This window comes from Microcebus murinus, chromosome 27, assembly GCF_040939455.1.
Source record: "Microcebus murinus isolate Inina chromosome 27, M.murinus_Inina_mat1.0, whole genome shotgun sequence".
In the NCBI taxonomy this organism is placed as follows: domain Eukaryota; kingdom Metazoa; phylum Chordata; class Mammalia; order Primates; family Cheirogaleidae; genus Microcebus; species Microcebus murinus.
Window position 1 is genome coordinate 603,763 of NC_134130.1, and position 67,445 is coordinate 671,207.

Sequence of the window (67,445 nt, forward strand, 5' to 3'; positions counted from 1 at the left end):
TTACTATTCTGTTTTCATCTTAACTATGGCTGCAGCACCTACCTCCAATGGAACCAACGTACTACTCCTAAAACTATACAATATCAGCACCTTCCCTGTAGGCCCAGGGACTACTGTAGAAGGGGTGGGCATGAGAGATCATAAGGGCCTGTTTCCAGGGGCGGAGTGTAGGAGAACAGCCCGTTGCATGATAAAAGTGATGCCATCTTAAAGTGAAACTGCCATGACGACTGATGTTTCACTCCTGCACATCAAAATGTTCTGCAGCAATTCTGGTAGCATAGATAAATCCTTCATAAAGAAGTGTCTCTGTGCTCCCCTGTGGTCACGAGTTTCAGAAAGTCTCAGGATGTGACTAGGTGCACATTCTGTAGTCTAAAGGCTTGCTATATACAGGATACTTTCTGCAGGACTGACACAGGAATACATCATGTCTTGTGGCCACCCAAGACGTGAATTCCATTGTGAATTCTCTATTACATATTTCTGAGGAACTAGATTTGTCATCCTCTCTTTGGCCTCTTTCCTACCTTGGGGTTGGGGTATGGTTTGCATGTCTCCTCACCTAGGAACAGGAGGGAGCTGAGGATCTTGGCAGTTCTCAAAAGTTATACCATAATTTTCCAATGATACGGTACTTGATCTGAGTCTCTGAGAAAAATTAGAGTAGCCCAAGTGCTCAAGATACCTGTTTCCAGGTTGGGTCCACTCTGTTTTCGCAGCTGGCTCTGTGCCCCACCAAGCTGACCTGCAAGTAGCACAGCAGTCAGGCTCCCAGAAGCCTCTGGCTTCCGATTGGTTTAGCTCATAGGAGGTGCCGGCAGAAAGTGAGTAAATGGAAGAAAGAAAAGTGAGGGTTTTTATTCCCCTGGCTGCCACCCTGCTTTCCTCTGCTCCAGGGCACAGCTCCTGCTGAACTGGCCTCTGCTGAAGCTCAAGGTCTCCTTGGGGCCTGGTGACTGCTCCTTCAGGCCTAGCGATGCCCTTAGCTCCCTGCTGCTGCTGCCCTGGTCATTTTCCCCAGGCCACGTGGGCTTCCTATTGTACTATCAGAACTTTAGCTCCATCAACTTCTCTTACTACAGTGAGTATGTCACCCATTTCCTGCTTGGACCATGTCAAATGTTAGGGTATTTAAGTTAGAATCAATAATGTGTATAGACAGAGTGGAGGATTTGGGGCCATTTCAGGTAGATCCATATGCAGTCATCATAGAACACACTATGTGATTAATGACGGAAATGAGGCTACTGGGGCATCTTGGCTCTGGCGTCCACAACAAAATACCATGAGTGTCTCAAACAGCAGATATTTCTGTCTCATAGACCTGGAGGCTGGGAAGTCCAAGATCTAGCCGATTTGGTTGTTGATGAAGGCCTCCCTCCTGGCTTGTAGGTGGATTACTTCTCAGTCCTCAAGTGGCACAGAAACTGAGTGACAATCAACATGGGGACCCTCTCCCATTCCCTTATGTCACCTCCTAAAGGCCTCATGTCCTAATACCATCACATTGGGGTTTAAGGCTTCTAAGTATAAATTTTGGAGGAACTAAATTCAGGACAGCAAGGAGTAAATATAAGGAAGTCCATTAAAGAGGCTTTTGGACAATGTAATTGCATAGGACTTTATCAAGTAGCAGATGGTGAGAAAAACTGAACAGAGAGGAGAGGTATAATTTCAAAATGCCAGAGAGAAGGGTCACTGAGGTGCCTGAATGATTGCATGACGGAACAAAAACTGATTTAAGGAATGTAACAGGGAAAATTATTGAAATCAAGAAAAATATGAGAATTACAAAAAGGAAGTAGCATTGAAAATGGAAAACAGAATGAATTTTAGAAATACAGACATGGATGTTATAGATCAGAAATTCTGTCATGACAAATTATAGCTTTGACATCTTTATTACACCTCATTTTACAGAAGGTGTTCAGTGAACACTGGCTGGAGAAATGAGCACACACAGCTTAAAATGTTAATAACATGAGATTGGAACTTTCCTAAAAATATCATTGAATCTTAAAAACTTAATTTGTATGTATAACAATATCCATATATATTTATTATTTAATCACAAATACCCATAACAAAGAAGGGGCTGCTAGAAAACGTGCTGGAATAAAGGCATTTTAAAGAACTATCCTTGGTAAACCATGATAAATGGTCACATTATATAAATTATATAACAGACTTATTAGAGAGTTTATAATTTTTACATATAGAGTATCACAAAAAAGATTCTTTTTTGCCATTCAATTATTCACAAATTGCCATAGTTCTCCTTTCTGTATCCACCTGAATTGTTTACTGATTACAGTGGTTCTTGAGAACTAAATTTTTTATTAAAAATATAAAAGTAGTGTTCAGGCCGGGCACGTGGCTCACACCTGTAATCCTAGCACTCTGGTAGGCCTAGGCAGATGGGTAGCTCAAGGTCAGGAGTTTGAAACTCTGACTCAAAAAAACCAAATAAACCAAAGTAGTGTTCAAAAGATTTTATATATGCCTATATATTACTTTTTGTTGAGACAGAGTCTCACTCTGTTGCTCGGGGTAGAGTGCCATGGTGTCACCCTAGCTCACAGCAACCTCAAACTCCTAGGCTCAAGCGATCCTCCTGCCTCAGCCTCCGGAGTAGCTGGGACTACAGGCACACACCATGCCTGGCTAATTTTGTCTATATATTTTTGGCTGTCCAATTAATTTTTTTATTTTTAGTAGAGATGAGGTTTCATTCTTGCTCAGGCTGGTTTTGAACTCCTGACCTTGAGTGATCCACCTGCTTCGGCCTCCCAGAATGCTAGGATTACAGGTGTGAGCCACTGCATCCGGCCCCATATTTTACTTCTCTGGGGTCTGAGAGGGTATTGCTCTGTTGCCCAGGCTAGAGTGCAATGGCATAATCATAACTCAATATATATAACCTTGAATTCCTGGGCTCAAGGAATCCTTCTGCCTCAAGTTCTGAATTAGCTGAGACCAATCTGAGCAATTTCGTGAGACCTCAGCTCAAAAAAAATAAGCTGCGCATGGTGGCATGTGCCTATGATCCCAAGCTACTTGGGAGGCTGAGGAAGGAAGATCACTGAAGCCCAGTAAGTAAGGCTGTAGTGAACTATTATCTATTATCCTGCCACTGTACTGACAGAGGAAGACCCTGTCTCTTAAAAAAACAAAAAAAAAAAACAAAAAAAACTCACACCTGTAATCCTAGCACTCTGGGAGGCTGAGGCGGGCGGATTGCTCGAGGTCAGGAGTTCGAAACCAGCCTGAGCAAGAGCGAGACCCCACCTCTACTATAAATAGAAAGAAATTAATTGGCCAACTAATATATATATAAAATTAGCCGAGCATGGTGGCGCATGCCTGTAGTCCCAGCTACTCGGGAGGCTGAGGCAGCAGGATTGCTTGAGCCCAGGAGTTTGAGGTTGCTGTGAGCTAGGCTGATGCCACAGCACTCACTCTAGCCTGGGCAACAAGCGAGACTCTGTCTCAAAAAAAAAAAAAATAAAAAAAAAAATTGAGGAACTTCTTACGGATATATCCCACAGTCAAATCAGTTAGGGCTGCAGTCATATTTGTTACCACAATTTATTACACTCTGTTTGACAACAGCATGGGTACTGTTGATCTTTGACAATAGTGCACTCACAACAGCGTGATTTAACCTTTGGCATTATGAATCAAGTAAAGATTTGGATCAAGATAAAAACTGTCAGTGTATAAGCATGAAAAGTAAAATTTCCAGGAGGAAAAATAATGTCAGAAGTTTTAAGCACATGACAATACCAACTTACATGGTATAGAGTTGATCTGATCCATGATGGCAATGGGACATTGTTTTCTTAATTTTTTTTTATTCCAGCATATTATAGGGGTACAATATTACATATGTAAACTGGCCCCACCCAAGGCAGAGCTTTAAGCATGTCCATCCCAAGATGGTGCACACCGCACCCATTACGTGTATATATACTCATCCCCTCCTCCCCCTCCCACCTGCCCGACACCCAATGAATGTTATCACTATATGTGCACGTAAGTGTCAATCAGTTAACCACTTTGGTACCAGCATCGACTAGAGTCGACAGCCACAGATGAATGCACACAGCCGAGCGTCGACTTTAGCCGACAGCCGTGATATGACTTTTCTAATTTTTCATTTATCACAATAAAATTGTGAACATTTAAAAATAACGTAGTGAAAACATATATTTATATGTTACCTATTCTGATTTACATTACAAGTAAAGCTGCCTATAAAGTAAAACAAGCTTTCAGTGCTTTAAAGCTTTCCTCATCATACCAAAAAAAAATGCATTCGTCATCAATGCACAGCACAACTACCGTGCGGACTGTGAGTGCCAGCTGTGGGTGAGGTTTCGCAGCTGGTGAGCGCCGTACCGAAGTGGTAATACCAATTTGCTGGTAAGTACACGTGGTGCTTGTTTTTCCATTCTTGGGGTACTTCACTTAGTAGAATGGGCTCCATCTCTATCCAGGATAAAAGAAGAAGTACTATATTACATTGTTTTTTGTGGCTGAGTAGAACTCCATGGTATACATATAGCATATGTTATTAATCTACTCATGTATCGATGGGCACTTGGGTTGTTTCCACATCTTTGCAGTTGTAAATTGAGCTGCTATAAATGTTCTAGTGTAGATGTCTTTTTTATAGAATGTCTTTTTGTTCTTTGGGTAGATTGCTGGATCAAATGATAGTATCTCTTTGAGGTATCTCCATATTACTTTCCACAGAGGTTGTATTGGTTTGCAGTCTCAGGCAATGAGACATTTTAATATGCCTTGTCAGGAAATGAAAAGGAGAATAACATTTGGTAGTATCAAGTTGTTAAAAAATAGTTAATTATTTCTAAGAAACATGTACAGAAATCTTGGTAGCCACAAAAATATATATTATTTTTAATCACATAAAATCAAACATAATTAAAAATGAGCTGAGATGTTCTATTCAGCTGTGAATAACAGAAAACGTTCCAAAACTCCTGATAAGAGGACAGTGCTCATTCCCACATGAAAGTTCTGGGTGAGACCGGTCACTACACAATGCAGAAGAGAAACAAGTTCCCATACAGTTAGTTTTGATGGTGGCATTATAGCTGTCATGCTGAACCAGAGGTCACTACCAGTAGAACAAAGATGCCTCCAATACAAATCACACCTTCACAAATTCAATCTATTGAGTAGGTGAGTAACTCATGAGAGAATATTCACAGCTGTGACAGATATTTTTTTTCCTTTGTTCATTTCAGCTCAATTTCATTTTTTTTTTACGACAGATAAGTCTTTAACATGAGTTTCTGGGGACATCTCTGGAAACCTACACCTCTGAACAAATAAAACTTAAGGGATTTTGAAGATACTTGATTGCCAAGGCAAGGAATCAAGAAAATGGGCTGTAAGCAAGTGTCCACACAACCTGTATTAACCTGTCACCCAGTATGGTGACTAAAATGTGATTAATGCCTTCCTCATGTAAGATTAGGTATTGTCGAAGTGTATCATGGAATCAATCATTCAACTCCATCTCTAGATTTTATTGTCCTATCACAGATCTCTTCCCAACTGAAAAGTAAAGTAAGTCATGAGGTCTTTCTCCACTCCTGTGCTGTGCTTGAAAGGAACTGGGACAGCTGGGAATAGTGGCTCACTCCTGTAATCCTAGCACTCTGGGAGGCCAAGGTGGGAGGATTGCTTGAGCTCCGTAGTTTGAGACCAGCCTGAGTAAGAACGGGACCCCATCTCTATAAAAAACAGAAAAATTAACCAAGTGTCATGGTGTGCTCGTATAGTCCCAAATACTTGGGAGGATGAGGCAAGAGGACTGCTTGAGCCTAGGATTTGAGGCTGCAGTGAGCTATGATTGATGCTACCCTACTCTACCCAGGGCAAGAAAGCAAGATTCTGTCTCAAACAAAGGAACTGGGACAACTGAATGTTGTCCTAATTCCTTACGTTAATTGGATTTTTCTCATATATTAATAGTATGAGTTCTTTCATGTTTTTGACAGGAACTGGAATGAATGAAGGTTTTTCCACATTCCTTACATTCATAAGGTTTCTCTCTAGTATGAATTATTTCATGTACTCGAAAGTTCGTTGAAGATGTAAAGGCTTTATCACAATACTTACATTTATAGGGTTTCCCTTCAGTGTGAGACCTTTCATGTCTACGAAAGGAACTGACATAATGGAATGCTTTCCCACACTGCTGACATTCATAGGGTTTCTCTCCAGTGTGCATTCTTTCATGTATTCGAATATACTTGGAACAGCTGAAGGCTTTACCACAGTGCTTACAATCATAGGGTTTCTCTCCAGTGTGCGTCCTTTCATGTATCCGAAAGGAAGTGGAACAACTGAAGGCTTTCCCACATTGCTTGCATTCATAGGGTTTCTCTCCAGTATGACTTTTGTCATGCTTTTGTAATGATCGGAGAGAATAAAAGGCTTTCCCACATATCTGACATTTATAAGGTCTATCTCCAGTGTGTATTCTTATGTGACATTCAAAGCTTACACGATGAGTAAATGCTTTCCCACATTCCTTGCATTCATAGGGTTTTTCTCCAGTGTGAGTCATTTCATGACTCCGAAGGGAACTAGGACAGTTGAATGCTTTCCCACATTCCTTACATTCATACGGCTTCTGTCCTGTGTGAATCCTCTCATGTCGATGAAAGGAACTGTAATGAATGAATTTTTTCCCACATTCCTTACATTGATAGGGCTTCTCTCCAGTATGAGTTCTTTCATGTGCTCGAACAGAACTGTACCAACCAAAAGCTTTGCCACATTGTTTACATTTATATGGTTTCTCTCCAGTGTGAATTATTTCATGTATGAGATATAAACTGAGAGAAGCAAAGTGTTTTCCACAAAACTTACATTTATGAGGTCCATCTCCACTATGCTTTACCATGTGTCTTCGAAAGTCTATGAGAGAAACGAAGGTTTGTCCACATTTCTTACAATCATAGGGTTTCTCTCCAGTGGGAGGTCCCTCACGTGTTCGAAAGGAGTAGCGATAACTGAAGGCTTTCTCACGTTGCTTACGTGTGTATGGCTTTTTTCTATATTCCTGATACTCATATGGTTTGTGTCCAGTGTCGGCTCTGATACGTATATTCAAAGATGAATCACCAGCAGAGACTTCTCCACACACACTCCTTTCACAAGGTTTTTCTCCAGGAGTTTTCTTGTTTAGGATGTGATCTGGAACCTGGCTGAAGGCTGCTCCACACTGACTACTTTGTTGACTTTCAATGTGTCTCTCTCCCATAAGACTTCTGTAGAAAATGAGAAGCACATTATTATTGGTTTATTTATAAATGATTTTATATTTGTTAATAAGTGGCACTTGCATTTTTAATATTAACAGCATTGGCTTTCTGGATTATTTGAACATGAATGGACAATAAGCTCTGCTAGCCATACCTATTATCAAAAAATAATATTCATATGGGGTTGCATAATACTATTATCAATTAAATTCACAGACATTAAACATGTTTGTCACATTTAACTATGCATTTTTAGAGAAAATTTTCTGAGAATAAAACAATTTGACCCTGGGGTATTTGTTTTGTTTGCATGTTTTTAACATTTTCTAATATCCTAAAATTTTCTTTAAAGACATTGCTTTGTCCTGTGAGTACAAATTACCTTTGATTTCTCCTGGGATTTTTGTACTGATCTTCAATGTTCTGGTCTTTCCATTTTGTCCCTAAATTGCAGACCCAGAAAAATAGTCATGAATTATTATAAAATCATGAAAAAATTACTAGATTTTATGTTCATGGTATACTGCAACAATGCCTGATTTATTCAAAGTACTTCATGTCCATATTCCAAATCACAAAACAGCCTTGATAAACAAGAAACTCTTGTTCTCTAATTCACTGAGTGAAGGAATGTTGTCACCCTTACCTACAGAGGCCAGGTTCTTCAAAGTTTCCTGCATTACATCTCTGTAGAGATTCTTCTGGAAAGGATCCAGCAAAGCCCACTCCTCCAGGGTGAAGTTCACAGCCACATCCTCAAAGGCCACTGAGTCCTGAAACATCCCACATGTGTAAAAGATAGTGGAGACTGATAGCATTGGGGACATATACTCTACTGGTAAGAAGTTTACAAGATGGTGGTGAGTCCAAGCATTTATTCCATGATTTTCTCAGACTCTTACTCTCTTTCTATACCCATGTCCTCTCATACAGCAATTCTGGTGCTAGTATACAACTGCTGGGTAGAGCAATAGTGAACAGCAAATCATGTCTTACTGGTGAATCCAGGGAGAAAGATGGGCTGCCTGGGTCACCCCTAATGCCTCTTTGTACAGTGAATCTGCAGCACATGTTATAACAAAGTCCCACTAATTAGTGTGCAGAAAAATGTTAGCATTAGCAATCCTGAGAGGGTATTCTTGAAAATGCTAGTTTCTCAGGATTAGGAAGTAGACATTTAAAAAAAGGAAAAGAAAAAAATGCTTGTTCACAAAGTTAAACCTTTCATGGTATTTTAGATGAGACTCTCCTACCCAGCTGAGAAGAGTCATAACTTACTGAAACAGAATCCCATGAGCAGAACCTTTTGTGGGAAACAATACTGAGATTAGAAAACCTAAATTTTAATTAGTGAATTGCCGAGGGCCAACTGGAGAGAAGGTAAAAATTGCAGCAGGCCCAGTCTTAAGATTATCCAGGCATGGTGGTGCACGCCTGTACTGTCCACTACTGGGGAGGCTGAGGCGAGAGAATCACCTGAGTCCTAAGCCTTCAGGGCTGCAGTGAGCTATCACAAAACCACTGCACTCCAGCCTGGGCATTAGCGTGATATTAAGTCTTGTGAAAGAAAAAAACAAAACAAATATGTTTAAAAATGTTCGTGCATCAGAGTACAGTATGAACAGAGGGAAAAAGGCAAGCCGTGAAATTGCAGAAAATATTGACAAATCATTTCTCTGGCAAGGTCTTAATATGAAGAAAACATAAATAACACCCATGACAGCTACAAAAAAATAAAAATCAAGGATGTCTTATCTTGGAACCAATCTCTGTTGGTTTAACAGTAACAGTCACTCCATCTTAATATTAAGTACTAATTTTTTTTTTTTTACAAAGCCTAATTGTGTGCTTGCTTAGTAAGTCCAGAAACTGGCCTTGAGCAGCTAACTATAGAACCAAGGTGTGGGACTCTTCCTCTCCCCGCTGGAGAAAAATGCTGAGCAGTTAACCTTCAATTCTATTATGTTAACCATCAGAACAAGACATACCAACCTGCACATAGCCAGCCCCTCCCAGGCCTCCGTCCCCTTTATAAACCCTGTGGTCAGCCTGAGAAACTTGACCTGGCTTTTGCAACATCAGTCCACCATCTTCTCAGGTTGCCAGCTTTTGAATAAAAGGTGCTTTTCCTTTCACCAACCCTGCTCTCTCAAGTTTGGCTGTTGAGTGGTGAGCAGCTGATTCCGCACTGGGTTATAAATTCCTGGATCCACAAAGTGAGGCTGTGTGTTTTGGATGGTTTTAGCTCACCTGATTTACTAGGGACAGAGAAGTTGGCTGCAGCAGAGCAACAGTCAACTGTAAGCACCAGCTGCTCATGGCTAACTGACCCTGAGGATGGGAACCCAAGGATGTCCCAGCAGCTGCCAAGAATCTTTTCATCTTGGGGTAATTCTCCTTTCCCTCCCCTTCACAGAATCAGCTGTCTGCAATGCTTTACTGGTGAAAGGAAAATGGTAACTGGCCAGTCGACAGACTCAATATGGAATCTGTAGGGTAAGTCGCTCCAGTGTGTACAATGGGGAACTCTTTTCCCTTCCATTCGGGGTTTTTCCTCCGAATAAGCCACTCTGTTCTTATTTCTGTTGGGGTACCCTGTTGGTCAGGGGAATAGTTGTTGGACTTCAACTCGATTTGTGGACCAGTTCATTTGCACTTGTTTGATTTGGGCTTCTATTTGAAACTTCTTGTATTAATTAGTTTGTGGCATGTAAATGTGCTATGAGAAAGGTCAAAGTGATGCCAAGTTTTCTAGGATTCCTGCTAATTACATATTATGGCCTGTTCTTGTGCACATGTTTAAACTGATGGCCAAATTATATCAAGGAAAATTCAGAGGGCAAGTAATCACTCTGCCACAATAGAGTTAAAATGTAGAGTATGTTATGCTATTTTCTTTTCTACTCTGAATCTATAGTTGCTAAGCTGTCAGTGTTGAGATAAAACTACTAATTCAAAGCTACTTAGAGATTAATATAAACACTGAAAGCTCATTTGAAACTGAAATAAAAAAGGTAAAAGAACTTTAGATGTGTTTATGTGTATGTATATGTATTACATGTTGTGTCTACATAGTACCAAATTGGCTTGTAAATAAATGCATGCTCATAAATTAAGAAATCTAAATGCTTTTTAAGTTCTTATTATCTTAATAATCTCTTAATAGATATAGTTTTAAAATTATTGATTAAAAAAAATCTCCAAAACTATCAGCATAAAATTTTGCCTGAGTTTAGCGCTCATTTTTATGACTTGTCCCTCCTAGATGGTTTTTTTTTTTTTTTTTTTTGAGACAGAGTCTCCCTCTGTTGTACGGGCTAGAGTGCCGTGGCATCAGCCTAGCTCACAGCAACCTCAAACTCCTGGGCTCAAGCCATCCTCCTGCTTCAGCCTCCCGAGTAGCTGGGACTACAGGCACGTACCACCATGCCTGGCTAATTTTTTCTATATGTTTTTAGTTGGCCAATTAATTTCTTTGTATTTTTAGTAGAGACGGGGTCTCGGTCTTGCTCAGGCTGGTTTTGAACTCCTGACCTTGAGTGATCCTCCCACCTCGGCCTCCCAGACTGCTAGGATTACAGGCTTGAGCCACCCCACCTGGCCTGCTCCTAGATGTTTTAATGTGTCAGGGTTTGATACAAAGGTTACAAAACTATAAACCCAGGCAAAACAAAATGATCTGTGTTTGTATAATTTCTGATAAAACTAATATTATTGGTATAATGACAACAGCTAAGTCTCCTGAGTTATGAACAAAAATATCCATATGTTTAAGGTTCTTCCTTAGGTAATAATGTAGGCATGGCTAAACAAAAATAAGGGTCAGTAAATTAGAATAACTAAAACATCAAGTAAGTAGGTTCACAAAATCAGAAACTTATAGTCAAAGGTTTATGAAGATATTTTGGTTTCTTAATCCTAGTTGTAGATAAAATTTCTTCCATTGACTTTATTGTATGTAGAAAAATACACATAAAATCGGTTTCAGACTCACTCTTTCTATCATCTCATATTAATAGCACTAGTAGGGATTTAACCTGCCGTGGGAGCTGAGGTTCCAAGAACTTAAAAGAAATTGGGAAGCTTCAGTTTTCCCTTTGGTCCTGCTCACTTTTTTTTTTTTTTTTTTTTTTTTTGAGACAGAGTCTCGCTTTGTTGCCTAGGCTAGAGTGAGTGCCATGGCATCAGCCTAGCTCACAGCAACCTCAAACTCCTGGGCTCAAGCGATCCTCCTGCCTCAGCCTCCCGAGTAGCTGGGACTACAGGCATGCGCCATCATGCCAGGCTAATTTTTTCTCTATATATTAGCTGGCCAATTAATTTCTTTCTATTTATAGTAGAGACGGGGTCTCGCTTTTGCTCAGGCTGGTCTCGAACTCCTTACCTCTAGCAATCCGCCCACCTCAGCCTCCCAGAGTGTTAGGATTACAGGCGTGAGCCATCTCTCTCACCCTCCTATATTATCTTCATTAGGTTTTTGATTACTTGAAGAAAACTGAGCTTTAAAAAGTGAAGGTTTTTAAATCTGTGTAACTTTCTGCATTGCCTTTAACGTCTTATCACTCTTGGTTAACCACTTGGGTATGGCGCTCACCGGCTGCGAAACCGGCACTCATAGTCCGCACAGTAGTTTGTGCTGTGCATTGACAACGAATCCATTTTGCTCTTGTATGATGAGGACAGCTTTAAAGCACTGAAAGCTTGTTTTACTTTACAGGCAGCTTTACTTGTAATGTAAATTAGCATAGGTAACATATACATATATGTTTTCATTATGTTATTTTTAAATGTTCACAATTTTATTTTGATAAATGAAAATTTACAAAAGTCACATCACGGCTGTCAGCTAAAGTCGCTGCGTGCGTTCATCTGTGGCTGTCGACTATAGTCGACGCTGGTACCGAAGTGGTTAAGTAAATTACTGTTTACAATTACTTGTGATTCTGTTTTGATCAAATGTTTTCAGCATTTTAACATCTTTGACAAATGTTCTCAAGAGCAAATCAAAGCTATATCAAATATGTTAACTAACCCATGTGCTGTTAAGTCACAGGGCCGTGGCTCCTGGGTAGTTAACATCAAACTCAAGTTAACCAAAGCCTGGTTTTCAGACCAAGAGAAGACAACAATCCAAATGGTACTGCTTTCACGAGGCAAAGAACCAGGCCCATATTCAGCAACATTAGGACTCATTTAATAATTTTGTTTCTGTCTAGATTAATATAATTTGTTACTACATAATTTGAATGTTCAGCTACCTATAAGCTTCCTTTTCCTGTCATTGTCAGAACTACACATGACTTATAACCTTTTTGTTTCCTTGAGATAGAATCTTGCTCTGTCACCCCAGGTAGTGTGTAGTGGCATCATCATTGCTCAATGCAACCTCAATCTCCTGAGCCCAAGTGATCCTTTCACCTCGGCCTCCCAGAGTGTCAGGATTACAGGAATGAGCTACCACGCCCAGCCAAAATGTGGCTAATTCTGATAAGAGACTACAAAAAGCATCCCTTAGGCCCAAATGGCTTTAACAAAACGATTATGCTTTATATAGCAATTTCCTACAAGTCTATAACTAAAACCAAGATTCTCAATGCTTATGGATAAATATACTTTATAGCTTTGCTATGGCATTTATGTTGCTTAAAAGGGGTTAAAGGTCCGGGCGGATATATATATATATATATATATATATATATATACACACACACACACACACACATAAGGAGTGAGATGTGCACCATCTGGGGGATGGTCATGCTGGAAACTCAGACTTGTGTGTGGGGGGGGAGGGCATTTATTGAAACCTTAAAATCTGTTCCCCCATAATATGCCGAAATAAAAAAAAAAAAAAGAGTGGAGGGGTAAAAACCTGCCCAACAGGCACAATGAACATTATTCAGTGATGGACACACGTATAGCCCTGACTTAGGCATTGTAAAGCTATCCATGTAACAAAAAAATTTGTACCCCCTTAATATTTTGAAATAAAAAATGTAACATACAATAGGCTAGGTTTACAATAATATGAATAAAGAAAACTTATCCAATGATAAAAAAAAAAAGGGTTTAAAGGTTAATAAATGCTTGTCCATCTCCTCCTATTGGGCCTAGTACATTTAACTGGTTGTAAGCCTTTTGATTCTTCAGTCCCCTTGGGCACAAGGGTCCCGCCAAGGGCCTGGATGGAATAGAGCAGTTAGCCACACCACCCCAGCAATGATAGGACAAAAAAAAAAAAAAATGGTTGGCCATAAGTGCTGCCTGTGGCAAATCTTAGCCCAAAGGTAGAAAATATATTAATAAAATCCCCCTTCACTGACTAATGGACCTCTTCTTGGGCTAGGGGACCCCAGACAAACTTTAAAACTGAGTTTCTGGCCACGAAGGAAAGAGATGATATCAACATTATCATTATACCTCCTCCCATTATACTTCCTCCCATTTTTTTTTTTTTTTTTTGAGACATAGTCTCACTTTGTTGCCCAGGCTAGAGTGAGTGCCGTGGCATCAGCCTGGCTCACAGCAACCTCAATCTCTGGGGCTCAGCGATCCTTCTGCCTCAGCCTCCCGAGTAGCTGGGACTACAGGCATGCGCCACCATGCCCGGCTAATTTTCTGTATATATATTTTTAGTTGGTCAATTAATTTCTTTCTATTTTTGGTAGAGACGGGGTCTCGCTCAGGCTGGTTTCGAACTCCTGACCTTGAGCAATCCGCCCGCCTCGGCCTCCCAAAGTGCTAGGATTACAGGCGTGAGCCACCGCGCCCGGTCCTTACTCCCATTTTTTTGAGACAGAGTCTCACTCCATTGCCCAGGCGACAGTGCCATGGTATCAGCCTAGCTCACAGCAACCTTGAACTCCTGGGCTCAAGTGATCCTCCTGCCTCAGCCTCCTGGGTAGCTGGGACTACAGGCATGAGCCACCATGCCCAGCTAATTTTTTTCTATGGTTAGTTGTTTGGCCAATTTCTTCCTATTTTTAAGAGAGACGGGGTCTTGCTTTTGCTCAGACTGGTTTCAAACTCCTGACCTCGAACGATCCTCCTGCCTCGGCCTCCCAGAGTGCTAGGATTACAGGCATGAGGCACTGCGCCCGGCCCTAAAAAAATAATTTTTTTAGAGATAGGGGTCTTACTATGTTGCCCAGGCTATGAAGTTGGTAAACTTAAGTGTTTTTTATAAAAGTTAACAATAATATAGTACCAAAGAAGCAAAGTAACTGATTAAAAGATGGGCAAAGGACTTGAGTGACATTTCTCTAAGATATATAAAAATGGCCAATAAGTAAATGAAAGATGGTCAACATCACAAATTATTATGTACAAGTATTTTGCACAATGTAGCTTCAGGTAGATACTCAGTGCTTTCCTCTCATGAAAAATATTCAGATAGACAAATGGCAAAATTTTAAAATACAGCCATTTACTGCTCTTTGAAAATATGATAAATAATACAACAACTCTTTCAAATGTAGCATGGGGGACACATAGTTCACAATGATGGCTCACAGTGTAGCTCACAATGGCTGTCGACTATGGTCGGACGCTGGTGCCAAAGTGGTTAAGTGGATTACTGTTAGTGGACAATGACTTGTGATTCTATTTTGATCAAACGTTTTCAGCCTTTTAACATCTTTGACAAATGTTCTCAAGAGCAATCAAAGCTATATCAAATATGTTAACTAACCCTTATGCTGTTAGTACAAGGGAGAGAAGAAGTTGTTAGTACAACTGGAGAGAAGCTGGCATTTTAGAATGTGAGAATGGAACCAGAAATTTAGAGCTTTACTGTCAGCCCTGGGAAGAACTAGGCTGGGGCTCAAGGACTCCCTCCTTGATCAAACCTGAGTCGGCATCCTCAGCACTTTAGATGCCCAGGTGAGAGGACTGCTTGAGGCTAGGAGTTCAAGACCTGCCTGAGCAACATAGTGAGACCCCGCCTAGACAAAAAATAGAAAAATTAGCTGGGCGTGGTGGCATACACCTGTAGTTCCAGCTCCTTGGGAGGCGGAGGCAGGAGGATCGCTTGACCCAGGAGTTTGAGGCTGCAGTGAGGTATGTTAATGCCACTGCACTTTAGCCTGGGCAACAGAGCAAGACTGTCAGCAAAACAAAACAAAAAAACACAGAAGATCATCCTAATAGATGTAGAAAAGGAGGTAAAGGAGGTGACAAACCTCAACAGCCTTTCATGACTGGAATACTCAAGAAACTAGACATATAAGGGAAATTCCTCAACCTATTATAAGATAGATTGTAAAGTTACCATCATACTTGAAGGTGGAAGACTAAACACTTTCTCTCAAAGATGAGACATAAGACAAGAATGTCTCCTCTTACCTCTTCTATTCAACTTAGGAAGGAAATTGCTACTAGTTTAACCAGGCCAGAAAATAAAATAGAGACACAGAAACACAAAAGACTCAATGTGGTCACTTAAGAAAATAGGCTGACTATAAGGACTTCCTATAAAGCTACAGTAAAGACACTGGTATTTTTAAAAGAATGCATTAATAGATCAATAGAACAGAATGGAGAATGCAGAAATAATCTCACACACATATAGTAATCTCATGATTCACAAAGGAGCCAAGGTAATTCACTGGAGATAGTGTAGTCTTTTCAACAAATGGTAATGGAACAGCTTGACTAAAATGTGTAAAGAAATGAATTAATTCTGTTTCTGGATACTCTCAAAAAAAAAAAAAAAAAAAAAAAAAAAAAAAAAAAGAAATGAATTAAGCACAGACTTATAACTTTCATTAGATAAACTCAAAAAATGGATCATTAACCTAGATGGGAAATGCAAAATTCAAAACTTCTAGAGGATAACACAAGTGAAAATCAAGACCACCTTGGACTTGGCAAGTAAGATTTCACACACAACACCAAGAACAAGATCTGTGCATGAGAAAATGAATAAATTGGACTCCAATCAAATTGAAACTGTTTAGCAAAAGACACTGTTAACACAATGAAAGAGAGGCTGGTGACTGGGACAAAAAATTTGCAAAACATCTATCTGATAAAGGACTACTACTCAAAATATACAAAGAAGTCCTAAAACTCGAGAAAACCACCAACCAGTTTAAAATCTAGAAATACACTAGAGAACAAACATATGATAGGAGGCTCTACATCACATGTCACTAGAGAAGAGCAAATGGAAATCATAATGAGGTATCACCAAATACCTGGGATAGTAGCTAAAATCTGAAACACTGACAGGCTGCCGCCATCCTGGTTCCACATTCCTTGCACAAAATGCCCGGTGAAGCCACAGAAACCGTCCCTGCTACAGAGCAGGAGTTGCCACAGCCTGAGGCTGAGACAGGGTCTGGAACAGAATCTGACAGTGATGAATCAGTGTGAGCTCGAGGAACAAGATTCCACACAAGCAACACAACAAGCACAGCTGGCAGCAGCAGCTGAAATCGAGGAAGAACCAGTCAGTAAAGCAAAACAGAGTCGGGGTGGAAAGAAGGCACGGAAGGCTATGTCCAAACTGGGTCTTCGACAGGTTACAGGGGTTACTAGAGTCACTATCCAGAAATCTAAGAATATCCTCTTTGTCATCACAAAACCAGATGTCTGCAAGGGCCCAGCTTCAGATGCCTACATAGTTTTTGGAGAAGCCAAGATGGAGGATTTGTCTCAGCAGGCACAGCTAGCAGCTGCTGAGAAATTCAAAGTTCAAGGTGAAGCTGTTTCAAACATTCAAGAAAACACACAGACTCCAACTGTACAAGAGGAGAGTGAAGAGGAAGAGGTTGATCAAACAGGTGTGGAAGTTAAAGACAGAATTGGTCATGTCACAAGCAAATGTGTCAAGAGCAAAGGCAGTCCGAGCCCTGAAGAACAACAGTAATGATATTGTAAATGCTATTATGGGATTAACAATGTAACCATCTGAAAACAAGGACTTTTTTTGGTGTTTCAAAAGAGTAAATGTAGCTTGGTTTGAAATTTGTACTGTTTCTATCATTAATAAAGTTATGGCTTCTTGTTGGAAAAAACAAAAATAAAGCAATAAAACACTGACACCACCCAATGCTGGGGGAATGTGAAGCCACAGGAACTCTCATTCATGGTTAATGTGAGTGAAAAACACTGCAGGGACTTGGGAAGACAGGCCGACGTGCTCTTAGGAAGGTACACATGGTCTTAACATGATTCAGCAATTGCATGCCTAGCTATCATCCCACATGAGTTCAAAACTGATGTTCCCACAAAAGTCTTCACAAGAATGCTTTTAGCAGTCTTATTCATAACTTTCAAAAACTAGAATCAACCAAGATAATAAGCCTTTCTTCTTCCTTTTTTTTTTCAATAAAGAGACAGGGTGTCTCCATATATCACTTGCAGTGACCTCAAAATCATGGCCTTAAGCAATCCTCCCTGAGTAGCTAGGACTAGAACTAGGAGTCACTACACCCAGGTGAATATGAACCTTTGCATCAGTGAGTAGATAAACTGCGGCACACCCACCCAGTGGAGTATTATTCAGGGATGAAGAGAGATGAGCTATTAGGCCATAAGGCTATGGAGAAACTTTAAACATACATTGCTACCTGAAAGAAGCAAGTCTGAAATGGCTACTCACAGAAAAGCAAAACTCCAGAGGCAGTAACCAGTGTTAACCAGGGGAGGAGGGGTGGAGGATTAGAGGGAGAAGAGGGTGATGACTTGGTGGAGCACAGTAGAATTTTAGGGCGGTGAAAGTCTTCGTAGAAGACTCTGGGGGTAGACACCTGACATACGTACTTGTCAAAACCCACAGAATTGTAGAACACAAAGAGTGAACCCTAATGTAAAAGACTGGCTTTAATCAAGTGTCGGTTCAAGAATTCTCACCATCATCAAAAATGTAATATATTGCTTCACCAGCTATCACACGCTACAGAAAGTCAAGATGTTAAAACATGAGGGAAAACTATGAGCTGGGAAGGACGAGGTGGAAACTCGGCTCAATTTTTTTTGTCAAATCCCCCCTACTCTAAATAATTAGGTCTATTCAATAAAAAAGTGAATTAACTACCATTCTATGGAAGGTTCATCACTGAGTTAAAAAAAAAACCTGACATACAATATCACATATATCATTTGCATAAAAAACACAAAAAAATATACTGACAGAGAGATGTATACACAGCTTGTAAAAGTAAGGAAATTATCTTCCACAATACTGGTTCCAGCAATATTTCTGTTCATTATGAAATTGTTTTATGCATTTTCTCTATATGTAATATTTTTAGAAAGTTTCTAGAATGCAAACCCCTATAAATTACATCTCAGTGCATTTTGAATGACTAGCAACATATTGAATCATTTTTAAAAGATAACATAGCCTATTAAGGTAATTTCTATTAATTTTCTTTAGGTCCCAAAAAGGGCAGTGAAAGGATATAAAATGATTATAATGCAAGGAGTATATGTGGAAAGACATTGATGTAATAAATGAAAAGATGCCATATGTCTTTAGAAAAGAGATTGAATATCCCCAAGATAACCTCTATGAAATATATCTAGTGTTATATTAAATTCCATAAAATCCACAAACAGGTTTGTCTTGTTTTTCATTGAAATGAAGAAAAACTACTCCGGGTGTTGTAGGCCTGTAGTCCCAGCTACTCAAGTGAGTACCCAGCTACTGAAGTGAGAGCTTATGAGGCTGGGAGTTCAAGGCCAGCCTGGACAATATAGTCAGATCCCAGCTCTAAAAAAATTTAAAGATAAGAAGTCTCCCTAAAAGCCATATTGTAAATATCCACAACCAAATCCCCTGCAGCTTGGTCAGGGTAAAGCTACAGGTTATAGCAATTCTCCTAAGAGAGATGACAAGGCCAAATCACAAAAAAGGAAACCATTTGTGTAAGAAAAAACCAGAGCACTTTCAGAAATTACAAGCAAATTGTATGAGTTCACAGTAGGGAATGTTTCTGTTTCTGAGAAAGCAAAATAGGCCCCAATAGAAAAGATTGACAAATTGAACTTTATTAAAATTAAGAAGAGGCCATCAAGCAGCTGAGGCAGGCAGGCTGCATCACCCCCAGTTCACTAGGGACCCCACATTCCCACAGGTCAGCACACTCCCAAACTTGGGACCCACCCTGCCTGTGCAGGTGGAGCCCAGGGTGGCTCACTCCAAGGCAGCGCCTGAGGGAAACCTGAGCAGCCAGAAAACTGAACTGTAGGCAAAAAAGACAATCCGTAACTAATTAAACTCCTGTACTTCATAAACCAGCCTTGTATACAAAATGTTGTAATTCTGTTTTCTTGCCTATACAAGCAAGAACTTAACTTTTAACTTTGGACCACTGAGCCCATATCTCTGGAGTCTGTGTTTTCTGGAATACCTATTCCCAGATTTTCTCTTGAATAAACACTTTTAAAGTGGACTCTAATCCTTTTGCTTATTTCAGGTTCACAAGTCCAAATAAAACAACTACATAACTGTCACCAATGGAATATTTAATCTGGGTTGGCTCCTTCTGCAGGTTATCAAAGCCTTTCCTTCAACCTGTAAGCTAAAAATAAATCTAAACCCTTCAAGGGACTGAACAGACCACCCCTTGGCCAAGGGAACCCCGGAAAAACCTTAAAATTTAGTTTGGATCCTTGATGGAAAGAGAGGTCAGACACGCCTTTTTATACCCCTTTTTTCTGGAGTTTAAACACAACTGACCAACTTTAATATTAAAATGGAGATCACAAGACTGACAAAACACAGGCTTTGTGTGGCAATAAGATACCAAGTTATAAACAAGACTTAAGGCCAAGCAAGGCAAGGGTTAAGTCAGCCTTACAAGCCATAAAACCTAGTTAAACAGGTCTCTTTTTGCTGGCAGGGTATCACATGACAGATAATACCCCCCCCCCCTTATCTTAAGCATTCTTTCCCAGTGACTCTAAATTTTTAGACAAAGGTTAACACACTCAACCAATTGTCAAGTAAAGATCCCTAAACCCATGATTTCTAAGCCTCTTTCCCCCACTCCCAGGGCGACCTTAGAAATGTCCCTCCTTTTTGGGCCAAACCAACGTATACATGTATTGATTTACGATTTTACCTCCGATTCCTGTTTTCTTAAACCGTATAAAACCAAATTGTAATCCCAACGGCTCGGAACCACTTATCCCAAGGCTTGCTAGGTTTGTTTCATTCATATTGGGATCAGAATAAACTTTTTAAAATTATTTCAGAAAGGTTGCTTTTTTCCGTTAATCAACCACAAACCGTGTTTCTCATTCACGAATCGCTCTTTAATTTTTATTTATTTTATTATTTAATTTAATTTATTTATTTATTTTGAGACAGAGTCTCGCTTTGTTGTCCAGGCTAGAGTGAGTGCCGTGGCGTCAGCCTAGCTCACAGCATCCTCAAACTCCTGAGCTCAAGCGATCCTCCTGTCTCAGCCTCCCAAGTAGCTGGGACTACAGGCATGTGCCACCATGGCCAGCTAAGTTTTTCTCTATATATTAGTTGGCCAATTAATTTCTTTCCATTTATAGTAGAGATGGGGTCTCGCTCTTGCTCAGGCTGGTTTCGAACTCCTGACCTCGAGCGATCCTCCCGCCTCGGCCTCCCAGAGTGCTGGGATTACAGGCGCGAGTCACCGCGCCCGGCCGCTCTTTAATTTTTAGAAGTGCCTCAGTTTAATTTTTTAACAACAGAAGGACTGGGACCCCACAGGCCGCAGCCCCGCCCACGCGTGGCCCCTACACGGACGCGACTGGCGCACACGGAGTCGGGACCCTCCTCCAACAGTCCCCCTCCCGCCGTCACCGCACAGTCTGGGGACGCGGGGCGCCCAGAGAGGGCGCCGGGCCGGGGTCGCCGCGCGGGGACCCGACAGGACGCCCGGGGACACGAGTGCCGGCCCGGGCCCACGCCGCGGGCCGGAGGACCCAGGGCCGCGCTGCCCCGGCGGCCACTCTGTCCGCAGACTCGGGAGCGGACCGCGGGGAGGCCCCTCTCCACAGTCCCGCGACGTCCGACCCCGCACTCACCATTTCCCGGCCTCCGGGGGTCCCTTCTAGGCTCCCGCGGCTAGCGGGCGACAGAAGCCGAGGCGGAGGAATCTGGGCCCTCTCGGAGCAGCCGACATGGCACCGCGAGCGCGGCGGCCGCGACGACGCACCCGCGACTGGGCAGAGGCTGGAGGTCGCCGCCTCCTTCCCGCGGCGCGTTTGAACGGACGGCGCGCAGGCCCCGCCCCGGCGCCCCTGATTGGGTGCTGCGCCAGGCCCCGCCCCCTGCAGCCTGAGTGACGGGGAAGCGAAGGGAGCCGTGGCCCCGCGGAGCCAGGCTGGCAGGTCCCGCCTGCAGCTTCTGGGGCTCAGCTCCCTCCCAGCCTGGTCAACGCAGATTTGGATTTCAGCCCTGGCTGAGCCAGATTGCTAGAAGGAGCACTGGTGTCTACTCACTCACGGGGCTGTCCCTGTTCTTCTTCCCGGAGCGCGTCGCGTGTGTGCAGGGAATTCCAGACTCGGTGTCCAGGGCAGCGATCCGGTTGCCTCAGAGCAGGAGGGGAGCCCAGACCCGGCCAGGCCACACTGCAACAGGACAGAGGGCCTGATGTCCTCCAGGGGTCGGGAATGTGGGATAAAGCAGGACATACCCCTCTAACGCCTCCTCACAGTGTGAAAACGCTCCGAGTCCTTCATTTGCACCAGCAGGAAACTTTCATCTTGTGTAAGTTTAAGGTTCTGACCTAAATAAACTGTCCAATTCATAAACGCTTCCTCCAGGAGACACTCCAACAAACTGTTCTTTCTTTGAACCTGACCTTCCCAGATTTTCTCCACACACAGAAATTACAGCCTGACTGCAGCGACCCTGTGCATGCCACAGCCAAGGCGCTGTCCAGATTCTCAGAATCCACGCTTCTTCTGTGACTTTTTTGAGCAGATGGAGGAGGCCCCGGCAGGGAGGGCAGGCTGCCCGGGGAGCCCGAGGGGAGCCCCATGTCCCTCCCTTTGCAGCCTCCAGACTGGCCTCAGCTTGGAGCCCCTGGCCTCAGGCTCTGCTGCCCACTGCAGGGTGCTCACCTGCTTCTCACCAACACTGATCAGTGAAACAAGACAAAGACCCGCAGTCCCAGTGTTAGAATAAGACACCAGCAGGGCCCCTGATTTCTTCCTGTATTTGTGTATAAAGTAGAGAAGGAAATTATTAAGATAATTTAACTGCATTAAAAGACCCCGTGCGGGACACACTGGCACTGTGGGGCCGGCTTGGGGTGTGGGGAGGGGCGCAGAGACAACCTGGGCCCAGCGGCAGAACCTGTCCTACTTCCCAAACTAGAGCGAGCGGAGGTGGGGGCTCCCGGACCGCTGCGCGGTTAGTCCCGAGCTCAGGGTGGAGCCGGGGCTGGGGAGCTGATACCGGCCAGGGGCGGCGGTCAGTGCTCAGGACTGAGAAAGCAGGGGTTAAGGGGGTCAGAAGGAAGGAAGGTGTGTTTTGGGGGATGGAAGTGGATGTGTGGGGGGAGGAGCGAGTCCAGGCGCGGGGTGAAGTTCAAAGTGTGGCGGGTCTGGTTTGGGACATTTTCTACGTAAGGCTGCTGCATAAGTTACAACAATTTAGTTACAGTTTGTTTTCTTTCCCCTGCTGCTTATTTTCTTTTCTTTAAAGCTGGTTTCATTTCCTTTGCAATATAAAAGAGTGTATTTAACATTCCATTTTAAGACAATGCAAGTCTTTGTATGAGGAAGAGAAGAGGGAAGTTAATCTATAATGAAGATCAGCAGTGAACAGGGAATTGGTCTCGGCTGGCTGGCTTTAGTCATTTACAGCATTTTACCAAACTGTAGGCAGGAAGAAGGCTAATCTCTAACCAGGGAACCCAAGGTTAGGGCCCTCCTCTAGGTTACAGCTGTCAGTCACTGACTCAGACCCCCTAATCCCACTGAATTAAGATTCAAAATATTAATTATTTAGAGTTCCAAGAGCTTAGATTTTGAATTACTCATTTTCACAGCCCCTAACAGTCTTCAGGTTGGACTTCCATCTGTCTTTTTCTTCAAGATGGAAGGATCCCTGGGCCATGACCTTAAACTGCAAACCCCAGCCCCACCCCACACACACAGGAGAGTTTGTGACCCTGTCCTGTTTGAAACCCATCCTGCTCTCTTTCCACTTGCTGTATAATCAGGGTTGCATCATCTCCGTGCTTGCCACAGATTCTCCTTCCTCCCTCTGGCGTTGAGTAGAAAACACATCTGACCCATTCATGCGTGTCTGTGAAACAAGCACAACACAGCACATAGCTATTTCGGTTTCCAGGCATTAGGCTCACACAGGGAGATCAGAGGCCTTTAGGGGGCATATTTTCTAACAAATCACAGATTATTGAATTACCTGAAAGAAACTGCTTTGCTACTTGAGAAAATTTAAGGTGTTTCTGTTTAAATTCTTCCATACTCCAGCAATCTAATGCTTCTTGTGATACTTATGACCTTAAGTAGTTACCCTGCTGTTCTTTAGTTAATGCTTAATAGTGTAGCACTTTAGCTCCTGCAGCAAGGAAAGTTAAATTTTGAGACTTTTCTTTTTCAAAGGATACTGTCATTACCAATTCACAATGACAAAAATATTTTGAAAGGTTAATTTTATGCTGTCTACCTATTATACCCTTGTAATAAAAAGTTTTGATTGAAGAAAAAGAGACAGCCTCCTACCTAACAGAATGGGAAAGAAAGGGGAGAAAGCTGTTTCCAGCCAGCGTGCAAAGCTGCAGGACCCAGAGGCCTCTCCTTTCTACACTGAGCTTTGCTCTGCAGCCTTGAGTTAATTTCAGTTAATTTCGCACATGTTGCTTTGTCTTGGAGGAAGGAGTGCTGGTTTAGGCCATTGTGACCTGACTGTTCTGCATCTACATCAGGACTGCTGCCCCTGGGCTGAGAACTACTTTTTACTGCAGCAGAGATAAACCTGTCCCTCTCCCCCACCTGATATGCACACAGTGAGGTCATAGGTTCAAATCTTGTGTGAGAACTGTGCATTCCCTCCATCTCCTGTGCTTCTTAGTGCCATTTTCTTGCTCTTTCAGACTGGGGCTGCCACTGGAGGAGGCCAGACAGAGAGGAACACTGCAGAGCTCATTGGCGCATATTTTTCAGGAGAGCTGGGGATGCCAGCAGTGTTGTGCCTGCCTCTCTGGGTAGCTTGCACTTCGCTGTGGAAGAATCATGTCTGGGAGACTCAGCCATGATGTCTGTGTCACGTTAAGGAAGAAGAGTCTGAGGGGAGGTTTCTATGGTCACTTGAACCATCATATTTATTTATTTATTTTTAATAGAGATGGGACACTCACACAGTGATTTTTGTGTGTTTAGGAATAGCACTAAAAACCTGTGCAGGGTGAAGATAGGGAACCGAGGACCAAGTACCTGTTTAATGGTGACTTTCTGCTCAATAATAATTGCACAATAAAGTCATAAATTTTTCTTCTCTGTGCAAGCCTGTGTGGAAAAACTTCTTTTAATATTTAATTATAATGAAAGAAGATGACTTGCTCATTTCACAGGAAGTCTGTATCTGCCTCTCTATCAGGGAGAAATTTGTTCAAAAAAGGAACATTAAAAAATCATTTAATGATTGGGGATTACTAATGAGAGGAGGATAAGAACAAACTAGAAGAAGTCCTATCATATGCATCTGAGAGAAATACACAAATAATATTCAGGTACTATTAGTTGTATAAAACCTTAGCCAGGTGTGGCGCTGCCCAGCTGTTGCCCTGCCTACTCAGGAGGGTGAGGCAGGAAGATTGATTGCTCTAGCCCTAAACATAGGAGCCCCCCCTGGGCAACATAGGGAGAACTTATGTCTAAAAAAATTAAATTAAATTTGAGGCTTTGAGTCTAGAAGTTTCTATTTTAGGACATTAAAGAAAATTTTCTATTACAAGAGATCACACCAGGTGTGGTGGCCTGTAATCCTAGCACTCTGGGAGGGCAAGGCAGGAGGATCACTTGAGGTCAGCAGTGCAAGACCAGCCTGAGCAAGAGCAAGACTCTGTCTCTACTAAAAATAGAAAAGTTAGCCAGGTGTCTTGGTCTGTGTCTGTAGTCCCAGCTACTTGCAAGGCTAAGGCAGGAGGATCACTTGAGCCCAGGAGTTCGAGGCTACAGTAAGCTATGATGACGCCGCTGCCTCTACCCAGGGCAACAGAGACTCTGTCTCAAAAATAAAAATAAAGAGATCAGAAATAATACTGAGAGAGAGAATTATATACAAAACACTGTGATACAACAGCTAACCATTTCCCATGGGGAATTATTTAATAGGAACTTTAGCTTTGAGTTTAATAAAGGTCTTTCTGAAGCAGTGAATCTCACTATACTGTCTTTGTTACTCCTCTATTTCAGCTTCTTAAATTGATGGCCTGTCACTTAGGTGTTGGGCTTTTATTAGAAAACAGGTTGTTCTGACATATATACATATTTTTTTATTTCATATTTTTAGAGAGGGTGTCTCATTACACTGCCAGGGTTGGACTCAAACCCCTGATTTCACCTCACCTCAGCCTCTTGAGTAGCTGGAACTACCTTTTTAGCTAGCCAGTATTTTTTTTTTTTGAGACAGAGTCTCACTTTGTCACACCAGGTAGAGTGCAGTGGCATCATCATAGCTCACTCTAACTTCAAACTCCTGGGCTCCAGTGGTCCTTCCGCCTTGCCCTCTCAGAATGCTAGGATTGCAGGCATGAGACACCGTGCCCGGCCTAACTGGTATTTTTTTTTTAATTAAGCAACAGTGTCTCGCTCTGTTGCCCAGGCTGGAATGTAGTGGCGTCATTAAAGCTCACTGTAACCTTTAACTCCTGGACTCAAACAATCCACCCACCATAGCCTCCCAAGTACCTGAGACTACAGGGGAAAGCAACCATGCCTGGCTATTTTATTATTATTATTTTTTATAGAGATGGGGTCTTGCTATGCTGCCCCAGCTGGTCTCAAACTCCTGTCCTCAAGCGAACCTCCCACCTTGGCCTCCCAGAGTGGTGGAATTATAGATGTGAGCCAATGCTCCCTGCCTAACCTGTATATTTTTTGATGACAGAACTACCTTAGGCCTTACTGGAGTTACAAGGCCAGTATCAAATACCAAATACCTGATACCAAAACCAGAGAAGGATACAACAAAAAAGAATACTATAGACCAATATCCTTGATGAACACTCACAAATACCCACAACAAAATGCTAGAAAATGGAATGCACAGCACATCACAAAGATGATGATATACCATGAAGTGGGTTTTACACCAGGGATGCAAGGATGGTTCAACGTAAGCAAATCCATAAATGAGATAAATCACATAAACAGAATTAAGGATGAAAACCATATCATCATTTCAATAGATGCAGAAAATGCATTCAATAAACAATACAGCACCCTTTCATGATAATGATCCTCAACAAACTAGGCATATTAGCAACATCTCTCTCTCTCTCTCTCTCTCTCTTTTTTTTTTCTTTTTTTGGGACAGAGTCTCACTTTGTTGCCCAGGCTAGAGTGAGTGCCATGGCCATCAGCCTAGCTCACAGCAACCTCAAACTCCTGGGCTCAAGCAATCCTCTTGCCTCAGCCTCCCGAGTAGCTGGGACTACAGGCATGCGCCATCATGCCCAGCTAATTTTTTCTATATATATATTAGTTGGCCAATTAATTTCTTTCTCTTTATAGTAGAGACGGGGTCTCGCTCTTGCTCAGGCTGGTTTCGAACTCCTGACTTTGAGCCATCTGCTCGCCTCGGCCTCCCAGAGTGCTAGGATTACAGGCGTGAGCCACCGTGCCCGGCCCAACATATCTCAAAATAATAAAGACTACATATGACGAACCTACAACCAACATCACATTTAAAGGGAAAAGTTAAAAGCATTCTCCCCAACAATGGGAATAAGACACCGATGTCCACTTTCAGCACTATCATTCAACATGATACTGAGGGGCTCGGATGGGAGGGACCACAGCTGGGCATGGGCCACACCTGGGCGGCTGCCTTCATGGGGAGACCCTCCTTTGGCTCAGGGGAGCAGGGTCCCACTCGGGACGGCCAGCCCTCCAGCTGGTGGCAGCTGTGGGAAGCTGTGGGGACACCCAGGGAGGGTGGGGCCCCTGGGGCAGAGCAGGAATAGGAGCGGGCAGCCTGTGGGGGCTGTCATGGCAGGGGGCTGTCCTCGGAGGGGCCTGATGGCCACAGTCCAGGCTGAGGCATTGGCCCGGGCGGCTGTGCTGGATGGATCGGAAGAGCATGTAGCCAGTAGAAGCAAACAGAGCCCTGCAGCTCCAGCAGGTGGGAGTCCTCCGACAGGCTAGAGCCCTGGGGATGTTGCCCCTAGCCGACAGCACCAGAGACCCACTGTCCACAGACACATCTACAATGGAGGCCACTAGCTCACAGAGGCAAGAGCCATCATGAAGCTGAGGATCAAAGAGAGTGGCCTGGCTGTGTCTTTGTTGCCCCATGACAGCCTCATAAGAAGGGGGGCGGGGCGGTCAGTAGGGTGTGAGGACACTGGGCTGTCCACGGAGCCATTGCACGTGATGCTCTGTGTATCTGATTCTGAGCTGCAGGTGTGCTCCGGGGACAGTAGGGTGGTGGGGGCACAGGCAGTACAAATTCTTCCAGGTCTAGCAGATAGGAGCTGGGTAGCAGTGTAGGAGAGGGGCCGGGGCCAGGACGTGCAGCCCAGAGGCTCCAGACTGAGGCTCAGGAGCCAGCGTATGCACGAGGTCCAGAGAGGAGATCTGGATGCAGCAGACGACAGCAGCGAGGGGACAGATTATGGCTGCACACGTGGTGATCCCCCAGACGCTGAACAGCAGGTTCTTGAGGGCCCCTCGGCTTTATCACAGGGGGAGTTAGGGGCAACTTTCAGTTCCCCGACTCTGGATAGGGCTGGACTAGGGGAACAGAGGAACGGCACACACAGACCTTCCCTTCCATGGAGCATTGTTGAAAATCTCAGGCCAGCTGAGCATTCTTATAGGAGAGAACAGAGCCAGCTGTGCTAAGCGTGACACAGGGCACCGAAAGTAAGGAAAAGGAAGTCACTAGAGTGAATGGCTGCTTCCAGGACATACTGCCAACCCCCCAAAAATAGGCAAGACCTTTTCACACTCTTGGGGGTGGTGATGGAGGAGGCCACCCTGCTGAAGGTGATCACCAGGATGCCCAGGTGCTGGGCCAGCGCAGCCTGAGCAGGGCCTGCAGCCAGGCTGTGTGGAGGAGGAGGTGGGTAAGGCCCCGGGTGCTGGGCCGGCAGGTCAGACAGCGGCTGAAGTCACCAGGCGAGGGCATCATGCCTGCTGCCCAGGTTGCCTGAGAGTCATTCGCCACCCTCTGGTGCTTGGGAGCATCTCAGAGGCACCTAAGGCCCCGTCCTTTCTCCTCTCCACCCCTCTGGATCTAGAGACCATAGCCTACCTGGGTCCCCTGAGGCATGGCCTGGATGCCAGCTGTACGGGGCATCCAGGGGCCCAAGTAAGGGGCATCACAGCAGGACCTTGGGGTGCTTCCTCCCCACCATGGGCATTAGATGGGCACTGTGCCCAGGGCAGTGATGAGAATGTGGGAACAGTGGCTCAATCACATCTCCCTAGGGAAGAGGGATGGCGAAAAGGGCTGGTACTGCAGTGAGAAGCCCAGAGAAGCGTGGGGAGGATAAAGGCAAGGATGGGAAGAAATCTAGAGAAGAAGGGAGGGCATGGTCAGCCCAGAGGCATGGTCGGTTTGCCCACAGGGTGTCCAGTGGGATCTGGAGCCACCTGGTGGAGAGAGGCTGTGGTGCCACTGTCTCCTGAGTCACCTGCCCAGCTCTCCTCCCCACTACGCTCTGCTGCCCTAGCCCCAGCTACAGAAGGTTCGAGACTAGATATGATGTTATATTTGAAAAACGATTTCAGTAAAGTTTCAGGATGCAAAATCAATGTATAGAAATCACTAGCATTTATATACACAAATAATAACCTAGCCAAGAACCAAGTCAGGAAGCAATCCCATTTACAATAATAATAAAAAAAAGTCTCTAGGAATATATTTAGCCAAGGAGTTAAAGATCTCTACAAAGAAAACTATGAAGCACTGATGAAAGAAATTTTAGATGACACAAACAAAAGGAAAAACATCCCATGCTCATGGGTTGGAAGAAATAATATTGTTAGAATGATCGTACCGTCCAAAGCAATTTACAGGTTCAATGCAATCCCTATGAACAAATCAGAAAATCAGAACATTTTCAGAAGTTACAGGCAAATTTTGTGACTTCACAGTAGGAGGGAATGTTTTCTTATCTAGAAAAATAAAAAAGGCCCCAATGAAAAGATGGACAAAGTCAATTCTATTGAAAAGAAGAAGAATTCATCAAAAGGTAGAATGATATTAAAAGATAAACTGCAAGAAAATATTTCTGAAAGAAAATATTTACTGACCCTAGTAATGAAAAAGAAATAGTGTTTAGAGTATGTTTTTTAAAAAACCTGCAAATGAGTTAAATGTGAGAAAAATGACTGGAAACTATTTCACAGAAGATGAATGATCACATAGGAAAAATGTTCAATCAATAGCAACCAGTATAAAGCAATAAGTAGTCACAAAGATATTCTGTTTAACACCAGATGGGCAGAAAGAAATGAGTTTGATAATTTCAAGTGTTGGTAAATCACAGGAATGAACACACATGCGTGAAAGGAGAGAATGTTAATGTATATATACTTTATTGGCACTTCCCACTAAATTTGAATTTATCAACATAGCAGTGTTATCCCAATGGGGAAAAAAATTCATGTTGCATTCACACTTGGGGACAAAAACACGAATGACATTGTCAACAAGATCAAAAAATTAAAGTTGAAACAACCCAAGTCCCATAAGCAGTGCAATGGGTGAGTAAACTGGGTAACCTGAGATTCCAGATGACAACATGTTTGCAAAGAACTGACCCAAGGGAACCAGAAATAAAATGTATCCGGATAGGCCGGGCGCGGTGGCTCACGCCTGTAATCCTAGCTCTCTGGGAGGCCGAGGCGGGCGGATTGCTCGAGGTCAGGAGTTCGAAACCAGCCTGAGCAAGAGCGAGACCCCGTCTCTACTATAAATAGAAAGAAATTAATTGGCCAACTAATATATATATAAAAAATTAGCTGGGCATGGTGGCACATGCCTGTAGTCCCAGCTACTTGGGAGGCTGAGGCAGAAGGATTGCTTGAGCCCAGGAGTTTGAGGTTGCTGTGAGCTAGGCTGATGCCACGGCACTCACTCTAGCCTGGGCAACAAAGTGAGACTCTGTCTCAAAAAAAAAAAAAAAAAATGTATCAGGATAATATTAATGGCGTATAAATAGTCACATTGTTACTGAAAACTCAGGAGGCAAAACTCTGCATGGTGATAAAGAGATAATAAAGCTGTAAAGATAACAGCAGATTCCACTAGTAAGATGCTTTGCTTGAAGAAAACAACAAAAAAAATGAATCGCAACTTTGGTCACCTCTGGGTGCCAGAGGGAGGGATGTCAGGGAGACACACCAGAACTGCCAAAGTCTATTGATTTCCCTGAGTGGTGGGAACCTGAGTGTTTACATTCTCATTATTTCAACTTAGCATCAAACATTATCATTGCAAGAACTCTATTTTGTTCTTCAGACCTTGACACACAATCTACTCAGGTTCCAATGTAATAAATAAAATTCTTTCACTGAAATCATGGAACACAATTCTTAAATGCTTGAGGAAAAAGCAATTATATGGCAGCAAGATTCTACAAAGGGAAGCAGCTCAGACAGGCAGCTGGCATCACCCCCAGTTCACAGGGGACCCCACACTCCCACAGGTCAGCACATTCCCAAGCTTGGGACCCACCCTGACCCTGCAGATGGAGCCCAGGGTGGCTCGCTCCAAAGCAGTGCCTCAGGGAAATCTGAGCAGCCAGAAAACTGAATTCCATGGGAAAAAAACACAAAAATTGCATCTCATAAACCAGCCATGCATACAAAATGTTGTAAACCTGTCACATTTCTTTGTTTTTTTGGCTACATGAGCAAGAACTCTTAACTTCAGAGCACTGAGCCCATTTCTCTGGAAACTGTGCTTTCCTAAATGGCTATTCCCAGCTTTTCACTTGAATAAAGTCTTTACAACTGGAATCTGATCTTTTGGACTATTTGAGGTTGACAAGTCCAAATAAGGCAACTACAGAACTGTACCCAATCAAGTATTTAACCTGATTTGGCTCCTCGTGCACCTTATAAAGTCTTTCCTTCAAGCTGTAAGCTAAGAATAAAATCCTAAACTCCCCCAACTGTCCCAATGCACCCTTCTTGGGACACCATGAAAAACCTTAAAAGTGAGTTTCATTTCCTAATGAGATGGGAGGTCGCACACTACTTGTTAGATCAGCCTTTCCCCCTTACGGAATTTAGACACAATTTCCATCATTAGTCTTAAAATAGAGATAACACGACTGACAAAGCAAATTTCTGGCAATAAAATACCAAATTATAAACAAGCCCTAAGGCCAGCAAGGCAAGATTTAAGTCGGGCATTACAAGCCATAAAACCTAAACAGGTTTGTTTTTTTTTTTTAATATCATGTCACAGAAAACATACCCCCTGATTTTAACTTAAGCATTTCTTCCTCGAGCCCAAACTTTTAGACAAAGATTAGCACTCTCAACCAACTGGCAATTAAAGAGTCCTTAAACCCACCTATTACTTGTAAGCCCCCGCTTTGCGATGTCCTGCGTGTTCGGCCCAACCAATGTATACCTTCCATACACTGATTTTTTAAAATTTTACCTGCACTTCCTCTCTCGCTGAAATGCGTACGAACAGACTGTAATCCACCGCCTCCGGAGCATCTGTGCAAGGGTTCTTGGGTTTCTGTCACTCATTTTCTGCTCAGAGTAAACCTATTTATTTTAGGGGGGTCAGGTTTTTTTCCTTTCACAAACCACAAGGACTCACTTTAATTTTAAACAGAAGGGAGAGAAGACTGGGGAACCCACACACCGAGTCGGGACCCTCCCCGACGACGCTCCCGCCGTCACCGCACAGCCTGGGGACGTGCGGGGCCGCCCAGAGAGGGCGCCGGGGCCGGGGTCGCCGCGCAGGGACCGGACGGGACGCCCGGGGGCCCAGCCCCACCCCGTGGGCCGGAGGGACCGAGGGCCGAGCCGCGCCAGCGGCCACTCGGGTCCGCAGACTCCGGAGCGGACCGCGGGGAGGCCCGGGTCCCGCCACAGCCGGTTCCGAACAGCCCCCGCCCCGCGCCTGGGGACGCCCGGCCCCGCACACTCACCATTCCCCGGCTCCCGGGTGTCCCAGCGTCCTCCCCGCGGCCCCAGAGACCAGTACAGGCCCCGGTGAAGGTGACGGCGCGACAGGATCTGAGGCGCAGGCACCTGAGGCCTTTCCCAAGAGCTAAGACGCGACCCCGAACTCAGCCGGCGCGACCCCTAGGGGAGCGGAGAGAGGTCAAAGGTCGCCTCCTCCTTTCCCGCGGCGCGTTTGAAAATACCTTGCGCCAGGCCCCGCCCCAGCGCCCCTGATTGGATGCGACTTCAGGCCCCGCCCCCTGAGGCCTGAGTGACAGGCGAAGCCTGGGAACCACAGACCAGCAAAGCCAGACCTGACAAGTTGTACTCCCACACTCTCTCACACGCAGCTCCCTCCCTGCGCCCGGCTCACAGGATGTTTCCATTTCAGCCCCACCGGCTCCGCATTGCTGAAAGGGGCTCTGTGGTCTTCGCCACGCAGTGGGCTGTTCCTGCTTCTTCCTCCTGAAAGGGGTCCCAAGCGCGTGCGGGGAATTCCAGACTCGGTGTCCAGGATGTCCTGTCACCTCGGAGCAGGAGGGGAGCCCAGACCCGGCCAAGCAAGACTGGAACTGCAGAGAGGACCTGATGTCCTCCAGGGTCAGGAACTTGGGATTAGGCATAGCCAAGGCTTCCTCACATACTCCTCTATCCCCAGCTAACCTAGTGGAAACGCCCCCTTCTTCAAGTCCTTTGTTTTCGCCTATAGGAAAACTCACCTGGGGTTAGTTTAAATTTCTGACCTCAATAAATTGTCACATTCATACACCCTTTCTCCAGGATACAAGCCAAACAATTCTTTATCTGAGCCTGACTTTCACAGATATGCTTCATATGTAGAAACTACACTGTGAACTAAAATAATATCTTAAGCACTCCCCCCCAGAGCTGACTGAATTGACCCCCTCTTGGCTAAAGGAACCCCAGAAATATCCTAAAGCTGAGTTCCTGGCCATGAGGAGGGAGGTCAGACATGCCTGGTTGTACTCCTTTACCTTCTTGGAGAGATCCCTTGGGTATACATCTTGTATATGTGCAGTGGCTTGTCTCTGATCAACACAATTCCTTATCTTAAAACATTCAAAATCTTGACTGGGCATGGTGGCTCATGCCTGTAATCTGAGCACTCTGGAAGGCCAAGGCAGGAAGATTGCTTCAGGTCAGGAGTTCAAGACCAACCTGAGCAAGAACAAGACCCTGTCTCTACCAAAAATGCAAAAAAATTTAGCTGGGTGTGGAGGCGTGTGCCTCTAGTCCCAGTTACTTGGGAGGCTGAGGCAAGAGGATCACTTTAGCCCACGAGTTTGAAGTTGCAGTGAGCTATGATCAAGCCACTACACTCTATCTGGGGCAACAGAGTGAGACTCTGTCTCTAAATAAATAAATAAATAAAATAATCCAAGCTTGTAGGCTAGCCAAAACTTCATTTCTTTAACCAATTACAAATCAAAGAATCTTTAAACTCACCTATCACCTATCATCCCCTGCTTTGAGATGTCCTGCCTTTTGGGCCAAACCAATGTACTCCTACCCTGTATTGATTTATGACTTTACTTGTATTAATAATTTGTGTCTCCCCAAAATGTATAAAACCAAACTGCAACCCAGCTATGGCACGACCACTTGTGCAAGCCCTCTTGGGCATGGCTCTCTGGGCCATGGTCGAACCTATTCGCCTCACAATAAATGTCTTTAAATTATTTTACAGAGTTTGGGGTTTTTTCCTTTGACAGGCTCAAAGGCCATCTCATCATCTTTCTTTGCTTACTGAGCCTCTTGTAAAGAGAAGGGGTAAAGGGAGTTGGTGACAGACAGCAAGCTCTATGCAAGTTATCATGACTTGCTCAATGGTTATCAGCAAACAGTAGGTGGTCTGGTGGATCTTGTCCTCAGCAGTCTGTGGTCATTGGTTCCAGACTCTGGATCAGTTTTCCTACTACATAGGTTTCTAATCTTGTGCCCAGCAGCTGTGTCAGCAGCAGGGTTTTTTTCTAAACTTTTAAAACAGAACAAGCTGAAAGTATGCCTACTGGAAGCAAACTGCCTTCCCTTTAGCTAGCTGAGAGTTAGTCTGAAGGGCCTTGAGCATGTGCTTACATTGGGGCCTGGCTAGGTTATGGGGACAGGCCAGAGAGTTTGTATGGCAATTCTGGGTGTGTTGAGGGGGTCCAGGGCCACTGGGGCTAGTCAGGGAGTTGGGTGGGGAGGGTTCAGAGGGAAGAATTGGAAGCAGGGTGGGTGCTCAGCCCAGAAAGGGGAGCCAAGAGTTAAGGGGCTGCAGTATATATGTTGTGGGTGTGTGCCCTGTCATCCAGAAATAATGCAGAGGATCAGAACCCAGTTTTAAAGAGTTTATTAAAGAGAAAGGCTGACAATGGTGACTTACGAAAACAGGCTCCAGAGAAATGGCCTCACTGCCCCAAAGTTAAAAGTTATTCATTATATAAGTGAAAACAAAGAAATTTAAGAGGATCAAAACATTTTCTATACAAGACTGGTTTATGAGTTGCAACTATTTAGTTTTTTTCCTTTTCTGTGGTGCCTATTTCATTTCATTTCAGCTGCTTTTGTTTCCTTCCAAATTTAAATAGAGTTAATAATCAATCTGTGCATGTGTGTGCGTGAGAGAGACAGACAGACAGACAAGGTCTCTCTGTTGCAAAGGCTAGAGTACAGTGGAATCATCATAGCTCACTGCAACCTCAAATTCCTGGGCTCAGCAATCTTCCTGCTTCAGCCTCCTGTGTCAGCCTCCCTAGTAGCTGGGACTACAGGCACACACCACCATACCCAGCTAATTTTTCTATTTTTTGTAGAGGTGGGGTCTCACTATTGCCCAGGCTGGTCTCAAACTCCTAGCCACAAGCAATACCCCTGCCTGGACCTCCCAGAGTGCTAGGATTACAGGCACGAGCCATCACACCCTGCCATACACATCATAATATTGACTCACAATATCAAAAGAATAACTTAGTATCATTGTAAACTTGATCTCATCCATGATATCAAGAGAGTATTTTTAATATATCTTGAAAAAGAGAATAACATTTGTTAGTATAAAAGTTGTTAAAATTTTGTTAAAAACTGTTAAGAAACTTCCTAAGAAACTTGTATAGAAATCTTGGTGGCCAAAAAAAATATGTACTGCTTTTAATCACATATAATGTAATATAATTGAATATGAATGGAGTCAGTAGATTGAGCTGTGAATAACAGGAAACACTAAAAATTTCCTGATAAGAGGAAGGTGCTCATTCTCACATGAAAGTTCTGGGTGAGATCAGCCACTCCACAATGCAGCAGAGGAACAAGTTCCCATCCAGTTGATTTTGAGGGCAGCGTGGTAGCTGTCATGCTGAATCAGGAACAGAGTCATAACCACTAGAACAAAGGTGCTTGCAATACAAATTAGACCTTATACCACTGTATCAACAGATTGGGAGAAATGAGCACCAGAGAATATCCCCACCTGTGATAGCTGGAATTCTCTGCTGAAGACATTACAATGCTTGAAACTCAAACAGCTGATGAATCTTTAATGTGGAGTTTCTGGAGACATCTTTGGAAATATATGCCTCTGAGAAAAATAACAGTCAAGTGATTGTGAGGATATTGTTGAAGGGCATGCTGAGGAATCAGGAAAATGGGCTGGAAGCAGGTGTCCCCACAGCCCATTTGAATCTATATGTGTCCCTGCATGGTGCCTCCAAAACATGACTAATGCCTTCCTCATATTTGCCTTCAAAATCTCTGGAACATAAACTATTGGACAAATGTATCATGGAATCATGCAACTCAAACTCTACATTTTATTGTGCTATCACAGGTCTCTCTCCTCAACTCCAAAGGAAATTACCTCATAGGATCTTTCTCCACTCTCCTTTCCTGTGCTTGAAAGGAACTATAACAATCCACTGCTTTCCAAATTTCTTACATAACTCAGATTTCTCTCATATATTTATTGTATGAGTTCTTTGATGTCTTCGGTAGGCACTGGAATAAATGAAGGCTTTCCCACATTCTTTACATTCATAGGGCTTCTCTCCAGTGTGAACTCTTCCATGTATATGAAGGTATGTGGAACATGTGAAGGCTTTACCACAATGGTTACATTCATAGTTTTTCTCTCTAGTATGATTCTTTTCATGATATTGCAATGAACTGGGACAATGGAAGGCTTTCCCACATTGTTTACATTCATAGGGCTTCTCTCCAGTGTGAGTCCTTTCATGTATTTGAATATACTCAGCAGACCTGAAAGCTTTACCACATTGCTTACATTCATAGGGCTTCTCTTCAGTGTGACTTCTTTCATGTCTTTGAAATGAACTGGGAGAATAAAAGTCTTTCCCACACACTTTACATTTGTGAGGTCTATCTCCAGTGTGCATTCTCATGTGACATTGAATGCTCCTCCACTGAGAAAATGCTTTCCCACATTGCTCACATTCATAGGGTTTTTCTCCAGTGTGTGTCTTTTCATGTCTATGAACAGAACTGGGACAACTGAATGCTTTCCCACATTCCTTACATTCATATGGTTTCTCTCCTGTGTGAGTCCTTTCATGTCTACGAAAAGAAGTGAAAAAATTGAATGCTTTCCCACATTTCTTACATTCATATGGCTTCTCTCCAGTGTGAGTTCTTTCATGAGGTTGAAGGGAACTGGAGCAACGGAAAGCTTTACCACAGTGTTTACATTTATATGGCTTCTCTCCGGTGTGAATTCTTTCATGTTTATGATATAAACTGAGAAATGCAAAGACTTTTCCACAAAATCTACATTTATAAGGTCCATCTCCACTGTGCATTACCATGTGTCTTCTAAAGCATGTGAGAGAAATGAAGGTTTTTCCACATTCTGGACAATCATAGGGTTTCTTTCCAGTTGGTGGAAAGGAGTCGTTTGTTCGAAAGGAGTCATGATAACTGAGGGTTTTCTCACATTGCTTATATGTACATAGCTTATTTCCAAATTCCTCATAGTGAAACGGTTTGTGTCCCATTCCAGCTCTGATGTGCCTGTGAAGGTACGAATGACCAATAGAGACTTCTACACACACACTGTTTTCACGTGGTTTTAGTCCAGGAGGACTCTTCCTGTTCAGCATGTGATCTGAACTCTGACTCAAAGTTTCTCCACACAAACTACCTTCTTTACTTTCAAGCAGTCTCTGTCCCATAAGACTTCTGTAAAAAAAATGAGCAGCACATTATGAAGACTTTGTTTATAAATGACTTTTTATTTATTAATAAGTATTATACTTGCATTTTTAACATTGTTAGTGAAATTGTAGGCTTTCTGTCCTATCTGAATTTTTCCAATGTGAATAGACCACTTGCTCTGCAAGATGGCTAGTCCATACTAATTATATAAAAAACAATATTCAGGCTGGATGTGGTGGCTCACGCCTGTAATCCTAGCACTCTGGGAGGCTAAGGCAGGTGGATTATTTGAGCTCAGGAGTTCGAGACCAGCCTGAGCAAGAGCAAGATTCCATCTCTACTAAAAAAATAGAAAGAAATTACTTGGATAACTAAAAATATATATAGAAAAAAATTAGCGGGGCATGGTGGCACATGCCTGTAGTCCCAGCTACTTGGGAGGCTGAGGCAGTAGGATTGCTTGAGCCCAGGAGTTTGAGGTTGCTGTGAGCTAGGCTGACACCATGGTACCCACTCTAGCCTGAGCAACAGAGTGAGACTCTGTCTCAAAATTAAATTAAATTAAATTTTTAATTGAATGAAAATAGAGACTCAGTACAGCAAACCCCCTGGAATATAGCAACGGCCATGCTAAGAGGGAAATTTACAGTGTTAAATGCCTACATCAAAAAGATAGAAAGATAAAAAATTTACAACCTATCATTACATCTCAGGGAACTAGGGAAACAAGAACAAACCAAACCCAAAGGTAGCACAAGAAAAGAAATCACAAAGACCAGAACAGAACTAAAAATAAAATTGAGGTCCCCCTCCAAAAATTACAAAGAATCAACGAAATGAAAAAATTGGTTCTTGAAAGGACAAACAAAATAGATAGATCCCTAGCTAGATTAACCGTATAAAAGAGATAATATTTAAGTAAACACAATCAAAAGTGAAAAAGAAGACATTATAACTGATACCACAGAAATGCAAAAGATCATCAACGAATATTATGAGCCTCTTCATGTGCACAATTAGAAAACCTAGAGGAAGGAAGTGGATTAATTCCTGGAAACAGAACCCCCCAAGATTGAACCAGAATGAAATAGAAGTCCTGAACAACCAATAACAAGTAGTGAGATGAATCAGTAATGGACAAATAAACAACAAAAAATATCCCAGGACCAGACAGATTAAAAGCCAAATTGTACTACACATACAAAATAAGAACTGATACCAATCTTTATAAAACTTTTCCCAAAAAAAATCAAGGAGGAAGGAACCCTCCCTGACTCAAGCTACAAAGCCAGTATCACCCTGACATCAAAGCCAGAAGAGGGTACAACAAAAAAACTACAGATCAATATCTCTGATCATCATAGTTGTAAAAATTCTTAACAAAATAGTAGCAAACTAAATCCAAAAGCACATCAAAAATATAATATACCATGATCAAGTGGGTTTTATCCCAGGGATGCAAAGATGGTTCAACATGCACATATCAATAAATGTGATTCGCCATGTAAACAGAATTAAAAACGAAAACCTTACAATCCCCTCAATAGAGTCAGAAAAAGCATTCAATAAAATCCAACATCCCTTCATCTTAAAACCCTCAACAAAGTAGGCATAGAAGGAACATATTTCAAAATAATAAAAGCCATGTATGACAAACCCAAAACCAACATCATACTCAATGGGGAAAGGTTGAAAGCATCTCCCCTAAGAACTAGAATAAGATAAGGATGCCCACCTTCGCCATCTCTATTCAATATAGTACTTTAAGTCCTAGGCAGAGCAATTAGGCAAGAGAAAGAGATAAAGAGGAAGTAGAACTACTAGAAGTAGAACAAACTAGAAAAGAGGAAGTCAAATTACCTCTGTTTGTAAATGATATGATCTTATGCATAGAAACCCTGAAGGATGACTCCAAAAGACACCTTGATTTGATAAATGAATTCAGCAAAGTTTTAGGACACAAAATTAACACGCAAAAATCAGTAGCTTTTCTGTGCATAAATAACCATCAAGCAGGCAACCACATCAAGAACTGAATTCCATTTACAATACCTTCAAAACAATGGAAATACCTAGAAATACACTTAACGAAGGAGATGAAAGATCTTTACCAGGAGAACTACAAAACACTGATGAAAGAAATTGTAGACGACAAGAAAAAATGGAAAAACATCCCAAGCTCATAGATTGGAAGAAGCAATATCGTTAAAACTACTATATTGCTCAAAACAATCTATAAATTCAATGCAATTCCTATCAAATAACCGAAATCATTTTCCACAGAATTAGAAAAAAAGTCCTAAAATTTACAGGGAACCAAAAAAGAGCCCAAATAGCCAAAGCAATCCTAAGCAAAAAGAACAAAGTGAGAATCATCACATTCCCAGACTTCAAATTGTACTACAATGCAATAGTAACCAAAAGAGCATGGCAGTGGTATAAATATAAACACCTAGATCAATGGAACAGAATAGGGAACCCAGAAATAAAGCCACATACCCACAAACAACTGGTGTTCAACATAATTGTTAAAAAATGTACGCTGGGGAAAGTAGTCCCCATTCAATAATGGTGCTGGGAAAATTGGAGAGCCACATGCAGAAGAATGTAACTGGGCCCATATCTCACCATGTACAAAATTAATTCAGCATGGATTACGGAATTAAATGTAAGACCTGAAATTATAAAAGTACTAGAAGATGACCTAGGGAAAATTCTTCTAGACATAGGTCTAGGCAAAGAATTTATGATGAAGACCTCAAAACCACAAGGAACAAAAGCAAAATTAGACAAATGGGACTTCCATAAACTAAAACATTTCTGCAAACCCAACAAGTGATCAACAGAGTGAGCAGAAAACCTGCAGAATGGGAGAAAATATTAACAAACTATATATCCAATAGGGGACTGATATCCAGAAACTCAAAGAACTCAGCAAAAAAAAAACAAAAACAAAAACAAAAAAAAACAAAACTAAAAAAGTTCAAATAAACCCATTAAAAGTGGGGCAAAGAACATGAAAAGACACAACATTGGTCTAGGCAAGGATTTTGTTGCTAAGACTTCAAAAGCACAGGCAACAAAAATAGATGTGCAGTTACATTAAACTAAGAAGCTTCTGCACAGCAAAGGAAATAATCAACAGATCCAAGAGACAAACTACACGGTCGATGAAAATATTCCCAAACTATACATCTGACAAGGAGTTCATATCCAGTACCTACAAAAATTCAACTCAATAGCAAGAAAACACATAATCACCTTGTAAAATGGGCAAAAGAGCTAAAGAGACATTTCCTGAAATATACAAATGGCTAAGAGGTACATGAACAAATTCTCAACATCAAGAATCATCAGGGAAATGTCCATCAAAGCCATGATAAGATACAACCTCATCCCAGCTAGAAGGGCTATTACCAAGAGTCAGAAAATATCCATTGCTGACAAGGATTGGAGAAGGGGAACACTTACGTAAATTAGCAGTCATTATGGAAAACAGTAGGTAGTTTCCTTAAAAAATTCAAGATAGAACTATCATATGATCCAGCACTTCCACCACTGAGTATTTATCAAAAGGAAATGAAGATATTATGTCAAAGAGATATCTACAATCTCGTGTACTGCAGCACTAATCACAATAGCCAAGACAGGAAATCCATTTAAGTGTTCACAAATGGGTGAATGGATTTGAAAAGGTGGTATGTCTACACAGTAATACACTATCTTGTTTATTCAGCTGAAAACAAGAAGGAAATCCTATGATTTGCAACAATATGGATGGACTTAAAGGACATTATATTATATGAAATATGTTAGGCACAAAAAGATAAATATCTCATGATCTCACTCATATGGAATCTAAAAAAGTTGATGTTACAGAACTGTAGAGCTGTATGGTGTTTATCTGAGGCTGGGGCAGTTGAGGGAGGAAGGGTGGGGAGATGTTTGTCCAAGGATACAAAATTGCAGTTAGGAGAAATAAATTCAAGAGATAATGTACCATAGGGTGACTATATTTTCTGATGATATATTGTATTCTTGAAAAATGCCAAGAGAGTAGATGTTAAATGTCCCCACCAAAAAGGTAATAACTATGTGAGGTATTGCATATATTAATTAGCTAGATTTAACTATTCTCTAACGTATATATACTTCAAAACACCATGTACATGATGTTGTACATCATTGTACATGATAAATGCATTTTGTCAACTTAAATAGGTAAGTTTTGGAAAATTAAATAAGATAATTTTTATAAGATGCTAATTGTAGCATGATTTGCATAAAAGAGGCATAAATGTACCTCTTAAAATTACCAAATGTTTTATAAATGAAGAATTAAACGACAGTTCTTGACCTCTGCCCTAAATATGAAATTTCTAATTCTTTTGGCAAAAGCATCGTGAAGCCAAGTGATGTGATACCCATGGTTTTCTATGAAGAGAACACAATTCACTGCCTTGTTGAAGCAGTGAAAGACTTTTCTAGAGAAGTTAAGGGCTGTGTTCCCATCACAATCCAATGCTTTGCAGACTCAGGGGTCTCAGTCAAAACAAGGTCCTCAGTTTAGACTTTGGAGAAGACTTTAACTCAGGGTTGCAATGAGCTGTTACAAGGTTAGATCTCAGGAAGGCAAAGAAGTCCATAGAGAAGGACTAATAAAGGCTGAATTCACCCCATGTTTAATACGCTGTCTTGGGAACAGAGAACACAGGAGAAAAATGTTTCTTTCACTGCAGAGCAATGTCCCACAGGGACATGATGTGGTCAGGGTTGCAATAACAAGAGGGAAATATGCCTAATTAGCAGGTTTTCAAAGCTGTAAAATCTCCTCCTCTGCTGTTCTACCTCAACATATGCAATCCTTTTTTATTTCAGCATATTCCAGAGGTACAAACATTTTGGTGACCTAAATTGCTTTTGTACCATTTGAGTCCAAGTTATATGTGTGCCCATGCCCCAGATAGTGTGCATCGTACCTGTTAGGTGTGAATTTACGGTACCTTGAGCTGAATGGGACATGGTTGTTTAGTTAAAGTCCTAAATCTTGCTCTGGTACTAAAGGCTTACCTTCTCCTACTGTTTTTTTATGGGGACAGAGCTTCAGTCTCCATCATCCACCATCCAGGGAGAGATTCTCAGTTCCACACGGAGATCTTTCTTCCAGAAAACCCATCATGGTGAGTCCAAGAGCTCTGTAGGTACAGTAGGAAAGTGTCGGGGAGGATGGAATTCATGAACATGCACCTGAGGTCACCTGAGAGCCAATCCAGGCTTGCCTAGAGCAGAGAGATTGCTATGGCTGTTTGTTAGCTTGCTTGATTAATTAATTAATTGATTCTTGTATCTATTTATGATGCTAAAAGAGAAGTGAACATTGAACTCAGCAATGGAGTGTGATTGTTGACAAGTAAGTAATGTGAATGGAAGCCAAATTAGTGGAATAAATGGAGGCTTTAAAGTCCTTTGATCTTTGCTCAAAGATCTTTGCAATTAAGTGGAGAAGAGAAATAGAGTTATTAGCTGTGGGGCAATATAAACTGAAGTCAGGGCGGTTCTTTTTTATTTTTAAGAAGGGGTTATTTGAGTAGGTTTCTATATGGTTGAGAAAGGTCAAAACCAATGAATTCCTTCTAAATACTACCTGAGAACAGCGGTTTATGAGGCAAACATTTTGTAGTATTTTCCCTCATGCTAGGTATTCAAATGAAATTAAAATTTAACTTAATAGGTGAAAAGTGACATACTAATGACCTTTACTCTGCAATGATTTCCTTACTGGTGAGGCTAAATTTATATGTGTGTTTGTTAGACATTTACCACTCTATTGGAAACTGTATATGTTCCTTGCTTTTTGTATGCATGGTTGGGAGTGTTTTTATTCCTCTTTCAGATTGCATTTTTTAAAACAGAAGAACTGGAGTTTTCATCAGTTTTGGCATTTATTATTATTACTTTCCTTTTTTTTGAGACAGAGTCTCACATTGTTGCCCAGGCTATAGTGCCGTGGGGTCAGCCTAGCTCACAGCAACCTCAAACTCCTGGGCTCAAGCGATCCTCCTGCCTCAGCCTCCTGAGTAGCTGGGACTACAAGCATGTGCCACCATGCCCGGCTAATTTTTTTGTATATATATTTTTAGTTGGTCAATTAATTTCTTTCTAGTTTTAGTAGAGATGGGGTGTTGCTCTTGCTCAGGCTGGTTTCCAACTCCTGACCTTGAGCGATCCACCTGCCTCGCCCTCCCAGAGTGCTAGGATTACAGGCGTGAGCCACCGTGTCTGGCCTAATTTTGGCATTTATTAATAGCATTTAGTTCTTTTATGTAAGTATCAATGTATTTAAGGGGAATGTGTGAAATTTTATAAATGTTTGTAGCCAAATCCATCTAGTCATCATGTTGTGTTCACTACGTGATTTTACAAATGTAGAAAGTTCTTTTGCAGCATTTGGCTAAATAAATTGCTTTTTATATATTCAGTTCCAACTGGTTTCCACATCTCTGTTATTCTTTGCCTGCATGCCTTTTGGCTTTTTGTATTCAATCTATTTCCATAAGTTACATCACCTTTGGCCATCATTTTAGTATTTTCTCTTTTTTTGAGACAGAGTCTCACTTTGTTGTCCAGGCTAGAGTGAGTGCTGTGGCATCAGCCTAGCTCACAGCAACCTCAAACTCCTGGGCTCAAGCAATCCTTCTGCCTCAGCCTCCCAAGTAGCTGGGACTACAGGCATGTGCCACCATGCCCGGCTAATTTTTTGTATATATATTAGTTGGCCAATTAATTTCTTTCTATTTATAGTAGAGATGGGGTCTCGCTCTTGCTCAGGCTGGTTTTGAACTCCTGACCTCAAGCAACCTGCCTGCCTCAGCCTATATGTAATATTTTTAAATAATAATTTTTAATAATTAATAATTTTTTCATAATAATAATAATTTTAATAATTAATACTTTTTCATATATAATGTACTCATATTCATACACCTTTGTGAAAATTCAAAGGTAAAAAAAACAAGTGAAGTTTCTGACCACTGGGTCTTGTATTCTTAACAGTAAGACACAGTACAAGGCAATGAATGTGTGTAGGATATAATCCCCTCAGGGATAAATCATATGCAGAATTTTATTCAGTGCAAAAGGATAGAAATACTATGCTGTGTGCAGTATTTTATAGCATATGATCTGGGGAGGCCTTTGCATGTTAGATAAATACCAGAACCAGGACTAGAGTGTGGCCATTGGACTTCTCAAAAAGAGATCAAAATCCAGAGCTTAAAAAAGACAAAAACAAGATGCCACACAAGAAAAATGGGAAAAGGACTGTCTCATCTGCTATCAGACCATATAAAAGCCAGTTGGTCAAATAAACAGAACAGGCACAGGAAAAACAAGTTTTGTATTGTTTCACGTTTTAAAAAAAAGCCAAATTGTGTGGTTATTTTGCATATTTCCTTTTTGAATTATTGTTTATTGCATTTGCTCATTTTTTCTGTTGGAGCTACCTATCTGAAACTGTTTTGACACAGAAAAGAAATCATGTTTGTCATTTGGTAAATTTATCTTTGTCTTTTATTATTTTTGCTGGCATCAAAGGAATGTAACAGGAATATCTCCAAAACTAAGGAAAGGACTATATGAGCTTATTAGATCTTTTCTGCCCACCCCAGTTCTAATTCATGCTTGTCTCTCTCTCTCGGGCAGATTTTTTTATATTTTGGTTTTTTTCTTTTATTTATTCAGTTTATATTTCTTTAAACATAAGGTAGAAAATAGCAATACCAAAATGAAGCCTTAAGATTGCATGTGCATGGGAGATTTCCAGACTGGAATTTCTGAATACCATTTCTCTATGCTCCTGAGGAAAGATAATTTGATATTGACAACTTGTCTGACATCCATTCCATTTTAATAGTGTGACTGAGATGAGAAGAACATGTGAGTAACAGAGCTCCAAGAGGCCACGGTGTGCTGCATGCATGTATGCATTTAGGCATGTGTGTGTGTGTGTGTGTGTGTGTGTGTGTGTGTGTGTATGCTCTTTTGCATGCCTTGGGGTGAGACCAGGTTTCAGAGAAAGAGGACCTAGGGTCTCCATTCCAAAATGTACCTCATGAGATAAACACCAAAACTCAAGGCAATAGAGAGAAATAAAGAAAGGGATGTATTTTAATTCATGAAACCTTTGCAACTGTATGAATAAAGTGCAAATGTAACACCATCTGGTCAGAGGGACTCCTTGTGTCTTTATGTTTCAGAAGCTACAAGGCCATCTCATTCCTCAACATCCTCTGCCACCATCTCTCATCACTCTCCTCTTGTTCATTTCCCCATTTCCCTGCCACACTGGCTTCCTTCTTGGCCTTGAACATCTGAAAGAACCACCTTCCACGTGGCCTCTGCATCATTCCTTCTTTCTGCCTTGCACATGGTTTACAAGGAGCCTTTTTTTTTTTTTGAGACAGAGTCTCACTCTGTTGTCCAGGCTAGAGTGAGTGCCGTGACATCAGCCTCGCTCACAGCAACCTCAAACTCCTGGGCTCGAGCGATCCTCCTGTCTCAGCCTCCCGAGTAGCTGGGACTACAGGCATGCGCCACCATGCCCGGCTAATTTTTTCTATATATATTAGTTGGCCAATTAATTTCTTTCTATTTTTATAGTAGAGACGGGGTCTTGCTCTTGCTCAGGCTGGTTTCCAACTCCTGACCTCGAGCAATCCAGCCTGGGCCTCCCAGAGTGCTAGGATTACAGGCGTGAGCATTGTGACTCCCCCTCTGTCGTCAGTGTGGTCTCTGATCAGCCATCACCTGGTCTGCTGCCCTTGGCTGACCGCCCAGCAAAAACTAACACCCCATCAACACTTTTCCTCTTACCTCTTTCTTTTGCTTCATAGGAGGAGAAAAAGACCATCTGACTTAGCACACAACATCTTCTTTGGTTTGTATTCTTCCTCAGTCATTAGATCGCAGGGACTTTTGCTCTACAGCATCATTGACTTCCAGGGGTCCCCAAACTTTTAAAACTGGGGGCCAGTTCACAGTCCCTCAGACCATTGGAGGGCCGTTGGAGAGTGAGGGCACATTCCACGCATGCGCACTGGGGGCCGGGGACCACTCGGCTGCTAAGCAGGACAGGCAGCGGTGGCAAAACACTCGGCGGGCCAGATAAATGTCCTCGGAGGGCCGCATGTGGCCCGCAGGCCGTAGTTCAAGGATGCCTGGCTCGAGATAGTGCCTAGAACATATCAAAATTCAATTTATATTCCTCCAATGCATGAAACATTTTCTCCTTAAAACTGCAGAATACATGCCCCCTGGGAAAGGCTGAGGGTGAGAGTGCAATTCCTAATGACAGATGTCCGTGGGGTCCCCTAATGGAGACCAGATTCACACACAAAATATGGAAATTAACATCCTGTAGAATGGAGGTTACCAGAGACGGGAGCATTTACAGTGGGGGTGGATGTTAGTTAAAGGGTACAAAATTACAGTGTGATAAGAGACTGGGAAAGCATGGTGACTACAGTCAATGATATATTGCATTCTTGAAAAATGGTAAGGGAGTGGATAATGCATGTTCTCACCACAGAAACGATGACTATGTGAAGTAATGCAGATGTTAATTAGCTAGTTGTAGCCATTTCACTATGTATACATACTTCAAAACATCATGTTACATATGAATTATTCATAGAATTTTCTCTGTCAATTTTTTTAAAAAAAGAAATTTAACTTCTTGACTGTAGAGTATAAATGATAGAATTTCTGACAGGTTAGTAATGCATGCATGTGTCATGGTCTCCTCTTTTTATTTTTTATTTTTTTTATTTTTTTTAGTAGTCAGAACAACCAGATGGAACCAGAAAATGACACACGAATTTCAGAATTTCTTCTTCTGGGGTTCTCAGTGGAGCCAGAACTGCAGCCCGTCCTCTTTGGGCTGTTCCTGTCCATGTACCTGACCACTGTGCTCGGGAACCTGCTCATCATCCTGGCCACAATCTCAGACTCCCACCTGCACACCCCCATGTACTTCTTCCTCTCCAACCTGTCCTTTGTAGACATCTGTTTCACCTCCACCACTGTCCCCAAGATGCTGGTGAATGTGCAGTCACAGAGCAAAGCCATCTCCTACGCAGGCTGCATCACCCAGATGTACTTTTTCATACTCTTTACGGGGCTGGACAGCTTCCTCCTGACCGTGATGGCCTATGACCGGTTTGTGGCCATCTGTCACCCCCTGCACTACACGGTCATCATGAACCCCAGGCTCTGTGGGCTGCTGATCCTGGTGTCCTGGATCATGAGTGTCCTGAATTCCTTGTTACAAAGCTTAATGGTATTGCCGCTGTCCTTCTGTACGGAGTTGGAAATCCCCCACTTTTTCTGTGAACTGAATCAGGTAATCCACCTGGCCTGTTCTGACACCTTTCTCAATGACATGGTGATGTATTTCTCAGCTATAGTGCTGGGGGGTGGTTCCCTGGCTGGGATCGTCTACTCTTACTCTAAGATTGTTTCTTCCATACGTGCAATCTCCTCGGCCAAGGGCAAGTCCAAAGCCTTTTCCACCTGTGCATCCCACCTCTCGGCTGTCTCCTTGTTTTACTGCACAATCCTGGGGGTGTACCTCAGTTCTGCCGCAACCCACAACTCCCACTCCAGCACACCAGCCTCGGCGATGTACACGGTGGTCACCCCCATGCTGAACCCCTTCATCTACAGCCTGAGGAATAAAGACATAAAGAGGGCTCTGAAGCAATTCTTCAGAGGGAAACGATAAAAGTCTATTTTTCAAGAAGTGTGTGTGATTTCAAAGCTCTAAGCCCTAGAAATTGTGATCCGTTAGTCAAATTGTGGAAATGGAATTTGCCCCTTCTATTTATTCCCTAGAGTTTCAATTCCTTTGATCTCAACTGCTTTATCAAATTTTCTCAACTGCTTTACCAGACGCGTTGGTCAAAGTGATTGAAGCATCACCAGGTTCAACCTCGTTATGTGCAATTATTTGTCAATTAAAAATAAAATGAAATATTTAATCAAGAAGGTGAAAAATCTCTACACTGAAACTGTAAAACTTTAGCAAAAATAGTTGAAACAAAACATGAATAAATGGAAATATATCCCATGTTAATGGATTGGATGTATTTAAGTTTTTAAAATGTATATACTATGCAAAGCAATCAACAGATTCAATGCATTCACTATCAAAATGCCAGTGTCATTTTTCACAGAATTTTTAAAAAAATTCTTAAATTCATATATAACCACAAAAGACCTCAAATAGTCAAAGCAATCTGGAGGGGGTGGGGGGAAACTGGACAGATTACACTACCTGATTTCAAAATATGTTACAAAGATATAGTAATCAAAAGTTGGAAAAACTGGATATCCACAGGCAGAAGAATGAAATCAGACCCCTTTCTCACACCATACACAAAAATCAATTAGAAATGGATTAAAGACTTAAGTGTAAGACCTAAAATGGTAAAAATCACTAGAAGAAAACATAGAGGAAAATATCCATGACATTGGTCTGGGTGTAGATTGTTTAAATATGAGCCCAAAAGCAGAGTCAAAAAAGCAAAAATGAGCAAACAGGATTGCATCAATCTAAAACACTTCTGAACACCAAAGGAAACAACTGACATAATGTTGACATGATGAAGAGACAACCTACAAAATGGGGGAAATATATGTAAATCATGCATCTAATAAGAGGTTAATATCAAAATATATAAAGAAATCAAACAAGTCAACAGCAAAAAAGAAACAAATAAACCAAATTAAAAATGGACAAAGGGCCGGGCGCAGTGGCTCACGCCTGTAATCCTAGCTCTCTGGGAGGCCGAGGCAGGCGGATCGTTTGAGTTCAGGAGTTCGAAACCAACCTGAGCAAGAGCGAGACCCCGTCTCTACTATAAATAGAAAGAAATTAATTGGCCAACTAATATATACAGAAAAAATTAGCCGGGCATGGTGGCACATGCCTGTAGTCCTAGCTACTCGGGAGGCTGAGGCAGGAGGATTGCTTGAGCCCAGGAGTATGAGGTTGCTGTGAGCTAGGCTGACACTGTGAGCCATGGCACTCACTCTAGCCTGGGCAACAAAGTGAGACTCTGTCTCAAAAAAAAAAAAAAAAAAAATGGACAAAGGATTTGAGTAGACATCTCTCAAAAGAAGAGATACAAATAGCCAACAGGTTTATAAAAAAAATGCTCAATGTTACTATTCATCAGAAAAATGCAAATTAAAATGGGAGATATCACCCCACACCTGTTAGAATGGCTCTCATCAAAAGGACAAAAGACACCAAGAGCTAGCAAGGATGTGTGGACCCCTACAACACCATTGGTGAGAATGTAGATTGTGGAGAGCAGTAGGAAGGTTCTTCACCAAACTAAAAATAGAATTACCGTATAATCCAGCAATCACACTTCTGGGGGTATATGCAAAGGAATCGAAATCCATATGTCAAAAAGATATCTGCACTGTTGTGCTCATTGCAGCATAATTCACAAAAGCCAAGACATGGAACCAACCTAAGTGCCCATCAGTGGATCAATTGGTAAAGAAAATGTGGCACATAGACACAATGGCATACTATTCAACCTTAAAAAGGAGTGAGACTCCGGTCATTTGTAGCAACATGAATGAAGCTGGAGGACATGATATTAAGTGAAATAAGCCAAGCATAGAAAGACAAATACCACATGATTTCACTTGTATGTATAACATAAAGAAGTCGAACTTATAGAAGTAGACAGTGGAATGGTGTTTCCCAGTGGCTGGGCAGGGTGTGGGGAATGAGGAGATGTTGACCAAATGGTACAAAGTTCCGGTTAGACAGAAGGAAAAACTTTTCAAGGTCTATTGCATAACAAGGTGACCACAGTTAATAATGTATTGCATCTTTCAAAATTCCTAAAGGAATAGATGTTAAATGTTCTTGTGACAAAAAAATAAGTATTTGAGGTGATTAACATGTTACTCAATTTGATATCATTATTCTACAATGTATTCATATATCAAGACATCAACATTTTACCATATAAAGTTATGCAATGTCCTGAATTTTTAAAAAAAAGTTATGCAATTTTTTATCATTCAAAAATAAACGTTTAGGTTGGTCCGAGTGCAGTGGTGTTTACAACTAATTGATCACAACCAGTTACAGATTCCTTTGTTCCTTCTCCACTCCCACTGCTCCACTTGACCAGCCTTTAAAAAATAAAAAATAAAAAAAAAAAAAAATAAAAATAAACGTTTAGCCGGGTGCGGTGGCTCACACCTGTAATCCTAGCACTCTGGGAGGCTCAGGCTGGCAGATCGCTCGAGGTCAGGAGTTCGAAACCAGCCTGAGCAACAGCGAGACCCCGTCTCTACTATAAATAGAAAGAAAGTAATTGGCCAACTAATATATATAGAAAAAATTAGCCGGGCATGGTGGCGCATGCCTGTAGTCCCAGCTACTTGGGAGGCTGAGGCAGGAGGATCGCTTGAGCCGCCCAGGAGTTTGAGGTTGCTGTGAGCTAGGCTGACGCCACGGCACTCACTCTAGCCTAGGCAACAAAGCAAGACTCTGGCTCAAAATAAATAAATAAATAAACATTTAGTCTGAGCACAGTGGTTCATGTCTGTAATCCTAGCACTCTGGGAGGCTGAGGCAGGAAGCTCACTTGAGCTCAGGAGTTCAAGATCAGCCTGAGCAAGAGTGAGACTCCGTCTCTACAAAAAAAAAAAAAAAAAAAAGATACATTAGCCGGACATGGTGGCTCATGCCTGTAGTCCCAGCTACTCGAGAGGCTGAGGCAGGAGGATCGCTTGAGCCCAGGAGTTTGAGGTTGCTGTGAGCTAGGCTGACGCCACGGCACTCACTCTAGCCTGGGCAACAAAGTGAGACCCTGTCTCAAAAAAAAAAAAAAAAAAAAAAAAGACTAGATTTACTTAACTTTTAACCTGGTCTCTTGAGGACAAAGGATCTGTGCAAGGAAAAGTTCCATTCTGTGCAAAGCAACGTCCCACAGGGAAATGATGCACTCAGGCTTGGATTAATAAGCAGGAAATGTGCCTAATGCCTCATATCTCCTCCGTGGTTGTCACGTACAACCTTGGGCTGGAAGGGACATGCTTGTTTCTTTTGGAGTCCTAACGCTGGACTCCAAGCATTGGAAACCAATGCTTGACTCCTTCCTGCTGTCTTGTCTGATGACAGAGTTCCAGTCTCCACCATCAACCGTCCAGGAAGACCTTAGAATTTCTACACAAAGTCCTTCCTCCAAGAGCCCCCATCTAGGTGAGTCTGACACACCAGTAGATACTGCAAGAAAGCTTCCGGGGGAACAGAAGCAGAGAACGTTTACTCGAGGTCACCTGAGAGCCAAACCTGCCTAGCCCAGCCCCCAGAGATGGCAGTGGTCGTTTGATTGATTGAGTGATTGATTGATGATTAAGGATTTTATTGACAATGCTAAAAAGAGAAGTGTCCATTGAACTCAGCAATGCACTGGTCATTCCTGACATTTGAGTGATGGAAGCCTAATTAGAAGAGAGAATTGTAGGTCGGGCGCGGTGGCTCACTTCTGTAATCCTAGCCCTCTGGGAGGCCGAGGCGGGTGGATCACTAGAGGTCAGGAGTTCAAAACCAGCCTGAGCAAGAGCGAGACCCCTTCTCTACTATAAATCGAAATAAATTAATTGGCCAACTAATATATATAGAAAAAATTAGTCCCAGCTACTCAGGAGGCTGAGGCAGCAGGATTGCTTGAGCCCAGGAGTTGGAGGTTGCTGTGAGCTAGGCTGATGCCACGGCACTCACTCTAGCCTGGGCAACAAAGCGAGACTCTGTCTCAAAAAAAAAAAAAAAAAAAGAAAAGAAGAGAGAATTGTAGGTGTAAAGTGGTTCCAATAGAAGAACAAATGTTCAAGGATTTTTGCATTTGTGGGAAATAGAAAAATAAAGTATCAACTGAGGGGAGATATACACAGAAGTGGGGCATTTCTTTTTTTATTTTTAAGACAGGGCTTAGCTGAGTATGCTTCCATATTGATGGGAAAGATCTAGACCTACAGATTGCTTGCTAACAACACTACCTTGCAACAAGAGCTCGTGAGGCATACATTTCTCAGTTATGTTCCCTCATGCTAGGTATTCAGTTGAAAAAATATATATATACTAAAAGGAAAAGGGTATACTATTGGGATTTGCTTGCAATTATTTCCTTAATGCTGAGTCTGAATGTATTTATGGGTTTGTTAGACATTTGCTTTTGCTATTGCAAATTTTCTGTGCAGAGTTTTTTGCTTTTGTACGGTGAGTTCACAGGGTTTTTATTCCTGTTCCTAATTGCATTCTGTCAAACAAAAGAATTGGAGGGTTGTTTTTTTTAAAACCACCTTTGCTGTTTACTATTTAGTTCTTTTCTGTAGGTATAAAGGTATTGGTGGAATGTATGAAAGTTTACAAATTTCATGTGGTCAAATCTGTCTGTCGGTCATATTGTGTTCGCCTCATTACTTTATAAATGTACAAAGTTCTTCTGCATCATTTGAGTAAACAAAGTGCCTTTTATACGTTTCCAACTTGTTTTCACATTGCTGTTACTCTTCAGTGTGCCTTTTAGTCTTTTGTGATTCAATCTATGTCTATATGTCTTAATTCCTTTGACTGTCATTTGGAAGGCATTCTTCTTCATCATTTGACTAAAAATTGTCATTATCTTTTGTAAGTATATTTGATCCATGTTTCTTTGTATAAAATAAAACCACAAATTTAGATACCTCTAACTCAATTGTATGTTATCATCTCTTATGTCTAGGTCTTTGCAACTTTCATTATGTACCCATGTTGAAATCATTAAATTATTGCTATTTTATTGCATATTTCAGTTAATTATCAATATGGAAACAATGTAAAATGAACTGGCAAGAAAACTCATCATTAGTTTAAGATTAATAAGCTTTATTTTAAATATATATTTCATTAAAATATAAAATCTGCTCTAAGGAAAAAAAATACTCCTTTCAATTTTGTTTAACACATTGTTATTTTGAAACCACTATATTTAACCTGGTTTTATTCCTGTACCATTCATTTTATCTCATAATTTCTCATTTTCTTAAAATTTGTTTCTGCATCACACACAGGTTTTCATGTACCTTTGTGAAAACGCAAAGGTGAACAGAGCAGGTGAATTCCCTGTTCATTTGTGCTTTGCATTAGAATGGAGATGACAGGATATAATGAAATAAATGTACATATGACATAATGTCCTTAGGGATTAATTATATGAACGATGTTTTTCAGTGTAAAAGGGTAGACTTGTCATGGCGTGTGCAGGATTTTATGGAAGCTTTTGCATGCTGGAAAAAGTCCAGGTCCAGGACTGAAGTGTGCCCATGGGATTTATCAAAAAGAGACAGAGAGAGAGAGAGATCAAAACGCAAAACCTAAGAATAGCAAAGAATAGATACCCAGAGAGGAAAAATAAGAAAGTTGCCTGCCTCATTTTATATAGGACCACATAAAAATCAATTGTTCAGGCCAGGTGCGGTGGCTCAAGTCTATATATAATCCCAGCACTTTGGAAGGCTGAGATGGGAGGATCGCTTGAGGCCAGCAGTTTGAGACCAGCCTGAGTAAGAGTGAGGCCTCATAGCTACTAAAAATATTTTAAAAAGTTAACCAGACATGGTAGCACGCTCCTTCAGTCCCAGCTACTTGGGAGGCTCAGGCAGGAGGATCACTTGAGCCCAGGACTTTGAGGCTGCAGTGAGCTATGATGACGACACTGCACTCTAGCCCAAGTGACAGAGCAAGACCCTGTCTCAAAAAAATAAAAAAATCAATTGTTCAAATCAACATGGAACAGACATGGGAAAAAGCAAGTCTCCTACTGTGTCATGTTTTTAAATGTATAAATTTTGTTATTCTTTGTAGATCTCCTCTTTTGAATTGTTTGTCTATTTCCTTTGCTCATTCTTTATATTTATGTGTTCGATCTGTAAGTGTCTTGGTATTAAAAATATATGATTACTTTTATCTTTGGGGGAAACTTATTTTTGATCTTTTATTATTTTTGTTTGGTATCAAGGAGATATAAGAGGAGCTGAAGTGTTGCCATAACCAAGGAAGCTTTTTTTCCCTCCTAATCTCTTAGGAACTACTTGAGATTATTAGATATTTTTCCCAGCTCAGGTCCATTGAATTCCCCTCTCTGTGTTTATCAAGCAGATATTTTATTTTTATGGGTTTTCTTCTTTTTTTGTTTTTTTTTTTTGTTTGTTTTGTTTTGTTTTTGTTTTTTGAGACAGACTCTAGCTTTGTTGCCCAGGCTAGAGTGAGTGCCATGGCGTCAGCCTCGCTCACAGCAACCTCCAACTCCTGGGTTCAAGCAATCCTGCTGCCTCAGCCTCCCGAGTAGCTGGGACTACAGGCATGCACCACCATGCCCGGCTAATTTTTTCTATATATATTAGTTGGCCAATTAATTTTTTTCTATTTATAGTAGAGACGGGGTCTCGCTCTTGCTCAAGCTGGTTTCGAACTCCTGACCTCAAGCAATCCGCCCACGTCGGCCTCCCAGAGTGCTAGGATTACAGGCGTGAGCCACCGCGCCCGGCCAGGTTTCCTTCTTAACCAGAGGGCAGACCATGGCCATACCAAACAGCTTGCCTTGCGTCCACTCCTGTCTAATTGTATAACTGAAGGTGAGAAGGGCATGCTATTATTGCCCTGCCCTAGGAGTCCTCACTGTGCATGTGTACCTGTGCTATTTGTGTGTTGGAGGAGGGGTGACTTTAAGGGTGAGAGCAGGTTTCAAAGCAGAGGAACCTGGGCTCAACATATTCCAAAAGGTTACGTAATGTAGAGGTCAAAACTCAAGCCAACACATGGAAAGAAAGAGGCGGTGCTTTTCAATACAAGGGACACCTTTGGAGCCAACTTATTCAAGTGCAAATACAAAACCATCTGGACACTGGGCCTCCTTGTATCTTGGAGTTGCAGCAACAATGAGGCCACCTCATTCTGCAAAGTTCGTTGATACCATTTGTCATCGGTCTCCTTCTTGCTAATTCCTCTTGCCAAACTGAACTTCCTGTTGGCCTTGAGCCTCTGTAACAAGCGTCTTCCTCAGGGCCTTTGCACTGGCCATCTTTCCTTTTGGCCACACAGATTACCAAGTATCCTCATGGTTCCCAGTCTGTCTTCCTTGAGGTCTCTGTTCAAATGTCACCTTGTCTGCTAGACTGAACACCCCAGTAAAAATTAACACCCCCATCCACTCTCTCTCTTTTACCTTCTTTCTTTCTTTATAGCTCTTGTCACTGTCTGACACAGTATGTGATTTTCTTACATCTGCTTGTATTCTTTCTTTATATTTTACTGGAGGGACTTTTGGTTTTCTTTCCAGCACTCTTCACTCATTGTCTAGATCAGGCTTCCTCAAACTATGGCCCGAGGGCCACATGCAGCCCGCCGAGGACATTTATCCTGGCCCGCCGGGTGTTTTTCCTGCCGCTGCCTGTCCTGCTTAGCAGCTGGCTCATCCCGGGCCCATAGTGTGCATGTGTGGAATGTGCACCCCACTCTCCAATGGTCTGAGGGACAGTGAACTGGCCCCCTATTTAAAAAGTTTGAGGACCCCTGGTCTAGATGGTGCCTTGGACACGATGTTCATTCAATTTATACTCCCCAAGTGCATGAAAGACTTTCTCATGAAAATGTTTGACTACATGACCATTTGAGGAAAAGCTGAGCATCACGGAAAAGAAATTCCTAATCGGATATGGGATGGGAGATCCCCTAAAGGAGACCTGATCCATGCACAAATTATAGAAATTAATTTCTTGACTGTAGAACATAAATGATAGCATTCCTGGCAGGTCTGTGATGCACGCTTGTGTCATGTTCTGTTTCTCTTCTTTTGTAGTCACCTCTACCACATGGCACCTGAGAATGGTACAGGAATTTCAGAATTTCTTCTCCTGGGATTTTCAGAAGAACACGGATGGCAACCCCTCCTCTTTGGGGTGTTCCTGTCCATGTACCTGGTCACTGTGTTTGGGAACCTGCTCATCATCCTAGTCATCAGGGTGTACTCCCACCTGCACACCCCCATGTACTTCTTCCTCTCCAACCTGTCCTTTGTAGACATCTGTTTCTCCTCCACCACTGTCCCCAAGATGCTGGTGAACATTGAGACACAGAGCAAAGCCATCTCCTACGCAGGCTGCGTCACCCAGATGTACTTTTTCATACTCTTTGTGGGGCTGGACAGCTTCCTCCTGACCGTGATGGCCTATGACCGGTTTGTGGCCATCTGTCACCCCCTGCACTACACGGTCATCATGAGCCCCAGGCTCTGTGTGCTGCTGGTCCTAGTGTCCTGGATCACGGGTGTCCTGCATTCCTCATTACATAGCTTAATGGTGCTGCGGCTAACCTTCTGTACAAACTTGGAGATCCCCCACTTTTTCTGTGAACTGAATCAGGTAATCCACCTGGCTTGTTCTGACACCTTTCTCAATGACGTGGTGATGTATTTGGCAGCTATGCTACTGGGTGGGGGATGCCTTATTGGGATCCTCTACTCTTACTCTAAGATAGTTTCCTCCGTACGGGCAATCTCCTCGGCCAAGGGGAAGTCCAAAGCCTTTTCCACCTGTGCATCCCACCTCTTAGTTGTCTCCTTGTTTTACTGCACAAGCCTGGGGGTGTACCTCAGTTCTGCCGCAACCCACAACTCCCACTCCAGCACAACAGCCTCGGTGATGTACACGGTGGTCACCCCCATGCTGAACCCCTTCATCTACAGCCTGAGGAATAAAGACATAAAGAGGGCTCTGAAGGATTCTTTGGGAGGGAAACTAGAACAGGTCCAATTCTCCTGGGGCTGAAGGTGTACCCATGACAGCAGGGCCCAAAGCCCCAGATTGCTATTGTTCAATCAGATCACAGATGTAGAAATTGCTTCTTCTCTTTATTTCCTGAAGTTTCTATTTCAATGAACTCAACTGGTTTGTAAAATGTAAGCAACTTCCTCTATGAAGGTTTCTGCTCTCTCTGATACTAAATAGATCTTTTTCCCTCTGTCATTTTCCTACCTTCCCAAGATTATTCCTAACCTTGGGTCAGAAACAATTTGGAGATTCCTATTTGTTCCAAAGAGTGATGAGTTGCAGTAGACTTGTGGAATGAACTGCAATCGGCAACTGAGGCCATTTAGACACTTTTACTGGAGAAGAATTTCTGAGACCATAGTGCTTTTACTTTCATGTCTGCCATTTATTTCTTTTTGTTAATATGTTTAATTTTATGGATACATAACGGTTGTACATATTATGGGGTATATGTGATATTTGGATATAGGCATATAATCTGCAATGATCAAGTCTGGGTAATTTGGCTATCCATCGCCTCAAACATTTATCATTACTTTGTGTTGGGAACATTCCAAAACTACTCTTGTCATTATTTTGAAATATGCAATAAATTATTGTTAACTGCAGTTACCCTATTGTGTTACTGAACAGTAGATCTTTTTCCCTGTATCTAACTGTATTTTTGCACCCTTTAACCAAACCCTCTTTAACCCCCCTCCCCACTACCCTTCCTAACCTCTGGTAACCACCATTCTCTTCTCTACCTCCAAGAGTTCAGATTGTTTAGCTTCCACATATAGAGTGTAAACATGCGACATTTGGCTTCTTTCACTTAACATGATGACCTCTAGTTCTATCCATGTTGTTGCAAATGGTAAGATTTCATACTTTTTAAAGGCTGAATTGCATTCCATTGTATTTACATACCACATTTTCTTTATCCATTCGTCCACTGATAGACACTTAGACTCATTCCCTGTCTTGGCCACCGTGAATAGTACTGCAATGAACATGGGAGTGAAGGCATCATTTTAATACTCTGATTTCCTTTCTTTTTTTTTTTTTTTTTCTTTACCTGAAGAAAATCAGCAGGTATGATTTCCTTTCTTTTGGATATATACCTAGCAGTGGGATTGCTGGATCACAGGGTAGTTCTATTTTCAGTTTTTTTGAGGAAACTCCATACTGTTTTTTTTTTTTGTTTTTTTTTTGGAATTTGGACTTTGAGATGATCCATACTGTTTTTCATAGTGGCTGCACTAATTTACGTTTCCACCGATAGTGTAAGCGTGTCCCATTTTCTCCATACCCTCACCAACATCACCAGCCATAGAGAAACGCAAGTCAAAGCCACAATGAGCTTTGACACATCTTAGCCCAGTTAAAATGGCTATTACCAAAATGACAGAAAATAACAAACCTGTCATTCATTTCCTTATTGCTACCTTAACTGCTCTTCCTGATAATGCAGACTTTAACACTCTAACGTGTTTCACAGCTGCCATGGCATTTTACTCTCCTCATTGGAATCCTGTCCTCTTTTGGCTCAATGTCCACCATGCCTGCTATATTCCCTGGTAAAGAGTAGGAAGGCAAAAATTGCTTTTCAAATATATGTTCCAAGGGTGGTCTAACAAAAAGAAAAATTTGCATGAATCAATGGACTCCATAGGGCCTTACAGTTAGAGATGACTGTAATTATGATGTAATAAAATTCTCAGTCATACATTGAATTACTATGGAAGATTTGTTTTTGATGATTTACAGCTCCTTAAAGGGTGGAAGTTTGGTGCCCACATGTGATGAGGTTTGTTCATCCAAGTGAAGGATTTGTTGTCATGGTCTATATGATTTTATTGTACCCTCTTGGTGTTTCTACTTGAAAATTCCAGTGCTGTCTACAAATAGAACTCCTTACCTTGTCCAGAAAAATATTTTTCCCTTTAATAAATTGTGTCCTAAGCATTAAAGTGCAGGTGAGTGGACAATATGTGTATTTACCACCAAGAAATATGTGTATTTCTTCACTTCTTTTATAATCTAAACTCTTTTCAACCATCATGATCAAAGACAACTCACCCAAAAGCTTGAATTCCAATAATCCCTGTGGGAATGGAGACTTGTGGTTCATGGTCACAAGTTATTTCTACAAAAATACACACATCCTTCCAATCTCCTGGTTTCCTGAAAGGGAATCCCAATTGTAGTTTCTTTTTCATAGAGTTATCTGCAAAAAAAAAAAAAAAAAATACATGAACAACCAGGCAATCATGAATTCTGCCTTCAAATATCAGAATAAATGTAAAAAAAAAAAATAAAGACAGCAGCAGATTATTCTGAATGTACTCAGTTCTACTGGCATTGGTTATTGTATCAGTAAGCTATTGCTGCATAACAAGTCATCCCGATAAGAAGTGTTTTAAGATAATGCTTTTTCTAGTGCCTGGGAGTCTGTGTTGGAGAAGTCTTCTGGTCTCTGCTGGTCTCCTATGCATCTCTGGTCAGCTGTGAGTTAGTTGGAGTTGTTCTACTAATGTATTTGTTCTCTCAAATTTGTGGGTTTTCTGTCTGTAGGCTGGTCTAGGGTGACCATGGTTGGGACAACTGCACACAGCTCCACATAATCTCCCCTGCTAGGGCAGGCTAGCCTGGACTTGGCCATACGGCAGAGGCAGGGTCACAATTAAGACGTCAGCAGAAACGCATCTAGACCCCTTGAAGCATCCTGTCACTTCCACCTTATTCTATTGGCCAGAGTAAATTAAAACAAAACACAACAAAAACACTAAATCTGGCCCAGATTCAGAGGTACAGAAATAGACTCCACCCCTCGATGTGAAGAGTCACAGTCACATAGTCACACTGTGAAAGTCATGGACATAGAGAAAAGCAGTGAAGGGGGACATCTCTGCAAATGGCCCACCACCATGCAATTTTCAAGTCAACGGATGAATTTTTATTAGATCTTTCAAGACACACACCTTGAAGAACGACTCCTTCCACCTCCATCCTCAGCAGTTGAATACATTTCTTGGAGAACAGAGTGAGGAACAGGTGATCTGTTTAATGAGAAGCCATGAAAATTCTACTGCTAAGATATAAGGACTCTCTAGATATAAATGTCCCCTTACTGACCCTCCCCTCCAGCTCGCCATTCTTAGATAAAGAATAATTAAACGTTTTTTCTTTTAGATACCCCATCGGGTCCATGAATCTTATTCTGACACATTGGTTAATGAGCTGGGGGAACTGTTGTTTCACAGATAGCATTTTAATGACGCAGGAGGACCCCGTAAGTGATGCAGGGAAGTAGAGAGGAGGGAAGGGTGGACTTCACCTGCAGAAACTCCAGGAACACAGAGATGGAGTTGCCATGAGCAAGGTCTCCAACTAGAACCTTCTGCAAAGTTCAACAGTGGAGGGTCCTTGGGTTTCTCTCAGCCCTACCCTGCTCCCCCTTCACTCTCCTTATCTCGATTTCTGGGTCTTTTCAACCTCCATAGCATGAGCATTCTTCTCTAGGTCTGATCTCTGCTCTATCTTGTCACTCCTACCCCTGTGACATTTCTTATAATATCAATAGAGGCATGTATAGCCCATTCTTTACATTGAAGAATTGTTTTATTCGAATGTAATGTTCAGCTTAATGGATTTCTGCAAATTGAATACACCCTAGGAACTCTACTTTCTAGCACTGTCTCCCACAACCCAGGTAACCACTATCATGACCCTAACATTATACATTAGTTTTGATTCTTTTTGCATTTTACATAAAAGAATCATACAATGTCTTACTTAATGTCTCCCTTATTTCATGAGTTCATCCCTATTATTGTACATGGTTGTAGACCAACCATTCTTATTGGTGTATTGTCTTCCCTTGTTTGGCTACATCCATTTTTTTTTTTTTTTTTGAGACAGAGTCTCGCATTGTTGCCCAGGCTAGAGTGAGTGCCGTGGCGTCAGCCTAGCTCACAGCAACCTCAAACTCCTGGGCTCAAGCAATCCTGCTGCCTCAGCCTCCCGAATAGCTGGGACAACAGGCACGTGCCAACATGCCCGGCTAATTTTTTCTATATATATTAGTTGGCCAATTAATTTCTTTCTATTTATCGTAGAGACGGGGTCTCGCTCTTGCTCAGGCTGGTTTCGAACTCCTGACCTCGAGCAATCTGCCTGCCTCGGCCTTCCAGAGTGCTAGGATTACAGGTGTGAGCCACCATGCCCAGACTACACCCATTTTTATGTATCCCATCCACAAGCCAAGTATCTGCTGTCTCCAGGAAACGCATCTAACCCACAAAAATGCTTTCAGACTCAAAGTCAAGGGTTGTAAAACAAACTTCCAAGCAAATGGAAGCCAAAAGAAAGTAGGAGTAGCTATTCTTATATCAGATAACAATCTTTAAAATAACAAAAGTAAAGAAAGACAAAGATGGCCACTATAAAACGGTGAAAGGAAAAATCCAACAAGCAGACTTAGCAACTCTTAATATTTATTCACCCAACACAGGAGCACCCAGATGCATAAAGCAAACCCTGTTTGACCTAAATACCATGATAAACAGTAATGCCATAGCAGCTGGGGATTTCAACACCCCACTGGTTGAACAGGACAGCTTTTCCAAGCAGAAAATAAGCAAAGAAACAATGGACTTAAACAGAGCTCTAGAACAAATGGGTCTAACAGATATCTACAGAACACTCCACCCAAATAAAGCCAAATATATGTTCTTCTCATCAGCTCATGGAACTTTCTCTAAAATCAATTACATCCAAGGCCACAAACCAGATCTCGACAAACACGAGTCGACACTATATTGTTATTAACTTAGTCGCCATGATGCACCATAGATCTCTTGAACTTACTCTTCCTGCATAAGTGAAATTATGTGTCCTCAGATCAACATCACCCCAATCCCTGCACCCCTGTGCAGTCACCCCCCCACCCCCCCTTGCAGGCATACTCTGTCCCGCACGTGTGCTGGGCCCTGCATGCACTGTGCCCCACAGACCTGCTGCACGCCATGCATGTGCCCCAGCCGGTGGGCCAGCCCTGCCCTGTACACACACCGTGCCTCACCTGCCTGCCCTGTCCCCCCAGCCCTGTGACAACCAGGGCCGGGCAGAGCAGCAGACTTAAAGGCTCGCAGTCCAACCGCATCTACAGTTCATCACACCTGCAAAGACGTGGAATCCATCTAAGTGCCCATCAATTCATGAGTGGATTAAGGAAATATGATCTACATACATCACGGACTACTACTCAGCCATAAAAGGGAATGAAATCATGTCTTTTGCAGCCACTTGGATAGAACTGGAGGCCATTACTCTAAGCAAAGTGTCTCAGGAATGGAAAAACAAACACCACGTGTACTCTCTAATCATTGGGACCTAAATGATGGGCACACGTGGGCACCAAGAGCTGTAAAGGTCATTGGAATTCAAATTGTAAAGCTACAGTATGTCGGCTGGGCGTGGTGGCTCACGCCTGTAATCCTAGCACTTTGGGAGGCCGAGGCGGGCAGATTGCTCAAGGTCAGGAGTTCAAAACCAGCCTAAGCGAGACCCCGTCTCTACCAAAAATAGAAATAAATTAATTGACCAACTAAAAATATATATACAAAAAATTAGCCGGGCATGGTGGCGCATGCCTGTAGTCCCAGCTACTCGGGAGGCTGAGGCAGGAGGATCACTTGAGCCCAGGAGATTGAGGTTGCTGTGAGCCAGGCTGACGCCATGGCACTCACTCTAGCCTGGGCAACAAAGTGAGACTCTGTCTCAAAAAAAAAAAAAAAAAAAAAAGATACAGTATGTCAACTATTTACATAGCATTTCCATTATACTAGGTATTATAAGTAATCAAGAGATGATCGAAAGGATACAAGAGAATGCACGTAGGTTATATGCAAATACCACCCCATTCTATATAAGGGACTTCACCATCAGCAGATTTTGGTATTTGGAGGGGCTTCTGGAAGCACTCCCCCATGGATACTGAGGGATAACTTATGGAGAAGAGAAGTAGCAGGTTAGTCCAGGAATAAAGCATTGATCAAGTGAACATTGCAACATTTGAACATGTGAGCAGAACTTCTCTTCCGATCAAAAAAAAAAAAAGGTTTCATCTTGTTGATTACTCTTTCAGGCTGAAAACAGTCACTCAAAGAAGATGCTCTGTGTCCTACTGTTCTTATTTTCCAGAACATTTAATAATTCCAGAACATTTTCCAGAATAATTTCCAGAACATTTAATAATGTTTGATTTGGGCTCTAAAAAGCCATCCCTTGTGAATTGTTAAAGAGGGCCTATACTCTCTGAACTAATGCAACATGGACCATCCAATGGGTTTGTTTTGAACCTGTAAAGATGCACATATCTGCAGAGTCCTGCGTGTGCAGCCAACCAATTCCCCTATCACTGTACTTCTCTTTTGCATGCCTGAAACTCTCTCTACATTGCACCTTCAATAGCAATAATAGAACTTGTGGCAAAGTCATTGCAATGGTTTTGTTCGGAGCTGGTTATGTGGTCCCTGTCCACAACTCCAAATTAAGGTGCTCAGGACTCAGATTGTCTTGAAATGTGTGTTCATGCCTTTGATAGACAAAGAAATTCCATCTTTTTTTTTTTTCTTTGAGACAGAGTCTCACTGTGTTCCCCTGGGTAGAGTGCCTTGGCATCAGCCTAGCTCACAGCAACCTCAAACTCCTGAGCTCAAGAAATCCTCCTGCCTCACCCTCCTGAGTAGCTGGGACTACAGGTGTGTGCCACCATGTTCAGCTAATTTTTTTCTATTTTTAGTCACCTGACTAATTGTTTTTATTTCTAGTACAAATGAGGTCTTGCTCTTGCTCAGGCTGGTCTTGAACTCCTGACCTCAAGCGATCCTCTTGCCTGATCCTCCCAGAGTGCTAGGATTACAGGCGTGAGCCACCGGGCCTGACCAAGAAATCCCATCTTAAATGTTGAGCAAACAATCATGGGAGAGTCCAATGAGCAAGGGAGGCAGACCCAGGGAGAAAAGAACATCATAAACAAAGAGCCCCAGGAGAAGGAACGCACATATCTGGTACCCAAGATGCTCCCAAGGATCCAAAACTAGCAGAAAAGAAGTTCCTTTCTATTTTGGTTCCCTCGTTCATGGGAACCAAATTGCTCAGAGACTAGAGTAACAATGGGACAATTAATTTAATGAGCATCCATGAGAATTCAACCTCTGAGGCCTCAGCAATTGTAAATATTCCCTTTCTCCACTTTCCTGCAGCTCAACTATTCTGGGACCCTTGCAGAGGACGCCTGCCACCAACTCCCTACCCTTCCTCAAAGCTGAATCGAACCTTCATTACCTCCAGGAAGGAAAGGACCGAGGGAACTAGAACCTCAGCAATGCCCCTGGAGCACCCGGTGTGGAAAACAGGTATGGGGCAGGCAGAGCTCTCAAAGGAAGAACTTTGGCAGGACAAGTGCGGGTAACGTGATGCTAAGATCCACTCACTTAAAGCATTCTCATCAATTCCTGTATCTCTCTCATCTTCTTTTCCTCTTGGCTTCCTCTTGGCTTGCTTTCCCTCTCTCTCTTCTGGAACCCAATTCTGAGGACCAATTCTGAAGCCAATTCATTCATTCATTCATCCATTCATTCACTCAAGAAACATTCCCTGGGGTTCCATGTGGCTAGGACTGAGAAGCCCATTGCGTACGTCTCCTGACATTAGTTTACTTAATGTCTCTGTCTCCACCTTTGTAAAGTGAAGATAATAGTGACATCCAACTTCATAGGTACAACCGTACAGTTTGAGGGGGGAGGAGGGGATAGATAGGTACATTCACACCTAGCTGGAGGGTTTTTTTTTTTTTTAATTTTTGTTAATATTTGAAATGATTGAGATCTGTACACACAAATGCTACTTTTATTCTCTCTTGTAGCCATGTTTTCTGTTACTTTTTATTTTTAGATAATTTAGAGTGACAGAAAAGTTACAGAGACAGTTGTCATAGTGATGAAAATGTTAGGAATCAGGTAGAAGCAAAAGTTGTAAAACATCCTGGATATGCTCTATCCACCAAACACCACCTTAGAATGGCTACTGCTTTCTTTTTACATATGTGTTTGGTATCAGCTGCCTTATTAATATCATGTTTAGTTAAAATACATTTTCAGCTACCAATCCATCACGCGCAGCCAAGCTGTCATCTTAAAATAATGATACCCTGTGTTTTCAATACCAAGGTCTTTTATTTCTTTTTTTCCTTGTACTGCATTAATTGGTTCCAGGGCACTGATAAATAATTAATAATGAGACACTTCTTTTTTAATACTTAAAGGATAATTCTGCTATTGTATCTACCAGAGAGCCTCACCAGGGAATTTTTGGAGGTAAGTTTTGTTGTTTTATAAAATTCCTTCCTTGGTTTTTGATCTGTTAGGTTCCATCCTGGATCAACTTTGGATACATAGTTCCCAGAAATTAAGTTCGTTTCTTGGAGATTTTCATATTTTTAACATGGAGTTATAGGTAACATTTTCTTGCAAAGCTGAGTACTTCCTTAATTCTGTGTTCATTTTTCTCATCCCTAATTCTAGGCATTTTTGTTCTCTCTTTTTATCCCTTTCCTTAGATGTCTAATTTTTTTTATTCGTTCGGCAAAGAATTAACTGTGGAATTTGTTTTTCAGTTCTAGAATCTTTCTTCCTTTTACTGCATTAAACTCTGTTTTTATCTTTTTTTTTTTTTTTTTAAGAAATGCAGTCTTGCTCTGTCATCCAGGCTGGAGCGCAGTGGCACAATCACATCTCACTATAACCTCAAACTTCTTGGCTCAAGTGATCCTCCTGCCTCAGCCTCCAGAGTAGCTCGGATTACAGGTGCGCACCACTGGTCTGACTAATTTATTTTTTGTAGAGATGGGGTCTCTCCCACCTCAACTTCCCACAAAGCTGGGATTACAGGCATGAACCACTATGCCTGGCCTTTTATTTTTATTAACCGTTACTTTCTGTTTGAACTAGGTTCACTTTGTGAAATTTTTATTACCAGTATCTTCAAATTTAAAAATTTTTATTTCTTGAAGATAGACTACATATATATTTATTTGAAACTTTTGAACAATATACTAGAAAATGAATCTAAAAATCAAGATTGACGTTACCACTCAAAGATAACCTTTGTTCATATTTTGGTGTATGTTGTAGACAATTTTTCTGTGCAAATATATGTGTAATTACACAAGGTCTATATGCTGATTTAATTCTTCTAGTCCAGAAAAGGAGATCAAGTATCTTTTCATAGTAGTATCTGAAATGTTATTTCTCTTTCCATATGATGGAATTTTCCATTCTTATTCTTTTTTATAAAGGACTTTTTAATTCCCTCAGTAAAAAAAGTTATTTTTTATTTCATTTTTATAGATTCATAGTAAGAATGAAAATTTTCTCAAATATTTATTACTCTTTTTACATTTTGTCTTATGAATCTTTAATACCCTCTTCCTTTTCCCCAGAAATGCATTGATCTTTCTATGATTCATAATGAAGTCTTTACAGATTAGAGATATTAACGTTCGTCAAATAGACTATTTGTGTATTCCATTTTCTGCATGGCATATTTTCTCAGTCAGAATTTTTCAATTTGTGGTTCCAATTACTGATCTTTGCTTCTCTTATTTCTACTGAAGACATTTTAATCAGAGAGAACTTCTACTTTCAAAGATTATACCTCTACATGTATAAATTTGTATTATCTCTCTCTCTCTCTCTCTAT

At 42.0% G+C, this 67,445-nt stretch overlaps 4 protein-coding genes, 1 long non-coding RNA gene and 2 pseudogenes across 7 annotated transcripts; 3 read left to right on the forward strand and 4 right to left on the reverse strand.

Moving 5' to 3' along the window:
* Positions 1-5,281: 5,281 nt before the first annotated feature.
* On the reverse strand, positions 5,282-21,468 carry LOC105885535 (uncharacterized). 3 transcript variants are annotated; one of them, XM_012790519.3, is made up of 4 exons: positions 21,321-21,468; positions 7,954-8,080; positions 7,690-7,750; positions 5,282-7,313 (listed from the first exon to the last, which is right to left on the reverse strand). In XM_012790519.3, the coding sequence occupies exons 1-4, from the start codon at positions 21,321-21,323 to the stop codon at positions 5,996-5,998; spliced, it is 1,509 nt and encodes a 502-aa protein (XP_012645973.2). In that variant the 5' UTR covers positions 21,324-21,468; the 3' UTR covers positions 5,282-5,995. The 3 variants fall into 3 exon arrangements, with proteins under 3 accessions (XP_012645973.2, XP_012645971.2, XP_075854118.1); XM_012790517.3 differs by lacking the exon at positions 21,321-21,468 and having other exon boundaries at positions 7,954-9,731; XM_075998003.1 differs by lacking the exons at positions 7,690-7,750; positions 21,321-21,468 and having other exon boundaries at positions 7,954-9,731.
* Positions 16,054-18,523, forward strand: LOC105885545 (nascent polypeptide-associated complex subunit alpha pseudogene; annotated as a pseudogene).
* Positions 21,469-23,378: 1,910 nt separating the features above from the next.
* Positions 23,379-32,822, reverse strand: LOC142864843 (uncharacterized). The gene is made up of 3 exons (XR_012915146.1): positions 32,618-32,822; positions 32,116-32,228; positions 23,379-23,553 (listed from the first exon to the last, which is right to left on the reverse strand). It is a non-coding gene; the product is annotated as an uncharacterized LOC142864843 (long non-coding RNA).
* Positions 27,324-28,626, reverse strand: LOC105885428 (protein ENTREP3-like; annotated as a pseudogene).
* A 3,761-nt stretch (positions 32,823-36,583) lies between the features above and the next one.
* On the reverse strand, positions 36,584-37,816 carry LOC105885540 (uncharacterized). Its single transcript, XM_012790549.2, has one exon. It carries the CDS (start codon positions 37,814-37,816, stop codon positions 36,584-36,586), a length of 1,233 nt encoding a protein of 410 aa, XP_012646003.2.
* Positions 37,817-47,649: 9,833 nt separating this feature from the next.
* On the forward strand, positions 47,650-48,579 carry LOC105885541 (olfactory receptor 7A17-like). Its single transcript, XM_012790550.3, has one exon. It carries the CDS (start codon positions 47,650-47,652, stop codon positions 48,577-48,579), a length of 930 nt encoding a protein of 309 aa, XP_012646004.3.
* Positions 48,580-56,741: 8,162 nt separating this feature from the next.
* On the forward strand, positions 56,742-57,695 carry LOC105885543 (olfactory receptor 7A17-like). Its single transcript, XM_020283770.2, has one exon. It carries the CDS (start codon positions 56,742-56,744, stop codon positions 57,693-57,695), a length of 954 nt encoding a protein of 317 aa, XP_020139359.2.
* Positions 57,696-67,445: the final 9,750 nt, after the last annotated feature.

Coding starts and splice junctions, on each gene's coding strand:
- LOC105885543 (XM_020283770.2), top strand. CDS start 56,742: ATGGCACCTGAGAATGGTACAGGAATTTCAGAATTTCTTCTCCTGGGA.
- LOC105885541 (XM_012790550.3), top strand. CDS start 47,650: ATGGAACCAGAAAATGACACACGAATTTCAGAATTTCTTCTTCTGGGG.
- LOC105885540 (XM_012790549.2), bottom strand. CDS start 37,816: ATGGGACAGAGACTGCTTGAAAGTAAAGAAGGTAGTTTGTGTGGAGAA.
- LOC105885535 (XM_012790517.3), bottom strand. CDS start 8,134: ATGTCCCCAATGCTATCAGTCTCCACTATCTTTTACACATGTGGGATG. Junction 7,751..7,953: donor GAAGAACCTGGCCTCTGTAG/GTAAGGGTGACA, acceptor TCTGCAATTTAG/GGACAAAATGGAAAGACCAG. Junction 7,314..7,689: donor AATCCCAGGAGAAATCAAAG/GTAATTTGTACT, acceptor CATTTTCTACAG/AAGTCTTATGGGAGAGAGAC.